Raw genomic sequence first — 70,249 nt, 5'->3', positions numbered from 1 at the left:
GGACACATACAGGAAGACATCGCTAGTTCACCCAACACATGTTTATTTACAATATATACAGAATAAAGTGCCACACACAACCCCAAAACTCTCCTAAAGTTCAGGCCCCATAATGCCTCTGTTTTCTTCAGGACACCTCCACTCCTCTCCTCCTTGACTTTGTCTTCTACACTCCCTATTCCAGCCATCGAATGGAGTGAGGCAGCCCCTTTTATACACACCCAGACGTGCTCTAGTTGCCTCCCGATAAGTTTCCATTGGCACTCCAAAAGTGTGGCCGAAGTACTGGCTGCGTACCCGGAAGCACTCCGGGTGTCCCTGGTCTTTTTCCCCCCAGCACTTCCAGGTGTGGTGGAAGTGCTGTGGGTCAGGGCTCCTCAGGCACTGGGGCGCCCTCTGGCCGTGACCACGGGCCTCAGTAGAGTTGAGTTTCCAAGCTCTATTCCCGTGGTCCCCAAAGCCACCAGGGTGGTTGCCCCCTCGTGGTCTGGAGAAGGTGTAAACCCTCCTCTGATCCTTCCGGGCATCCCAGCTGGGTGCTACCCCCAGCCGCTTGCCACAATATATATCTATAATAATAAAAGGCAAAGCCCTCACTGACTGACTTACTCACTCACTGACTCATCATTAATTCTCCAACTTTCCGTGTAGGTGGAAGGCTGAAATTTGGCAGGCTCGTTCCTTACAGCTTACTTACAAAAGTTAGGCAGGTTTCATTTCGAAATTCTACACGTAACGGTCATAACTGGAACCTACTTTCGTCCATACATACGGCCATAGCCTGCAGCTCGGTCGCTGTGTGAGGCGGAGTTGCATCCCGCATCATCACGCCTCCCACGTAATTGAGTGCCTGCCCATATAAGGTAAATATTTGCGGGTGAAGGACTGTGCTTAGCATATTCATAAGTGCAGCTACTGCAGAAACCCTCTGACGCTGAACAAGCCTTTGTACACATATCAATAGGAAAGCAAGGTGTAAAGCTTAAGTTTAAATTACGTTCATAGACATGCTGCTGCTAAATATTTGCAGGCAAATCCACAACTTAATACCGGGAATGCCTGTTAAACATCTTAGATTCACGAGTACCGATTTGGGTTGTGATCACTTCGATGAATGAAACCTGTTCAAAAAACGCATTACACAATTGAGAAGGCAGCAAAAGAATATGAAGCGAGTGACGCATACAAGCATATTCATAAGTGTAGCTACTGCGGAAACAAAGCATGGTGTAAACATAAAGTTTAAATTAAGTTCATAGACAGGTTGCCGCTGGCGTTTGTCATGCCTACGACGAATACAATATTCGCGAGATACAAGTTTAATGAGAAGGGCGCAGGGTATAAACAAGACTTTTGATCACTTTGTAACAGAGTTACAATTGCTGTAACGGAGTTAAAATTGCTGGTGAAGGACTGTGCTTATGCAAATGAATAGGAAAGCAGGGTGTAAAGCTTAACTTTAAATTAGGTTCATAGACATGCTGCCACTGGTGTTTGTCATGCCTAAGACGAATACGATATTCGCGAGATACAAGTTTAATGAGAGGACACACGGTATAAACGAGACTTTTCAGCACTTTGTAGCAGAGTTAAAATTGCTGGTGAAGGACTATGCTTATGCAAACGAAGATGAGATGGTCAGGGATAGAATAGTGTTTGGCGCAATCTCAGCAAAAGTGCGAGAGAAACTTTTAAGTGCCAGGTCTGAGCTAACATTAAATAAAGCCGTGAACATTGCGAGATTGCACGAGATAGCACAAGCACAGCTGAGAAGCTTCGATGCATGTACTCCGAGCGGCTCACGTGAACTGACTTTGCAGGACTGGGAAAGGTTAAATTAAGTTCATAGACACGATACTGCTAAATATTCGCAGGCAAATCCACAATGTAATATCATGAATGCCTTTTAAACATCTTAGATTCACGAGTACCGATTTAGGTAGTGAACACTTCGATGAATGAAACTTGTTATCTTAACAACGGTTGACAAACACGGAATATAACTTGAACACAACACATCCTCCAAATACGAACCTGATTGAAAGAAATAATGATAATCAAATCCTTGATTACAGCAACACTCATAACAGTGACAAAACAATTACATTGACAATCATGTTATGTTATTTTTAAAATGTTTCCTTTTCTTTTTCATAACTTCTTTAACACACTACTTTTCCGCTGCTAAGCGTGAATTTGCTAATTTATATATATATATATATATATATATATATATATATATATATATATGTGATATATGGCTGGCAGCTCAACCCAGCCGGGCTGCCCTGAGGATGGAAGGATGGGGGGGCAACTACTTATATACTGACTTCCCCAAACTGTAGTGGTGCCCTGGATTCCCACAGGGCATCCTGGGATTTTTAGTTCAGTTTCTCAGCCTTTTTGGGTACCGTGGGTGCCACAAGGAGGAGCTGTGAAAGGACCAGAATAGCCTGGAAGTACTTCCAAGTCACGAGAACGGATGCTCTGAAGTACTTCCGAGCTGAAGGAAAAAGCTAGTTCTCCATCTGCCCCGAAAATGCTAGCAAGGCACATGGATGGAAGGACAGAAGCACTTCTAAGTCAAGGACTATATAAAGGACTGCTGTGAACATAGCAAGAGAGTCAGTCGGTGTAGTACAAAGCTGCTGGGAGGTGTGGAGGAGAGAGTATTACATTCATTATTGTATTGGTGATTATTTACTTTGCCTGTTAATTGTGGTGGAGGTGCTTGAAAAAAGAAAAAACCTACCCTTAAACTGGGCTGTGATGGGAAAGAAGAAAATGATGCAGACGGACAATACCGGGAAAAATTCCGCACAAATGATCGACACCGTCTAAGAGGAGAAAGGTAAGAGGCCATAATCAATGGGAGAGGAAAACTGGGGATGACTACTTCCTGAATGAGGTACATTCCGGGGAGGGGATTAAAAATTTCCTGGATGTAATTAATACTAGCATTACCAAAGCCTATGAAAAAACTCATAGATCCGGCCCACCTTAAATCTGTTCGCACCTCTCCGTCAGCGTCTTTTGTCCTGTAAATGTGCCAATAAAAACAAGCAGCAAGCAGCCTGGTATCCCATCCCCCCACCACTGCAGAACGTGCACAGTGTTCTCCCATCTCGTGCCTTGATTGATTATCTGGGAGTGAAGTGCTGGATATTTAGAATGGAAATAATAGATTGTTATTTGGAACACATACATTTCATGTGTGTTCTGTTTCTACAATAATCTGTTTAAACACATTGTTAAAACAGAAACGTTTTTTATATTTTAGTAGTAAATGACAATATGTTGGCATAAACTATATAATGTGTGAAGCCTGAAGTCCAAAGATCAAATAAACACTTTCACAAAAGGTTCAAGGACAATACAACAGCTTCTGTGGCGTAGTGGTAAGATTTGCTCACTTGTAATCAAGAGACCCCAGTTCGATCCCAACTACCTAATATATTTGCGGTTTTCAGTAGTGAGCTGCTCTTAATGTTAATATTATACAATAAACACATACACTTGGTTTGCATCTGTAACACACTGTGTACATTTATAGGACTTGTAAAAGTTACCTTTTTTTTTCACGATCACAAGGCTGTTAGTTTTTATTTGAAACTGGGAATAACTGTTGATGTGAGTGGTGTTTTGAGGCTATGGAACTGGACATTCTCTGATCTGGAGGGATAAAAGCTGACACACAAACGCTGGTAAATCTGCCTTCTTCGTATCTCACCGTCACTTGATTTTTTTTTTATTCAGTTTTATTGAGTGTTCCTGCTCATGCTGAATAAGCTTCCACCTTTGGTCTATGATGTCAAAAAAAAACAAAAAACAGAGACATAAGTATATATGATCTTCTTCTTCTTTCAGCTGCTCCCGTTAGGGGTTGCCACAGCAGATCATCTTCTTCCATATCGTTCTGTCCTGTACATCTTGTTCTGTTACACCCATCACCTGCATCTCCTCTCTCACCACCATAAACCTTCGCTTAGGCCTTCCTCTTTTCCACTTCCCTGGCAGCTCTATCCTTAGCATCCTTCTTCCAATATACCCAGCATCTCTCCTCTGCACATGTCGGGACTACGGTCTGCTGCATCGTCTCCAGTTGAGAGCGAAATGGGAGCGAATGTGCAAGTGATGCAGGTCTCGATAGCTCACAGATTGGAGAAGATCACTTGAAACTGGAAAAGGCCTTGCAGTCCACGCTTTCACCTACTCCTCGCGAGCCGGGAACATCTTCAGTAATAGAGCCTGCCGCTTCGCCTACGGTGCATGAAAGCAGAAATGATCTGTCCGAACTGAAGGCGATGATCGCTGAGCTCAAGCAATTGATAAAGAATGATATAAAGAAAGAAATAAATAGTATGCTCAAGACAAGCAAGAGGATAAGCGAGAAGATAAGCGAGAGGACAAGTGAGAAGCTGCGGTGGGATAATAAAGACTCAGAGAATCGTGTATATAATCGCTTTGAGGCGGCCTTTAAATATATGCTGGAAAAAATTAATGAGCACATTCAGGAATATGCACCTAAACTAACAACACTTGCCGATCAGCTGGAGGATTTTAAGCAGACATTCACGACTCAAATTGAAACAGCCGAAAATCTAGCATCCACCCACTGATGGAAAAGCAACAGCTGCCAATTCCGAATGCAAAAAACTTGGAGACAGGCTTGTTGCTCTGGAAGATGGATACAGAAGGAATAATATTAGAATTGAAGGTCTACCTGAGAATCGCGACAGTCCAAACCCAGTAAATCCGTAGCTGAACTATTCTCCAAAATAATTGGAGAGGACTTTAAATCAGACACCGATATAGCTGCAGCTTATTGCATATGGGGATCGAACAACTCTAGACCTAGGACTTTTATTGTGCGCTTTGAGAAGTTACAATTTCAATTAAATGTAATGTCACTTGTCAGACAGAAACAAGAGATTATATTTGAAAGTAACCTCATTCGTATTTTCCCTGATTTCTCACCCTCAACAGCTGCTAAGCGTGCCTCTTTTTATAATACTAAACAGTACTTATGAAAAGCCGATATCAGATACAGCCTCTTGTATCCCGGCAAACTGAAAGTGGCGATTCAAGGCAAATATTACATATTTACCAGTAGGGAGGAAGCAGATAAAGAGTTAAGAAAGCTGATCCCAACACTCTCCTGAAATACGACCGTGAGTCGCACCATGTTATGGCATTATAAAGAAGGTATCACCGACTGTCTGATCCGCTTGCAGTGACACTGGTACCGTAATTATACATCCTTTTCCCTTCTCGTTCACTATCTGTTTTTGTTTTAATTACAATTAAACACATTTATTTATGTATGTGTGGAAGAAATAAAATTTGCAAACCTTGTTTTTTTTTTTTTTACTATTCTAAGGGAGACTGTTTGACATCATACCCTTGGTTTATTGTTGTTGTTATTAATGCATAAGGGCCACTATTTAACACCATTCCCTGGGTTTACTATCTTAACATTTCAGGAATGTAGAAGATTTTGTTTTCTTTTTTTTTCTTTGTTATGCTTATAGTATTTAGACTGTATTGGCAATAGACATCTCAATTTTAATTCACATACACCGCTGCTTGGGGCTTGTTTTGTTTTAGATGTGCTCTGTCTCTAGGTATGTCGGAGGACTGGGACTTTGTGAAGTGGGGTCCAGTCTCATGTGGGGAAGCAAAGGGGGGGTGGGTGGACTAGGGAGAAAGAGAAAGAGAGCATGCTATCTCTAATCTATCCTTTTAATGCTTATAATTATGATTACCAACCTAACAATGGACTGCATTCTAGCATTGGTATACCATGGAAGACCCAAAGAGTGTCTGATTTAAAGAGAACATGCCGTAGAGCTGAGCGTCAATGGAGGAAGAGTAAACTTACTATCCACCACGAAATATTAAAAGTCAAAATAACAGAATACAATAACACTGTCCGTCTTGAGAGACACTGCTATTTCTCTAATATTATAAATAACAATGCTAGTAATCCTAGAGTCTTATTTTCAACAATTGATCACCTACTAAACCCAGGTAGCTCAAAGGAATGCCTCCTAAGTGCTTCCAGTGAAACCTGTGAGGCTGTCGCTGTATTCTTCAATCAAAAATTAATGATATTAGAAATATAACATAGTATATCTCCCCAACACTAAGGATCCCCCTAAACCCCAACATCCTGTTATAAACAAATTAAACTCTTTCACTAGGATAGATTTACCTGATTTACAAAAAATAATATCTCAATTAAAACCCTCCACCTGCGTCCTTGACCCGATACCAACAAGGTTTTTCAAAGAAGTATCAGGCGTGCTAATTGATAATGTTCTTGACATAGTAAATTCGTCACTAGATACTGGGGTCTTCCCAGACTGTCTTAAGACTGCTGTAGTTAAACCCCTACTTAAGAAACATAATCTTGACCCCTCGGCTCTTGAAAATTTTAGACCCATCTCTAACTTGCCCTTCTTAAGTAAAGTTCTAGAGAAGGCAGTCATTATGCCGTTAAATGACCACCTAAATAAACATGCTATTCTTGATAAATTTCAGTCAGGTTTTAGAACAAATCACAGCACAGAAACTGCACTCGTTAAAGTAGTAAATGACTTGCAGGTAAATGCAGACAGAGGCCATTTATCTGTTCTCATCCTCTTAGATCTGAGTGCTGCATTTGACACCATTGATCACAACATTCTTAGAAATTGCCTTAGTCAATGGGTGGGCCTCTCTGGCAGTGTCTTAAATTGGTTTGAATCCTACCTGACAGGGAGAAAATATTTTGTTAGTTGTGGGAATTACAACTCGAAGACACATGATATCCAATATGGTGTTCCACAAGGCTCTATCCTGGGTCCGCTGTTTTTCTCAATCTACATGCTTCCGTTAGGTCAGATTATCTCAGGGCACAACGTGAGCTACCACAGCTATGCTGATGACACACAGCTGTACTTATCAATAGCACCTGATGACCCGATTCTATTGATTCACTAACACAATGTCTGACTTGTATCTCAGAATGGATGAATAGTAATTTTCTCAAGTTAAATAAAGAAAACTGAAATTTTAGTGATCAGCAATAATGGATACAATGAGGCTATTAGAAATAAACTGGATACATTAGGATTAAAAGTCAAGACGGAGGTAAAAAGCTTAGGGGTGATTGTTGACTGTAATCTGAATTTTAAATCACATATTAATCAGATCATTAGGACAGCATTTTTCACTTAAGAAACATAAGTAAAGTTAGACCTCTTTATCACTGAAAGATGCTGAGAAATTAGTTCACGCGTTTGTTTTCAGTCGACTAGATTACTGTAACGCACTCCTCTCAGGACTACCCAAAAAAGATATAAATCGTTTGCAACTAGTGCAGAATGCAGCTGCTAGAATCCTAACTAGGAAAAGAAAATCTGAACACATTTCTCCAGTTTTGATGTCACTACACTGGTTACCTGTGTCATTCAGGATTGACTTTAAAATTCTGCTTATGGTTTATAAAGCCTTAAATAATCTTGCCCCATCTTATATATCGGAATGTCTGACACCTTATATTCCAAATCGTAACCTCAGATCCTCAAATGAGTGTCTCCTTAGAATTCCAAGAACAAAACTTAAAAGAAGTGGTGAGGCGGCCTTCTGCTGTTATGCACCTAAAATCTGGAATAGCCTGCCAATAGGAATTCGCCAGGCTGATACAGTAGAGCACTTTAAAACACTGCTGAAAACACATTACTTTAACATGGCCTTTTATAACTTCATTTTAATCGTAATTTAACTTAATCCTGATACTCTGTATGTTCAATTCATCATAACAACTATTCATGGTGGCTCTAAAATCGGTACTGACCCCTACTCTCTTTTCTGTTTTTTTTTCCGGTTTCGTTGTGGTGGTGGCCTGCGCCACCTCCACCTACTCAAAGCTTCATGATGCTCCAACAATGATGGACGGATTAAAAGGAAGAAGTCTACGTGACCATCATCATCATCAAGCCCTTCCGTGAGAACCCTAAATCCAAAGAGGACTGTTTCATTTATGTTAGGTAGAATGCCCAGAGGGGACTGGGCGGTATCATGGTCTGGAATCCCTACAGATTTTATTTTTCTCCAGCCGTCTGGAGTTTTTGTTTTTCTGTCCCCTGGCCATTGAACCTTACTCTTATTCGATGTTAATGTTGATTTATTTTTTATAATTATGTCTTTCATTTTTCTATTCTTTAATATGTAAAGCACTTTGAGCTACTGTTTGTATGAAAATGTGCTATATAAATAAATGTTGTTGTTGTTGTTGTTGTTGTTGCATGGCAATAACCTTTGGGAAAACTGGAAAAAAGGTTCAAGCTGTCTCACTTTTGGTTAAGACTACAAAATGATATCAAAAATTCAGAATAAATGTCTCCAAGACGGGACAGTTAACTTTGTGAGCTGGAATGTTAAAGGCCTGAATCACGAATTAAAAAGAAAGTATTCTTTCACCTAACAGGTCTAAACACTAAAATAGTATTTTTACAGGAGGCCCACTTATTAAGCAAGGATCAGTACCGGCTGCAAACAGACTGCCCAAATAATCCATTCCAGCTTTACAAAAAAAAAAACACTAGAGGTGTGGGAATTCTTATACATAGAACAGTTTCATTTGTAGTATTAGATGTAGTATCTGATTCTGAAGGGATATTTATCAGACCCCTGGAGATTTCTAAACCCAAATTCAAGAACATATTCCTTCTACTCACCAGTGCATCACTGCTACTCAGGAATTGATTATTTTTTTGTAGATAACCATTTCTTGTCTATGATTAAATCCTGCAAGTACGAAACTATTGCTATTTCCCACCATGCCCTTCTGATCTTGGAGCAGAAATCATTATGCCCCACATACTCATCTCGTAGATGGCGTCTTAACCCAGTTTTATTAGCAGACGAGAACTTTACAGAATTTATATCAAAACAAATCAGTTTCTTCCTAGAGACAAATATATCCTCAGAGGTCTCTGCAGGAATACTCTGGGAAACCCTGAAGGCCTTCTTAAGAGGACAGATTATCTCATATCTTTCCCACAGAAAAACATTGGAAACCAAGCAGATATCAGAGCTAATCAAATAAATTACTAGAATAGATCAAGAACATGCCAGGTGTCCAAGTGAGACTCTTCATAGCAAAAGACAGGCTCTGCATTCAGAACTCAACCTCTTGACAACTAAAGAAACTGAACAACTCATTTTTAAATCAAGACATTATTACTATGAACACGAAGAGAAAGCTGTTAAGCTTTTAGCTCAACAAATCCACAAGCAAGAAGTTCACAATGCAATCCCAGCAATTACCAACACAAATGTAGACATAATCATTGATCATAAAAATATAATGCACACATTTAGAGACTACTATAAATCCTTATATTCTACTGAGACTAAAGAAGACAGGACACAATCTAATGCATTTCTGGATGCATTAGAGATACCACAAATAAATACACTTAGTTCAGAGGAATTGGATAAACCATTAGCACTATCAGAATTATTAGATGCTATAAAGTCACTTCAGAGTGGAAAAGCAGCAGGCCCCGATGGCTACCCTGCTGAATTTTATAAGACGTTCTCCACTCAGCTAGCTCCCCTCCTATTAGTGACATTCACAGACACTAGAGACAATAAAATTCTACCTCAAACTTTTTGTCAAGCATTAATCACCATCTTTCCTACACAAAATAAAGACATATTGCAATGTGCATCATACAGACCAATTTCACTTCTGAATAATGATGTTAAGATACTTTCCAAAGTCCTAGCTAGAAGGATGGAGAAAGTGTTGCCTTCAGTAATATCACAAGATCAAACTGGATTTATTAAAGGCCGACATTTACCGTCCAATCTTCGATGCCTGTTTAATGTAATATACTCACCCGCAAAGTCAAACATCCCAGAAATTTTATTTTCCTTGGATGAATGAATGGAACTACCTTTTCACTACATTGGAAAAATTTGGGTTTGGCCCGAATATTTTCTCATGGCTCAAATTACTGTATACCAATCCAGAAGCTTCATTTTGTATTAACAACATTAATTCAGACTACTTTAAACTAGAACGTGGTACGAGACAAGGACATCCCTTGTCACCACTACTTTTTGCAATCTCCATTGAGCCACTGGCAGTTCACTATCGAAATGCTTATGAGATAAAGGGGATTATCAGAGAAGGACTTGAACAGAAAATTTCTCTATATGCAGATAATAGGGTCCTGTATATATCAGACCCACAAAATACTGTACCCGCAGTCCTAACAGCACTAACAGAATTTCAAAAGATTTCTAGTCTCAAAATTAATTTGACTAAAAGTGTGCTCTTTTCAGTGAATTCTGAAGCACACAATATTAGATTGGACACCTTCCCTTTTATCATCGCAGATCAGTTTAAATATCTAGGGGTAAACATCACAAGTAAACTTAAAGCTCTTTATCAACAAAATTTTCCTGTCTATATGGAAAAAATCAAGCAAGACTTGCATAGATGGTCAACCCTTCATCTCACTTTAGCTGGAATAATTAACACTATTAAGATGAAGTCCAAATGAGGAAGACTTCAGCGTGTGGCTGCCCGGCGATGACCATGTGACCTGCCCTCAGGGTTTCTGGGAAGGAGAAGGTCCCCGTTATGCTGCCTATTACTTAGCCCATCACCCGATGGTCTGGGACCCCTCCCAGAAGGGGAAGGGGTAGGCAAACAAGGCACCACCCGACGCACATTAAGGTAAAGAAGACATGACTGAACAATCCGCCGAAAAACTGAGACAGGCAGATGACAGTCGGCTACCAGATGAATCCCGGAACTCCAATTCCCAGGTGTCCAGGCGAGACACGATGGCGCATGCACCTGAGATGGACATGTTTGCATGCTCACGGCTGGGAGGTGGGGCTGATGATTTCCTGACCCCGCCTCCAGCCTGTTCAGTTCTGTTTTGGACTCAAACCTGTGAACATCTCAATCATTTCAACCCATTCTGCAGCCAAGGCACAATATACGGGTGGTTGCCCCAAACCTTTTGATGTCTGTGGTCTTGTTTTGTGACAATATATATATATATATATATATATATATATATATATATATATACATATTGTAATGGATGGCCGGCCATTTATCCCGGCCAATACCCCCAAGCCGCCAGGTGGAGCCCTCCTTGCAGCGTGGAGGTCCCAGAAGACCAGCAGGGCATCATGGACATTGGAGTTTTTATGCAAAGCCCTGCTGGATGCCGTGGGGGCCACAGGAGGGAGCTGCAGGGAGGACCGAGGGCTTCTTCGTGCCCTGTGACCGGAGGTTCGTCACAGGAAGAGCGGGACTTCGGGTTGAAGAAAGGGACTATTTACCCTGACCCGGAAGGGAAAAGGACTTGTGGACTATTGGGCAGAAACACTTCCGGGTCAGGGATTATAAAAGGACTATGGGAACTCCCAGACAACGAGCTGAGCTGGGTGGAAGGGTGGCAACGCGTCTGGGAGCTGGAGGATTGTTTATTATTGTATTATTGTGAATATTATGAGTATTGTGGTGGAGAGTGTGCTTTGTGCACTGTGGCGACAAAATAAAGTCAACTTGAGGACTTTTACCTGGTGTCTGGAGTCGTGGACAGGGGTTCAAGGGAGCGAGAGCGCCCCCTATCGTTCACAATATATATAGTATGAACCTAATAATACGTTTTTTATAAGTATAAAATATTAGCTTCATACTCTTATTTCTCTTCAATAAGGGACTAACTCACTTTGAGTGAAAACTACGAGGATACAGAGGAGGATCACTGGAGTCATTATTGCTGTAGATTCTGTCAGTGAGTCTCATTTTGGAGATTATAAAGCCTGACAGAGTGCTAAACTGAGACGAACGTCGCAAAGGGGAGTCTTTATGCAAACTGAACTCCTCACTCCAGCTGCAGAGAAGGAAGAGTGGCTGTGTAGAAACACTGAAAAGTCCCTTCTAAAAGGATGAGAGCACTGTCCTAGGCCTGTACTGAACAATGTTTTTCTCAGAACCCCCCTCTGACACATGTGATCAAACCCACTACTCTGATAGCTTTTAAATGAAAATTCTAAAAAGAAATACCAAGTACTATTAAGTAGTCAGCAGTTAGTGCTCCTGTCTCCTGGCTCCAGTGACTAGATTGCAGTTTGCTGTCAGCCCCGTTTTTATCTGGTTATTTCATTTTGTTCCTGAATCCATGAAGCACACCAGTTTACAAAAATCTCCTCTAGACCATTTCAAATTTTCAACCATGCCAGGAAAGGTTGTTCACTCTCTCCTTTATCTCACTCTTGAATCTTTAGCCATTGCCCTACAAATATGTTCTCAAGATGCAATTTGTCATGTCACAGTCTACAGCTCCCAACATAAAGCTTCCCTTTTAACTGATGATGTTTTGTCATTTCTTGGGAATGCAACCTCTGATCTCCCTTGGGTGCTTAGCATATTTAACTCATTTGAAAATCTATCCAGTTGTTAAATTAACTGATCTAAATCAACTCTTCTCCCCTTAAATCTCCTTCCACATAAATACATTTTCCCTTCATGTTTACAGTACTATTGGTCAGATGTCTGTCCCTTACCAAAGAATACAATATCTTCAAATCACCCAAAGATCTTTTTAGATTTTTACTCTCTCATTCTCTTTTTCCCCTTTTTAATCTATGACCAGCATAAAGTTGTGATCTCTTTACCAAGTGTGGAATTATATTGTTGGACATTTACATTCTCTCCCATTTGGATCTGGCAAGACACCCCACCACTCCAGTTAATCCTCGTCTGTGGCTCACCGTTGTGTCTAAACTACATCCCTACCTGTTCTTCCTTTCACTGTCCTTTAAACTTAAGTCAGGTTTGAATTTTGAGCTCCTTATGTTATCTGACTGCAATATTTTAAAAGTGGAAGTCAGTGCTGAAACAGATGGCATTGGGCATATATAGAGTTTGCTCTTGATGTTTAAATACTTCTCTATTCTTTCTTTATCAAAAAACCTGTATATGTGTGTCTTCCTGCTCTCTGAATTAATCAAGCAGTCCCAAACCATTCATTTGTTTTTCGCATTTTTATTACAAGACTTGGTGAGGAGATTGGAGTGGTTTCTTTTGGATGGGTTTTTAGTTTTTCTTTTTTATTTATTTAGAAAAATGTTTAATGTAGATATCATTTTGGCAATTATTTTTGATAGCTTCACAAAAGTTTAATTGAAAAATAAAACTAAACAAATAAAACACATTCCATCGTGCAAGCTACATATAGCCACATGATTACAAGACACGGAAAGGTAAAGAACATGACAGCTTACAGAGGAGACATAAATACCAAAGAACTCATTTAGGAACTCATATCAATTAGCCTATTAGACCAGCTGTTCTCTGGCCTTTTTCTCCCATACTCCTTTGTAACATGAAGGTTATAACTGGCACCAATCCCCTCTTTATATGTTATTTCTTTTAACAAGTGATTTTATCAAATGACTATTTAACAAATACAAGTAGATTTGTTCATTCAAGTGACCATTAGTGTCCTTTGTTGGATCATCAATGCATCATGAAACACATCGCAGGAAAAGGGGCTGTTTTCAAAGTAGCGAGTAGATGTATTTCCATACAGAAATTTTATTAAATGCAACAACAGTGAGACAAACAAAGCTACGTGGAAGTTTCATTATTTTCCTGTGGTCTCAGTCATGTCCTCTGTTTTCCTAATACTTCCTAAAGCTCCATTAACTGTTGCTGTGTACTGTTAAATACTCGAATAAGAGTGATTTCCAGTATGATAAGATTGATTTCATCTGTAATTGTTTTGTATTATACATTAAGCTGTAAACATCATATCCTTCATTTAAACAAATATGTGTAATGAACATAAAAATGTAGTTTTAGTTATATGCAGTAGGAAGTTTTTAAGTACCGGTAGGTTAACATTCTAATGGAAAATCAAGTGTTTTTGAATGATTTCTCCATCCAGCCATCTATTTACAATCCCACTTCTCCTGACCAGGACCAAAGATTAGCTGGAGGTTATCCCAGCAAGCAGTGGTAGCACAGCAGGAAAATTCCCGAGATGAAGCATCAGTCCTACAATTGATGTTTTGTTCAGTATTTTGTGCTGCAGTCGGCTTTAACTTTGTAAAGGAGGTCTTATTTATGGAAGCTGTCTCCTAGTTTTTTTGTTGACTAATTTTTGTTATCCTTTTAACTTTATACAGTAAACAGAAGTTAAAAAGAAAAAATTGTACAAAAAATAAATCTACCAATTTTTGCTTTATAGTTTCTTGTATAAGTGACCGGATGTTCCAAAATCAAAAAAAAGGATTTCAACCAAAGATTGTGAAGAGAGTGCAAAAAATCACAAATAGCTGACTACTTGGTCAGACTTACTGACATCCATATTGTTATATGAGGAGTGCTGGCAGCACAAGTGACACCAGGCCACCATTTGGACCTGTGACTGCGCAGCTGATTCTTTATTTAGTTGGTCACACTAACAAAATGAACCTTAAAGATGGAATCTCGTATTTCTCTAAGTTAGATTTTCACTCTCTTTTTATTTCATTTAAATTTTTCTGTAAGGTTGCTCCATTTTGGTTTTGCTGTCGTATTACATTTAGTTGTTTCAGTTCACTGGTTTCTGCATTAAGTCTCATCTCAGTGTTTCAGTTTCACACCTGCAAACATGAAAATAGCATAGTGAGGTTTTTGTACGAGTCTCAATCACTGTGTGGTAAACTGATGCCCTGCTGACAGTAGTAGTGACCGGCGTCTTCAAGTTGGACTCCACTGATACTCAAACTGAATGAAGTTCCTAACCCGCTGCCAGTGAAGCGACTCGGGGTGTCACCGTAGAGAAAGCTCACACTATAGATCAGAAGTTCAGGAGCTTCTCCAGGTCTCTGCTGGTACCAGGCCATGGCAGCACCCACACTACTCCCAGTAGTACAAGTGAAGGTGACGCTCCCTCCTGGGGACACTGACTTTGGTGCTGATGGTTGAGTCACAGAAATCTGACAGCTTGAATCTACAGAAAAACAAAATATAAGCATTCAATTCAAGAATATAAAATTGGTAATTATTAGTTTGTAAATACAAAAAGTATACTTAAAATTTGCAACTTCTTGTGTTATAATTCACTTAATACAGAAACTCAGTTACCCTGAATGAAGACTACGAAGACAGAGAGCAGCACCAGAGCAGTCATGGTGGCTGGAGATTCTGTCAGTGCGACACATGCAGGAAATTATAAATGCAGTCAGACTGATGAACTGAAACAGGAGTCATTAAGGGGGCGTTTTTATGCAAAGACCACCACACTGCACCTGTGTGGCAAAAGAGAACAGGGATCTCACCATGAATAATGTCCTTAGATGCCTGTGTCGACCACTATATTTATTACAAAATGACACTGAGGTTCAGTTCAAATTCCACAACCTTGTTAGTTTTCAGTGAAAATTAAAAACAAATCCTGAATGCTTTCAGGTCTCTAGTCGCCCCCAGATGCTGTGTGTTCTGTTTCTCAGCTTGTAGGACTTGACTTCTATTCCCAGAAAATCTGTGCTGAGTTTTCACTTAATATTCTCCCAAGGACTGAGGTTTCTTCCGATTGCTCAGTTACATTGACTGCCAAGTGTAAATGAGCTAATTTGATCTAAAACTGAATGTGTGATGGGCTGACATCTTGATATACTATATACTGTATATACTGTACAATATATATTTATATATGCAATTTCACAACAATTCAACCAAAGTGAGAGAACAACTACAGTAAAAGTGTAGAATGGCCTGTCATAGACCAGACGTGGCACAAGGAGAGTTAATTTGGTGGATCTCATCTGTCTGATGAAACAACAGAAATGGGTGACAAACTATGAACAGTGCAGTGGAGCTCTGGGACTGTCATGAGGAGGGTCTCGGGTTCAGTCAAAATCCTGGAACAATTTTCTATTCTTGACATTAGATTTACTCATTTATTTATATTCCATAGACTGTGTATTTGCTGGTGACTTTTTCTCACTGGCTGTGTGTGTTATTGACATTACATATACAGTAAGTGTTTAATATTAGTGTTACAATTTTTGTTCTTTGAGTTTGAATTCATCAGTCAGTCATCATCATCCTAACACAGGGTAATGGGTGTCTGCTGGAGCCAATCACAGACAACACAGGGTGCAAGGCAGGAACAAATCCTAGGCAGGGCGCCAGCCCACCGCAGGGCACACACACAAAGCACACACTAAGGACAATTTAGGATCACCAATGCACCTAACCTGCTTGTCTTTGGACTGTGAGAGGAAACCAGAGCAGCCGGAGGAAACCCAGGGAGAACATGCAGACTCCACACAGGGAGGACCCGGGAAGCCAACCCAGGTCTCCTAACTGTGAGGCAGTAGCGCTACCCACTGCGCCACCCTTGTGTTTGAATTAGATATGTCAAATGATCTAGCCTCTCACATGAATTTACATTTCACCATTTACTGTAGTGATAAAAATAACATTTCCCTAACTAATAGAGATTTTCTGTTGTCAAAAACATCTCAGTGTGTTGTGGAAGCTACAGTGTAATTGGTTGTTTTATTTTGAACATCAGGAGGATGGCAGAGTAGCACAGCAGATTGTGTCACTGCCATGCTGCTCCTGGGACATGTGTATTGTTCACCAGAACTAAAAAGTCTTTCCACAACCTTTGTTTTGTTTTTTTAAATTAGGCCACTTGGCAACATTTAAGTCAACTGGTTGGCTGTTTTCATATCTTGTGTGCAGTGCTGCTGGGATCAGCCGAACAATCACAACTTTATAGTCAATAAAGTCACTTCAGACAAGAATGGGTGGAAGAGAAGCAGATCAAGGACACACTCAGTCATTTTACACTGAAACACATGGTGTAAAATCATTAAGATATAGTGCTGAAAGACCTTTAACTTCATTAAGAGATGTTTAAACTGATAAAGAAGTCAACAGTGTATGTAGTGGCAGATCTTTGAAATGAGAAGCTCAATCTCAGTATTTAAGGAAGACATCTATGTACATGGGGTTTCCTTGGCCAGTTTATGCCAATTGGATGCCCCATGCTATGACATTTCTGTGCCCTCTAACTCCTTCCCCATTTGGTTACATAACACAAATTATGGAATAAGTATATAACAGGAATCTCAAGATTTAATCTGTCCTGTCACAGTCTACAGCTCCCAACATAAAGCTACCCTTTTAACTGATGATGTTTTGTCATTTCTTGAGAATGTAACCTCTGATCTCCCTTGGTTGCTTAGCTTATTTAACTCATTTGAAAATCTATCCAGTTATAAATTTAACTGATCTAAATCAACTCTTCTCCCCTTAAATCTCCTTGCACAGGCTCTCAGGATCTAGAGCAAGGTTGACAAGTGTCTTGGTTCTTGTCCAGTCTGGCACTCTCATACTCCACAATTTGGCTTTTCCTACATCACTCTAGAATGCATCAGGATATTCTGACCCTCGAGGATGTTTGTGATGACTCTAGTCTTTGAGGTCGAAGTAAAATCCCTTTCCTTTTTCTTAGAACTTAAGCATGTACTACTATAATCTTTACTTCCTTCACATCTTCTCTATAAATGTTGCTGCTCTCTTTCTTATTCTTTGAAGTCAGTGACTGCACTCTATGTGTCTCTCTGCATGGCATCCTACAGGCCCCCTAACAGTATCCTCACAGAGTGATCTTTCCTGTGTCCCCCCTACCTTATGGATTTCATTTTTTTTTTACATTTTTTTGTTTTCTCTAAGAACCTAAATATCATCACATTCTGTGCAAATATGTTCATTGTTTATATTTTATTTTCCAGAAGCATTGTGCCATGGGCCTGGCTGTGAATTCTACCTGTCGTTATTGTATGATGAATGTTCCTGGTTCATTTTTGCTCATTGCTCTGAGAATGTCCACCAGTTCAAGCTTTCTAGTCTGCTAGTTGTAATTTTCTGACTTTCATTCTTTCTATAAATGCTTCAAATTCTTCTTCTGTTAGGCCTCTCTTCTCTCCCTTTTACTGTTACCCCAGCAGAGGTTATTCTGTTCTGATACAATCATGACCATCTTTCTTTGACTTTATTGAAGAATCCTTTATTCAATTTGCTTTTACTTGAATTTTCTGCTGAACTGATCAGTATGTTATCTGACTCCAATATTTAAAGGTGGAAGTCAGTGCTGAAACGGGTCCTGAGTTGGATGGCACTGGGCATAGAGTTTGCTCTTGATGTTTAAATACTTCTCTATCCCTTCTTTATTACAAAACCTGTATATGTGTGTCTTCCTGCTCTCTGAATTAATCAAGCAGTCCCAAACCTTTCATTTGTTTCTCGCATTTTTATTACAGGGCTTGGTGGGGAGATTGGAGTGGTTTCTGTTGGATGGGTTTTTTGTATTTCTTTTTTATTTATTCTGAAAAATGTTTGATGTAGATATAATTTTGACAATTACATTTGATAGTTTCACAAAAGTTTAACTGAAAAATAAAACAAAACAAAACACATTCCATCGTGCAAGCTACATACTGTATAGCCACATGATAACAAGACACGGAAAGGTAAAGAACATGACAACTTACCAGAGAAGAGAAATAAATACTAAAAACTCATTTAGGAACTCATATCAATTGGCCTATTAGACCAGCTGTTCTCAGGCCATTTTCTACTATACTCCTTTGTAACATGAAGGTTATAGCTGGCACCAATCCCCTCTTTATATGTTATTTCTTTTAACAACTGATTTTATCAAAGGACTATTTAACAAATACAAGTAGATTTTTGAGCAGCACGGTGGTGCAGTGGGTAGCGCTGCTACCTCACAGTTAGGAGACCCGGGTTCGCTTCCCAGGTCCTCCCTGCATGGAGTTTGCATGTTATCCCCGTGTCTGCATGGGTTTCCTCCGGGTGCTCTGGTTTCCTCCCACAGTCCAAAGACATGCAGGTTAGGTGCATTGGCAATTCCAAATTGTTCCCTGTGGTGGGCTGGTGCCCTGCCAGGGTTTTTTTTCCTGCCTTGTGATGCCTGGGATTGGCTCCAGCAGACCCCCGTGACCCTGTAGTTAGGATATAGCGGGTTGGATAATGGATGGACGGAAGTAGATTTGTTCATTCAAGTGACCATTAGTGTCCTTTGTTGGATCATCAATGCATCATGCAAACACATCGCAGGAACGGGGGCTATTTTCAAAGTGGTGAGCAGATATTTTCAGTCCCATACATGATTTAATTAAATGCAACAACAGTGAGACAAACAAAGCCACGTGAAAGTTTTATTATTTTCCTGTGGTCTCAGTCATGTCCTCTGGTTTCCCAATACTTCCTAAAGCTCCATTAACTGTTGCTGTGTACTGTTAAATACTCGAATAAGAGCGATTTCCAGTATGATAGGATTGATTTCATCTGTAATTGTTTTTTTAATATACGTTAAGCTGTAAACATCAACAACAACAACATTTATTTATATAGCACATTTTCATACAAACAGTAGCTCAAAGTGCTTTACATATTAAAGAATAGAAAAATGAAAGACATAATTATAAAAAATAAATCAACATTAACATCGAATAAGAGTAAGGTTCAATGGCCAGGGGACAGAAAAACAAAAACTCCAGACGGCTGGAGAAAAATAAAATCTGTAGGGATTCCAGACCATGATACCGCCCAGTCCCCTCTGGGCATTCTACCTAACATAAATGAAACAGTCCTCTTTGGATTTAGGGTTCTCACGGAAGGGCTTGATGATGATGATGGTCACGTAGACTTCTTCCTTTTAATCTGTCCATCATTGTTGGAGCATCATGAAGCTTTGAGTAGGTGGAGGTGTCGCAGGCCACCACCACAAAGAAACCGGAAAAAGAAACAGAAAAGAGTAGGGGTCAGTACGGATTTTAGAGCCACCATGAATAGTTGTTATGATGAATTGAACATACAGAGTATCAGGATTAAGTTAAATTACGATTAAAATGAAGTTATAAAAAGGCCATGTTAAAGTAATGTGTTTTCAGCAGTGTTTTAAAGTGCTCTACTGTATCAGCCTGGCGAATTCCTATTGGCAGGCTATTCCAGATTTTAGGTGCATAACAGCAGAAGGCCGCCTCACCACTTCTTTTAAGTTTTGTTCTTGGAATTCTAAGGAGACACTCATTTGAGGATCTGAGGTTACGATTTGGAATATAAGGTGTCAGACATTCCGATATATAAGATGGGGCGAGATTATTTAAGGCTTTATAAACCATAAGCAGAATTTTAAAGTCAATTCTGAATGACACAGGTAACCAGTGTAGTGACATCAAAACTGGAGTGATGTGTTCTGATTTTCTTTTCCTAGTTAGGATTCTAGCAGCTGCATTCTGCACTAGTTGCAAACGATTTATATCTTTTTGGGTAGTCCTGAGAGGAGTGCGTTACAGTAATCTAGTCGACTGAAAACAAACGCGTGAACTAATTTCTCAGCATCTTTCAGTGATATAAGAGGTCTAACTTTACTTATGTTTCTTAAGTGAAAAATGCTGTCCTAATGATCTGATTAATATGTGATTTAAAATTCAGATTACAGTCAACAATCACCCCTAAGCTTTTTACCTCCGTCTTGACTTTTAATCCTAATGTATCCAGTTTATTTCTAATAGCCTCATTGTATCCATTATTGCTGATCACTAAAATTTCAGTTTTCTCTTTATTTAACTTGAGAAAATTACTATTCATCCATTCTGAGATACTAGTCAGACATTGTGTTAGTGAATCAATAGAATCAGGGTCATCAGGTGCTATTGATAAGTACAGCTGTGTGTCATCAGCATAGCTGTGGTAGCTCACGTTGTGCCCTGAGATAATCTGACCTAACGGAAGCATGTAGATTGAGAATAACAGCGGACCCAGGATAGAGCCTTGTGGAACACCATATTGGATATCATGTGTCTTGAGTTGTAATTCCCACAACTAACAAAATATTTTCTCCCTGTCAGGTAGGATTCAAACCAATTTAAGACACTGCCAGAGAGGCCCACCCATTGACTAAGGCGATTTCTAAGAATGTTGTGATCAATGGTGTCAAATGCAGCACTCAGATCTAAGAGGATGAGAACAGATAAATGGCCTCTGTCTGCATTTACCCGCAAGTCATTTACTACTTTAACGAGTGCAGTTTCTGTGCTGTGATTTGTTCTAAAACCTGACTGAAATTTATCAAGAATAGCATGTTTATTTAGGTGGTCATTTAACTGCATAATGACTGCCTTCTCTAGAACTTTACTTAAGAAGGGCAGGTTAGAGATGGGTCTAAAATTTTCAAGAGCGAGGGTCAAGATTATGTTTCTTAAGTAGGGGTTTAACTACAGCAGTCTTAAGACAGTCTGGGAAGACCCCAGTATCTAGTGACGAATTTACTATGTCAAGAACATTATCAATTAGCACGCCTGATACTTCTTTGAAAAACCTTGTTGGTATCGGGTCAAGGACGAGGTGGAGGGTTTTAATTGAGATATTATTTTTGTAAATCAGGTAAATCTATCCTAGTGAAAGAGTTTAATTTGTTTATAACAGGATGTTGGGGTTTAGGGGATCCTTAGTGTTGGGGAGATATACTATGTTATTTCTAATATCATTAATTTTTGATTGAAAATACAGCGACAGCCTCACAGGTTTCACTGGAAGCACTTAGGAGGCATTCCTTTGAGCTACCTGGGTTTAGTAGGTGATCAATTGTTGAAAATAAGACTCTAGGATTACTAGCATTGTTATTTATAATCTTGAGAAATAGCAGCGTCTCTCAAGACGGACAGTGTTATTGTATTCTGTTATTTTGACTTTTAATATTTCGTGGTGGATAGTAAGTTTAGTCTTCCTCCATTGACGCTCAGCTCTACGGCATGTTCTCTTTAAATCAGACACTCTTTGGGTCTTCCATGGTATACAATGCTAGAAGATTTTTTCACTGTCTTTTCAGGTGCAACTATGTCAACAGCAGCTCTCACTTTAGAATTAAATCTTTCCACCTTACTATTTACATTGTCCTCGCTATTATAGCTGGCACTATAAACGGACTGATTGCTTAAAATGTTTGTAAGTTTTAAAGCTGCTGCAATCAAAGAAGCGTTTTTAACAATATGCTTCTCATGAGTGTTTTTATCATTATTTCTATATTAAAAAGTAGAAGAAAATGGTCTGATAGACCAATATCAATGATCTGTTTTATATCAACTTTCAGTCCTTTAGTAATCACTAAGTCTAATGTATGACCTGCTTTATGTGTAGGCTGATTTATGAGTTGTCTCAAATCAAAAGAATCCAGGAGGTTCATAAATTCTTTTACTTTTAGATCACACTGATTATCTATATGAAAATTAAAGTCGCCAACTATTAGGAGTGTGTCATAATTAGTAATTAAAATTGACATTAAGTCAGAGAATTCCTCAAAAACGCGCGTTATATTTAGGAGGTCTATACACGGATAGTACTAGAACTTGAGAATCTCCATGAATAACAACGGCGAGATACTCAAAGGACTTGAACTTACCAAAACTGACATCTTTACATTTTAATCGGCTCGAGTAAATGTTAGCCAATCCGCCCCCCCTTTTTCCCTGGCGGTTTGAATGAGTAAAACTGTAATCCGGGGCAGATTCGATTAAAACTGACGCGCATCTGAATTCAGCCATGTTTCATTTAGTGCAATAAGATCTATTTTTTATCACTAATAAGATCGTTGATAAAAACGTTTTGTTAGTTAAAGCTCTGACATTTAATAGTGCCATATTTAATGTTTGGAGGTGCAGAGATGAGTACTATGCGTTATTGTTATTTGGAATAGGAACTAAATTATTATTATTAGCGCGCTCTGTGTATATTTTTGTTTAATCTGTGATCTGTTTTATAGTTTTAATACATTGTTCCTCTAAAATAGTGATTTTAATTAGATTATTGGAGTTTATGCCGTATTTCCTAGGTTTTCTACGTGCATTGAGATTGCTTATTACAGTATTAATGGTGTGAACTTTAACGGAAGACTCTATTAAACATTCATCATGTCCTGGCACAGCAGTATTATTTCGGAAGGGGTTAAGAGCAGAGATAGATAGTCAAGAAAAACGAATTACCTTCGATATGTTTTCGGAGAGGACCCGGCGCCAAACTGTTCGGATGCAGGCCATCACGCTTGAAGAGACGCGCCTTTCCAAAAGAGATTCCAATTGTTGATGAAGCCGACATCCTTCTTCTTGCAGAAACCCTGTAGCCAGTTGTTCAACCCTAGCAGACGACTGTAGTACTCGTTGGATCGTCTGGCGAGAGGTAGTGGACCAAACGAAGATCTTTGCCGATGGGGTCCTCTCCTTCGTGTCTCTAATCAGAGCTGCGAAGTCAGCCTTCAGGATTTCTGATTGTCGGTGCCTTATATCGTTTACGCCGGCATGCAAGACGATTGATCCAACTGCCCTCTCCTTGTGTTTCTCGTAGACTGCTGGCGCGTTTCATTACATCTCGGACACGAGCACCGGGAAAACAAGAAACAAACGATTTTGCATTAGGGCATGCGACATTAAGGTTTCTAACGATGGAATCACCTACCACTAATACATCACCAGGTGCTGAAGGCGAAATGGGGACGCGGAGAGGGTCAAACCGGTTCTGAGATAAAATGCTCGCCTGTGCCGATGGAGGTGCTCTGGCCTTGAACCCCCGCCTGCATAGCTGAAATCCACCGAGGTCAGCAGCGGCGTCGCTCCTACGAGAGCGGGGTGGAGGTCGGCACAACACGGGGTTGATGTTTCGCCGGTTCCAGATGGCAAGGACGGTTTATCCAACAGCCGGGCCTTCAGATTTCTCAGGTATTTCCGTCGGGACAGGAGTATCTGAATCTTTTCATCAAGTGCTTGGAGTTCCTCAGTTACGATTTCAACGCGAGTTACCCCACTGTCGGCCATTTTCTACTTTGTGCCCTAGGAGAAATGAGAGAGAGAGAGAGGTTAGAGAGAGGTCCTGATTGCTTCCATCATATTCTTCATTTAAAGAAATATGTATAAAGAACATAAAAATGTAGTTTTAATTATATGCAATAGGAAGTTTTTAAGTACCGGTAGGTTAACATTCTATTGGAAAATCAAGTGTTTTTGAATAATTTCTCCATCCATCCATCCATTTACAATCCCACTGATCCTGACCAGGACCAAAGATTAGCTGGAGGTTATCCCAGCAAGCAGTGGGAGCTCAGCAGGAAAAGTCCCTAGAAAGAGCATCAGTCCTACAGTTGATGTTTTGTTCAGTATTTTGTGTTGCAGTCGGCTTTAACTTTGTAAAGGAAGTCTTAATTCTGGAAGTTGGCTGCTAGTTTTTTAGTTGACTAAATTTTGTTATCATTTTAACTTCATACAGTAAACAGAAATTAAAAAGAAAAATCTGTACAAAAAAGAAATCTAAAAATTTTTTCTTTATACTTTTCTGTATAAGTGACCGAATGTTCCAAAATTAAAAAAAGGGATTTTAACCAAAGATTGTGAAGAGACTGCAAAGAATCACAAATAGCTGACTGCTTGGTCAGACTTACTGACATCCATATTGTTATATGAGGAGTGCTCGCAGCACAAGTGACACCAGACCGCCATTTGGACCTGTGACTGTGCAGCTGATTCTTTATTTAGTTGGTCACACTAACAAAATGAACCTTAAATATGGAATCTCATATTTCTCTAAGGTAGAGTTTTCTCTTGTTCTGTTTTTTTTATTTCATTTTAATTTTTTGGTTTTACTGTCACCTCACATTCAGTTGTTTCAGTTCACTGGTTTCTGTATTAAATCTCAATTCTGTATTTCAGTTTCACACCTGCAGACTTGACAGAAGCTCAGTGAGGTTTTTACGAGTCTCAATCACTGTGTGAGAGGGTAGTTAGCATGCTGCATACAGTAGTAGTGACCGGCATCTTCAGGTTGGACTCCACTGATAGTCATACTGTATGAAGTTCCTGAACCGCTGCCACTGAAGCGACTCGGGATGCCAGTGTGGCGAGTGCTTGCACTATAGATCAAGGATTTAGGAGCTTCTCCAGGTCTCTGCTGGTACCAGGCCTTGGCAGCACCCACACTACTCCCAGTAGTACAAGTGAAGGTGACGCTCCCTCCTGGGGAAACTGACTTTGGTGCTGATGGTTGATTCACAGAAATCTGACAGCTTGAATCTACAGAAAAACAAAATATAAGCATTCAATTCAAGAATATAAAATTGATAATTATTAGTTTGTAAATACAAAAAGTATACTTAAAATTTCCAACTTCTTGTGTTATAATTCACTTAATTTAGAAACTCAGTTACCCTGAATGAAGACTACGAAGACAGACAGCAGCACCAGAGCAGTCATGGTGGCAGGAGATTCTGTCAGTGCGACACATGCAGGAAATTATAAATGCAGTCAGACTGATAAACTGAAACAGGAGTCACTAGGGGGGCGTTTTTATGCAAAGACCACCACACTGCACCTGTGTGGCAAAAGAGAACAGGGATCTCACCATGAATAATGTCCTTAGATGCCTGTGTCGACCACTATATTTATTACAAAATGACACTGAGGTTCAGTTCAAATTCCACAACCTTGTTAGTTTTCAGTGAAAATTAAAAACAAATCCTGAATGCTTTCGGGTCTCTAGTCGCCCCCAGAGGCTGAGTGTTCTGTTTCCCAGCTTGTAGGACTTGACTTCTATTCCCAGAAAATCTGTGTTGAGTTTTCACGTAGTTTTCTCCCAAGCACTGAGGTTTTCACCAATTGCTCAGTTACATTGACTGCCAAGTGTAAATAAGCTAATTTGATCTAAAACTGAATATGTGATGGGCTGATATCTTGATATAATATATACTGTATATACAATACATATTTATATATACAATTTCACAACAATTCAACCAATGTGAGAGAACAACTACAGTAAAAGTGTAGAAGAGGCCAGTCACAGACCAGACGTGGCACAAGGAGAGTTAATTTGGTGGATCTCATCTGTCTGATGAAATAACAGAAATGGGTGACAAACTGTGAACAGTGCAGTGGAGCTCTGGGACTGTCATGAGGAGGGTCTCAGGTCCAGTTAAAATCCTGGTGCAATTTTCTATTCTTGACATTAGATTTACTCATTTATTTATATTCCACAGACTGTGTGTTTGCTGGTCACTTTTTCTCACTGGCTGTTTGTGTTATTGACATTACATATATAGTAAGTTTTTATTATTAGTGTGAAAATTTTTGTTCTCTGTGTTTGAATTCATCAGTCAGTCATCATCATCCAACCCGCTATAGCCTAACACAGGAGTCTGCTGGAGCCAATCCCAGCCAACTCAGGGTGCAAGGCAGGAAACAAACCCCAGGCAGGGCGCCAGCCCACCACAGGACACACACACACACACACACACTAGGGACAATTTAGGATCGCCAATGCATCTAACCTGCATGTCTTTGGGCTGTGAGAGGAATCCGGAGCAGCCAGAGGAAATCCACGCAGACACAGGGAGAACAAGCAAACTCCACACAGGAAGGACATGGGATGTAAACCCAGGTCTCCTAACTGCGAGGGAGCAGCGCTACCCACTGCGCCATCATGCCACCCTTGTGTTTGAATTAGATATGTCAAATGATCTAGACTCTCACATGAAATTACATTTCACCATTTACTGTACTGTTAAAAATAATATTTTCCTAACTGATAGAGATTTCTGTTGTCAAAAACATCTCAGTGTGCTACAGAAGCTACGGTGTAATAGTTTTGTTTATTTTGAACATCAAGAGGAAGGCAGAGTAGCACAGCAGATTGTGTCACTGCCACGCTGCTGCTGGGACGTGTATTGTTCACCAAAACTAAAAAGTCTTTTCACAACCTTTGTTTGTTTTGTTTTTTTTAAATTAGGCCACTTGGCAACATTTAAGTCAACTGGTTGGCTGTTTTCATATCTTGTGTGCAGTGCTGCTGGGATCAGCCGAACAATCACAACTTTATAGTCAATAAAGTCAGTTCAGACAAGAATGGGTGAAAGAGAAGCAGATCAAGGACACACTCAGTCATTTTACACTGAAACACATTATTTAAAATCATTAAGATATATTGCTGAAAGACCTATAACCTCATTAAGAGATGTTAAAACTGATAAAGAAGTCAACAGTGTATGTAGTGGCAGATCTTTGAAATGAGAAGCTCAATCTCAGTATTTAAGGAAGACATCTATGTACATGGGGTGTCCTTGGCCAGAATATGCCAATTGGATGCCCCATGCTATGACATTTCTGTGCCCTCTAACTCCTTCCACATTTGGTTACATAACACAAATTATGGAATAAGTATATAACAGGAAAAAAAAAATCAGTCCAATAACAGTGATATCACAAATAAAAACAAAAACAGAAACCGTTTAGCCAAAATCTAAACAAAACTAAAAATTAGAGCCTCTTTCATGTTGTTTGTGATGGCATTGTGGTACTTCTGCTCTGAGCACTCTGTACTTTCCAACAAATCCTTCATTTCAGTTGTCACACACATGCGAGTAGGAGGCAGCAAAAAGGCTCAAGTAATTGTAATACCACATCAGACCAGGGGGTGGCGGTGTGCGCAGACTGTATTTCTGAGTTCCTTGCAGACCCTTCCCAGGAAATCCCATTGGGTTTCTTCACCTTCGATGATGTCATTTCCGGTTCTGGGGGCCATGATGTCACAGGATGATGTCACTTTCTATATGGGCCTTTAAAGCCGCCATCTTGCGATTGTTTAATCAGTTCTGTTTTGGATTCAGTCTTGTAAACAACCTTCTTTGAGAATTCAAAGTATTTGCAGCCATGACATGCTGTATTATACGGGTGGCTACCTCAAACCTTTATTATGTCTTATGTTATTGTGCCACACAGTCTACAAAGATAACGACTTTATTATTGTACTGAAACAGGGGCAGACTTAATAGTTAGAGAAGGGTAGACAAGAGCCTGTGGCCAAAAAGAAGCTTATGGCCCCATGATTAAATGCAATTATAAACTTCTTTGTTTAATTTGAAATATACTGCTCAAAAGAATTAAAGGAAAACTTTTTAATCAGAGTATAGCATAAAGTCAATGAAACTTATGGGATATTAATCTGGTCAGTTAAGTAGCAGAGGGGGTTGTTAATCAGTTTCAGCTGCTGTGGTGTTAATGAAATTAACAACAGATGCACTAGAGGGGCAACAATGAGATGACCCCCAAAACAGGAATGGTTTAACAGGTTGGAGGCCACTGACATTTTTCCCTCCTCATCTTTTCTGACTGTTTCTTCACTAGTTTTGCATTTGGCTACAGTCAGTGTCACTACTGGTAGCATGAGGTGATACCTGGACCATACAGAGGTTGCACAGGTAGTCCAACTTCTCCAGGATGGCACATCAATACGTGTCATTGCCAGAAGGTTTGCTGTGTCTCCCTGCACAGTCTCAAGGGCATGGAGGAGATTCTAGGAGACAAGCAGTTACTCTAGGAGAGCTGGAGAGGGCCATAGAAGGTCCATAACCCATCAGCAGGACCAGGATCTGCTCCTTTGGGCAAGGAGGAACAGGATGAGCACTGCCAGAGCCCTACAAAATGACCTCCAGCAGGCCACTGGTGTGAATGTCTCTGACCAAACAACCAGAAAGACTTCATGAGGGTGACCCAAGGGCCCCATGTCCTCTAATGGGCCCTGAGCTCACTGCCCAGCAGCATGCAGCTCGATTGGCATTCGCCATAGAATACCAGAATTGGCAGATGCACCACTGGTGCCCTGTGCTTTTTACAGATGAGAGCAGGTTCACCCTGAGCACGTGACAGAAGTGAAAGGGTCTGGAGAAGCCATGGAGAACATTATGCTGCCTGTAACATCATTCAGCATGAGCAGTTTGGTGGTGGGTTAATGATTGTCTGGGGAGGCATATCCATGGAGGGTCACACAGACCGCTACAGGCTTGACAAAGGCACCTTGGCTGCCATTAGGTATCAGGATGAAATCCTTGGACCCATTGTCAGACCCTATGCTGGTACAGTGGCTCCTGGTGCACAACAATTCCTGGCCTCATGTGGTGAGAGTATGCAGGCAGTTCCTGGAGGATGAAGGAATTGATACCATTGACTGGTCACCACACTTTCCTGACCTAAATCCAATAGAACACCTCTGGGACATTATGTTTTGGTCCATCCAATGCCACCAGGTTGCACCTCAGACTGTCCAGGAGCTCAGTGATGCCCTGGTCCAGATATGGGAGGAGATCCCCCACAACACCATCTGTCATCTCATTAGAAGCATGCACCAATGTTGTCAGGCATGTATACAAGAACACAGGGGCCATACAAAGTGCTGCGTACAATTTTGAGTTGCTGCAATTAAATTTTGGCAAAATGGACTAGCCTGCCATATAATTTTTTCACTCTGATTTTTGGGGCGTCTTTGAATTCAGGGCTCTGTAGGTTGATCATTTTCATTTCCATCAAACGATGTGGCATCCTTTTGTTCCTAACACATTACCCAGTCTATATCAGTATAGATATCCAGGAGGATTTCTTTTTCCCATTGAGATCTGATGTGTTTTCAAAGTGTTCCTTTAATTTTTTTGAGCAGTTTATATTAAATATGCAGTTATAGCTGTTATTTTCAATGGACTTCTGTCAACGTGTGGCTCCCCAATTTAGTCCAGGCGACAAAGGACTATTCCATGTTACTACCACACCACTGCGTAGTTGGAAGTGAAGACTGAAAGAGTAAAGTCAAAACATGGCTAACAAAAGAAGCCTGTGGTGTAGCAGCATCAATTACGGGCCAGTATGTACTACAGAAAACAAGTTAATGACTAGAAAATGAAACAAGGTTACCCAAGTGGAGCAGAAAAACAGAACAAGGAAAAAAACAAAAAAACTGTTGTAAAGTTTGCAAAGGTCATTTTTTTTATCCTGAAATAACATGCAGCTTGTTACTAGGTATATTTTTAGAGAGCTTTTTAAAAATATTTCAACAAATACAATAGCTAAAGAGAAAAGAAAGCAACTGCTATGCCACTGTCAGCGTACCAAACACCCAGCACCATGTCACCCACTTCAGATGGTAATAATGAAAGCACCACCTCTTTCAATCGTGATGGGCAAAACATGACCTGTAGTGCAGTGCAAAAAGCCTGCAGGCTGCTTGAATAGTATCTTATGTAAGTGCGACACAGGATGGATGGGCATCTCGACCAGGAGAAGTGATGTTTCCTTACCTGGACAGGATGCTTCTAGAGGACACGCAGACATCCTGGCCAAGGGAGAGAGAGATGGCAAACCAGAAAGGGACTTATCTGGCGGATGGACTGACATATCGACCAGGAAAGAAGATTCTTTACCTGGGTGGGAAGCCCTAGGCAGATGGACAGGCATCCAGACCTGACATATTTGTTGTATCTTCCATGGTCAAGATGAAAGGGATGAACAGGGAAGAACTGGCTCTAAGGGATGTTCGTTCCCCCCAGGACGCTAGATGGATATTGGTGTCTGTTCAGACACCAGCAGGGAATGCCGGGATTTGTAGTCTGGTAGCACAGCCCTGCTTGGGTCCAGTGTTGCTACAAGAGGGTGCTGCAGGAAGAGGTACACTCCCTACTATTTTGGACTTCCATATGGCCTGCAAAGCCCTGGCACTGGAAGTGCTCCTGTGTTCTCAATAAAAGGGATCACACTGCCTTGTCCAGGTGAATTGGAGCTGGAAAGAAGGAAGGCAACACTTGACTGGAGGAGAGCAGTGCAGTGGCGAGAGATAGAGAAAGAGGAAGGAGAGATGACTAGTGTTTTGTGCTAGCTTATACAAGGTGTTTGAGTAAATAAACAGCCCTTTATTTGATCCTGGTACTGTTTTGTGTGTTTGTGTTTGGGGTTCTGTGGCGCCCTCTAGCCTTCACACTTCATATTTCATACCTCATGATGTGCTCTTAACAAAATGTTGCTGCAGTTTGTTGGTGTAAGTGTTGTAAGTTGCCAAGTGATGCCATCCAAAGAAACCAATCATTTACCATTGGAACAGATATAGTCTTCAGGGGGATAATTGTTAAATTTTTAACTGGTTGCATTTTGCTGTCTTGCATGCTCATTTTTAAAGAATCTGAGTATGGGCATAGTGATTTTTATCAACAATGGTTATCATTGGTAGCAGCACCGTGACCGGGTGTCACTGTGGCTCTGAGTATAAATCAATACAAAGAGGGCTGCTTTACAAATTCAAATGTGTGCAAGTTAAAAGCAGATCTACAGAAATGGATTACTCCAATACTTGTCATTCATGCACCTCAGATTGCCATCCTTTGTCGTGAATTTTAATTTTGACTTCAGGACTTCGAGGGCCATGAGAGAAATGTTCCCATTTTTTCTTCTTTTGCCGTTAATGCGGACAGCATGCCAAACATTTTGCGACTGAAAGTAAGTGAACTCCTTGACAACATTAAGTAAGATTACTAAAGTTTCTTTTCTTTCCATGATTTCTAAAGACATGCACACTGCTTAGGAGTATCTATCTATCTATCTATCTATCTATCTATCTATCTATCTATCTATCTATCTATCTATCTATCTATCTATCTATCTATCTATCTATTCTTCAAGGCTTTGCAATCATACTGGCATAGCATTATTATGAGGTATTCATTTCATTTGTGTGCAGGTCTTCTAACAAATAAGATTGCCCAAAAGCAGGTATAGAGGCGTACTGACAGATGCCCATCTTTGCAATAAATTGTTGCAACATCCGGGATTTTATTTGATATTCACCATTTGTGCAGAATCAAGCAGCTTCATGTTCATGACAAGAACAATGGCTTAAATTTATTGATTTGTTTTTGAGCATTGCTCTTATTAGCGGTTAATAAAAAGCTTTATAAATCAAATCATTTTTGAACAACTATTTTTAAAGTTAATGCTTAAAATGAATGCATACAGTATGCTAGTTCACATGGGTTCATAGACACACCTAGATTTTGTACAGCATGAGTCGTTATTAACAATTTGTCACACTTCCAAACAAGTTTGCTCACCCCTGCTTTATACTAATAAGTACAGAAAAGTGTGGTCAATGGGATTTATGGGGGCCTCATTCCTATTTTTGCCTTTGGCCTCCAAATCATTAAATCTACCTCAGTACTGAAAGATATTATTTACCTTACCACAGTGCAAACTGCCCCACTTGGCACAAAGAAGTCATTCAGAAGCCTTCAAATCAATGAAGAAGTCCTCACAGCCTCCCACTGATGTCATTGAGTCCTGTTCTTCATACTAGGAGATGATGAAGGTTTTCATTGAGGAGCAGACAAAATCATTGAATGACTCTATAAACAACCCACTTTTACAGAACTTAAATCTCCAGTATTAAATCAGATCAATCTCAAGTCAAAAAGGAGCTCCACTGTCTTCACTCCACCTTCTTCCTTCATACAACAAAATTGGAGCATTCTGCAAAGAGGTTGCAACATTTCAATTAAAATGAATGGACCAAGAAGATTGTGGGAATATATGAATTGTAGGTTGGGAGCAGGTGCTGATAGTGTGTTGCCGATCCCACCACATGACAAACCACCTAGATTGGGGCTTAAGTGCAGCGGGTGACACCTCAGCACCACACTGGAACAATGTGAGTTTTTCTATGGTGACTGGAATGCGTAGGCATTCCTGAAAACTCAGAGACGGACAATATAATTACTTTATTTATTGAAGGCTTGTCCAAAGTGGTTTCCAGTGTGGAAAACCAGCCCCTGAACACAGCCAGACAGACACACACAATGCCTTATTACCAACAACTGTCGCTTTTTCTTTCTCTTTCTCTGACCTCCACTCCCCTCCTCACAAGCTGTGTCTCCTTCTTCCCAACTCCGGCTCATCTACTGGAGGAAGGCGACCCCTTTTATAATTATCCAGAAGGGCTCCAGGTGCTCTATCCAACAACACTTTTTTGGTGTGGCGGATGTGTCAGGTGAGCACCCTGAAGCATTCCAGATGCCCCTGGGATTTCTTCCGGCATCACTTCTTGGTGTGATGGTAGTGCTGCCATCCAGGGTTCCAGAAACGTCCGGGTGCCCCCTAGCGGTGGCCCTGTTCTCGCATAAGGTTGAGCTTCCCAGCTCCGTGAACTCCATGCAGCCCAGGGAGGCTGCCCTCCTCTGCTCCGGGGAAAGTATTGTCCCATTTCCGGTCCCCTCCTTCTTCCGGCATTCTGGTGGGGCAACGTCCCCGGGTGTCTGTGACACCAGCTTCAAGTGGCACTATTTTTGAATTTGAAAGAGCCAATAGAATCTTTGTTGTGCTAACACAATCAAACCCCGACCAGTTCTTAAGGTAAGTGATTAGACAGTGCTTGCACAAGAGCATTCAGATGTTTTTTTTATTACTCCTTGATAGTGACACTCCAGTAATGAAAAGCAACAAATTTGGTTATGAGGAGGGCAAAAGAAGTTGGTTTACAGGCATATTTGCTTTATTTTGCATCCCTGAAGCTCAGCCTCGGTAACTTTCATCAGGAGTTCGATTTTCAGGAAGAAGTGCTCCTCCATTGTCACTTTCTCAACGTGGCCAGTCCTTCATTGGTTTGAAATAACATTTGGGGCAAACTTCCTCTTGAGAAACGTTCAGTCAGATTTGTCCTTCTCTTCATGATGGATCACCCTCATCACTTCTGTTATTGTATTACTGAGTGATTGATCTTTGAACGTGACCTGCTTTTTGGTTTTTAAGCCCTACTTGTCAAGCTGACTTATGGTAGCGGGAGTTGACAGTGGGGTGGTCAACACAGGACACAAGGCAGGAAACAAATCCCAGGCAGGGCGCCAGCCCCACCACAGGGCACACACACAGTAAGCACACTAAGCATATATTAGGGACAATTTAGAATCGCCAATACACCTAACCTGCATGTCTTTGGACTGTGGGAGGAAACCAGAGTACCCGGAGGAAACCCACGCAGGCACGGGAAGAACATGCAAACTCCACACAGGGAGGCCCCAGGAAGCAAACCTGGGTCTCCTAACTCCAAGGCAGCAGCTCCACCGTGCCGCCCCAACCCCACTAATAATCCTGAATTGATTTGTTATTACGTTTTTGAATTTTACTCTGAACTGTTTGCTGGACATTCTAATAGTCCTGTCTCTGAACCAAACTTTGACTTTTCCCAGACTAACAATGGAAGATATTACTCTGCTGGATTCCCCAATAACAATGTCAGAGCTTAGAGAGGCAATTGATTTAATGTGTCCAAAAAGGCCTCAGATGTGGATTGTTTGACCCAGAGCTCTTCTCGGGTTTTTTGGAAGCAGTTAGCACCCTCATATTTGGAAATGGTGAACTCTGTTATCTCCTCACCCAATATGAATCCTTTAATAAACTCTGCCATGGCCAGTTTCCTTTTAAAACAGGGCAAAAATCTGACTGACTATTCTAATTATCTCCCTATTTCATTGATATATTCAAAGGCAAAATTGATGGCAAAGCTTATAGCCAGACATCTGCAAGGGATTATTTTTAAACTAATCTATTGTGATCAGTTTGGGTTATTAGATTCTCATGTGTAGCTGATAATATTTACACATAGCCCTGTGTTGGTCTCAACCAGCAGCTATTTTTTCACTCGATGCAGAGAAAGCTTTTGATTGTATGAACTGGAAATTTCCCAGGCATGGGCTTTGGTCAATCGTTTGATAATGTAATTGAAACATTATATTCTTCCCCCTGAAATAATTACCAATTCAGAAATTTCTGGCCCATTTCAAATTTTCAAGAGTGTCTGTTTAATCTCACTCTTGAACCTTTAGCCATTGCAGTACAAATGTGTTGTCAGTATTCAATTTCTCCTTTTACAGTCTATGGCTCCCAACATAAAATTTCCCTTTATACTGATGATGTTTTGTTGTTTCTTGGGAATGCAACCTCTGATCTCCCATGGGTGCTTAGTTTATTTATCTCTTTTGAAAATTTATCCTATAATGAAATTAACTGATTTAAATCGATTCTTCTTCCATTAAATGTTCTTGCACATAAATGAATGTTCCCTTCATATATATCATTGGTCAGTTCATTTAAATAGCTTGGTTTTAATGTCTGTACCTTACCACAGAGTACAAAATCTTCAAATTACCCACAAACCTTTTAAAGTGTTTGATTCTCTTGTCCATTGGTCATCTCTCCCCTTGTCATTTCATTTCAGACTAGCAGTAATTAAACTAAATGTGATTGTTCATTTCAATTTTATCAGTGTAATGTTGCCTCTCTCCCCTCTCATGACATTCTACCCTGATGTTAAATCCTTATGGAACAATGAAAGGCCCACTATTAAACCCTTATCTGTAATTTATGACCAGTATGAGGGCGGGATCTTTTTAAAAGATTTGGAATTATATTGTTGGACATTTACACTCTCTATGATTTGGATGTGGCTTGATGGCTCCCAACAACCACCCCCAGCTAATCTACCTTTATGGCTAGTACAATACAATACAGTTTATTTTTGTATAGCCCAAAATCACACAGGAAGTGCCGCAATGGGCTTTAACAGGCCCTGCCTCTTGACAGCCCCCCAGCCTTGACTCTCTGAGAAGACAAGGAAAAACTCCCAAAAACCTTGTAGGGAAAAATGGAAGAAACCTTGGAAAGGCAGTTCAAAGAGACCCTTTCCAGGTAGGTTGGGCGTGCAGTGGGTGTCAAAGAAGGGGTCAATACAACACAATACACAGAACAGAACAAATCCTCAATACAGCATAAAATAAAATTTTAGAAGTATGGAGCAGAATTTAACTTAGATGATATCACATAATAAGATTTGGATATTTTTAGAGTCCTGGAGACCTCATCCATCAAGCTGTCTCCCATTTGGCCATTCCACGGCTGAAACGTTGCTTGTTCAGCCAATCCGATGAAAGGACCCCTTTTTCCTATGATTCCTGTGATCCTCCATCATGGATGACTTTACCATAGGCAGGCAACAACTTGGCAGGTGGGCCGTGGCACCAATTGCCACATTTGAGTACCGAGAAGAGAAACAGAACAGGAGAGGGTTAGTAACAAATTATAACAATCATGTTACTTATGTTTTAGTGTTAATGACTAACAGAGATGCAGTCTGTACAGTTAATCAGCAGCTCTAGTCAGGATATGCTAAACTGAAGTAGTGAGTCTTCAGCCGGGATTTAAAGGCTGAGACCGAGGGGGCATCTGTTATAGAAGCAGGAAGACCATTCCATAATTTAGGGGCCCTGTAACTAAAAGCCTCCCAATGTTATTTTATTAATCCTTGGAATCTTAAGCAGACCGGCATCTTCAGATCTTAATGTGCTCAGGTTTGTAAGTCATGATAAGTTCAGACAAGTAAGCCGGACCTTGGCCATTTAATGCTTTATATGTTAAAAGGAGGATTTTGAAATCTGCCCTAAATTTAACCGGGAGCCAGTGTAAGGATTTAAGAACTGGAGTTATGTGTTCATATTTTCTTGTTCTTGTAATAATTCTTGCAGCCGCATTTTGGATTAACTGGAGGCTGTATAGAGAACAGTTTGAACAGCCAGTGAACACCACATTGCAGTAGTCAATCCTACTAGAGATAAATGCATGAATTAATCTAGTCTAGTATAGCGACATCTAGATCCTTACCTCTTGTTCCTTTCACAATCCTAAAGTCATGGTTGAAACTTGGTCATATACTTTGCGGACTTGGTGCAAGATTGAGTAGTTTCTTGGTTCTTCTCCAGTTTGGCACTCTCAAACCCCCATATTCCACAATTTGGCTTTGGGTATTGGTGTCAACAACATGTCCTTTTTACATCACTCAAGGATGCATCAAGATATTCTGACCATCAAAGAATGTTTATGATAACTCTAGTCAATAATGTTGAGTTAACATCTTTTTTATTTACTTAAAATTTAAGTATGTTCTTAAGGTGCGTGATGTGCTACTATCTTCTCCAATTCCTTCCCATCTTCTCTATACATTTTACTGCTGTCTTTCCTATTCTTTAAAGTCAGTGACAACACTCTATGTATCTAGATATCCTACAGGCCCCTAACAATATTCTCGCAGAGTGACCTTTCCTGTGTCCCCTATCTCATCATTATCATTTTTCTAAAAGGTGATTTTATTCCTCTAAGAACCCAAATATCATCACAGCCAGTTCAAATGTGTTTATCATTTATATTTTATTTCCCAGAAGCATTATGCCATGGGCTTAATGCTCCTGGTACATTTTTGCTCATGTTCTGAGGATACCCACCAGTTCAGGCTGTCTGGTCTGCTAGTGGTAATTTTCTGACTTCCGTTCTTTTTACAGATGCTTCAAATATTTCTTTTGCTAGGCCTCTCTTTTCTCCCTTTTACTCTTACCCTAGCAGAGTTATTCTGCTCAGATACAATCATGACTATTTTTCTTTCACTTTATTGAAAAAATTTAAAGCACTGATCAGTATGTTATCTGACTCCAATATTTCTGGGAATATTTTAAAGGCGAAAAGTTTTTTATGTGTTGTTTCTCTTTAATTAGTTGTTGTCCACCATGAATTATTAGTTACTGTGATTGGCCTGTGCTGGGTTGGAACTTGGCCAATCACAGGGCTTCCCTTTGAACCTTATAGATTAGTATGGTGGCGTCTTAGCAGTAGAAGCTTCATTTGCTAAATGTGAAAGTTTGCATAGTTATATATAAAGTGTAGAGTGGAATTTAATTGTTTGTCCTTAAAGAATATTGTTTATGTGTTTAAATTTGTAATTTGGATATATATTTTAGTACAGTTTGTAAAATATAGACATTTGAGGAAGCCAAAGCATAGTTGAACAGACACTAGTTGGAGTTTCACACATATTGTTTGTTATAGGATTACAGTATTATGATTTCCTCCTGTATAATATGTATATATGTTAAGAATAATTATTTATTTAAGTTGAGTAAACGCTTTATGGTTTAACGTTCTAGTAATTTCCTGATATTGATGTTATCTTGAGTGTAGTACGCTATCTACTGAATAACTAAGGTACCTGTTAATGACTAATGTAAACATTGACAAATTTAAGAGAAAGAAACTGGGATAGATAATTAATGTTTATTGTTTAATTTAGTCCATACCTTCACATTTGTATAACTTTAGATGAAATTTTTAAATAGAATTTGGACACCTTCATCCATCCCTATCCGGATATGTGTAGTGGTTGTCTTTTAATCCTAACCCAACTTAATTTTTCGCTACAGGGAATGCCCACCAGTTCAGACTTTCTTGTCTGCTAGTTGTAATTTTCTGACTTTAATTCTTTTAACTAATACACCTTTAGTGCCTCCAATATTCATCTGTTAGACCTCTCTTCTCTCACTTTTACTGTTACCCAGCAGATATTATTCTGTTTAGGTATAATCGCTGCAGTAACTGCATTAGTGTATTGCAGGAAATCCCTTGACTCACTTTATTCCATTTTGTTGAATTTTTTTGTTTGTTTTTACATGAATTTTCTGCAGCACTGATCATTGGGTTGTTTAACTCTAATATTAAAAAGTGGAAGTCATTGGTGACACAGGTCCTGGGTCAGATGCCATTGAGCATGGACTTTGCTCTTGATATTTAAATCCTTTACTTTTCTCTCCCTTCTCTCTCACAAAAGCAGTGTATGTGTGGCTTCCTGCTCTCTGGATTACTCTGCCAGTCCCAAACTGTTTGTTATTTTCACATTTTCCTTTGGACATTGGAGATTCCATTGTGTGGGTTTTATATATTTTTTTCTTAGTTATTCTGAAAAATGATTGATCTAGATATAATTTTGGTTCTTGCATTTAATATTTATCAAAACACATTCCACTGTGCAAGCTACAAATAGCTAGACGATCTAAAGACACTCAAAGGTAAAGAACATGACAGGTTGCCCCAGAGGAGGAACAAATACCAAAGCACTCATTTAGGAACTCATCTCAGTTGGTCGGCTCTTCTCAAACCTTTTTCTCTCACACCCTCTTGTAACATGAAGGTAATAAACAGCGCTAATCCCTAATTTATATGTTATTTCTTTAATAATTGATTTTATCAAAGAATTCAATAACAAATGCAAGTTGCTGAGTAAACCCACTTGCATTAATTAGTTGGTTTCTCTAACTGGAGAGCAATTGATCTCTCGGCGAGATTTGTTCAGTCAACTGGACTCTGCAGTCCTTTACCGGATCATCAATTGGTCACGCAACCGTATCGCAGGAAGAGGGGCTGTTATCAAGGTGGCAAGCAGAAGTATCATTGTAGGCGATTTTATTATTTACACCAACTGTGGGACAAACAAAGCTACGTGAAGGTTTCATCTTTTCCATGTGATCTCATACATCTACTCTGGACATTGTGGTTTACTAATAAATCCTAAAGCTGCATTAACTGCTGACTGTATATTGTGAATGAACACTTACCAGTATGACAGTGTTAATTTAATCTATTATTGTTTTATATTATGCAATGAACTGTATAGAGTGCAGTATATCCTCCATTTAATGAAATATATAGTTTAAAGAAATATAATCAGAAGTTTTTAAGTACTGGTATGTTAATATTCTATTGGAATATCAAGTGTTTTTGAACAATTTGTCCATCTATCCATCCTTTTACAATCCCACTTACCCTGAACAGAGGCACAGGGAAGCTGGAGTCTATCCCAGTAAGAAATGGGTGCAAGGCAGGGGCACCAGTCCTACAGTAGGTGTTTTATCTATTAGTTTGTACTGCAGTTGGCTTTAACTCCACAAAATGGGTGAGGCTGGAGTTTTCTTTACTATGGAAGCTGCATGTCAGTATTATTGTTAACTAACTTTGCATCTGCATTTAATTTATGTTAAAATGATCTGACAAATATACTGATCCTTTTAACTTTATTCAATAAACAGTATTTAAAAAAAAGATTTGTGCTGATGATAATAAGATGATTGCTTATTCAGTTGAGCACACTAAACAAAATTAATCTAAGAGGTGGAATGTTGTATTTCTGTAAAGTAGATTATCTCTGATCTGTTATTGCTTTTCTTCCATTTTAATTTTTCAGTTAGATTGTTCTTCTTTCATTTTATTGTCACCTCGCATTCATTTGTTTCAGTTCACTGGTTTCTGCTTTAAGTCTCATCTCAGTGTTTCAGTTTCACACCTGCAGACTTGACAGCAGCTCAGTGAGGTTTTTGTACGAGTCTCAGTCACTGTGTGAGAGGCCAGTCGTAGCCCTGCTGACAGTAGTAGTGACCGGCGTCTTCAGGTTGGACTCCACTGATAGTCAAACTGAATGAAGTTCCTGACCTGCTGCCACTGAAGCGACTTGGGGTGTCACCATAGCGAGTGCTTGCACCATAGATCAGGGGCCTCATGTATAACGCCGTGCGTAGAACTCGCATTATAACATGGCGTAAGCACAAAAGCCGAAATGTGCTTACGCACAGAAAAATCCAGATGCAGGAATCTGTGCGTACTCCAACTTCCACGTTCTTCCACTACATAAATCCCGATCAGCGTGAAAACTAACGCTCGTGCACGCGCATTATGTAACGCCCCAAATCCTCCCAGAATTACGCCTATTTGAATATGCAAATCAATATAAATCGCCCTTAAGCGCAGCCTTCTGTGAAAAGACAATGGGAAAAGCACGGGGAAAATATAAGAATTTCAGCGAATACCAAGTGGAGGCAAAGGAAAAACATACTATTTGTTCAAATAAACCGTGGTATAATCAACAAAATGAAGTTGATCGAGTGACATAGCGTGCTGGAGAAACTTGAAAGCTCACATTCACAAAATCGCACAGTGCCAGAAATTAAAAAGAAGTCACATATCAAAGTTGCCATGAAAAGAAGAGTTGTAAGCCCACTGTCTGAGTGTCATATGAAAGTTTATTAGGGTACAGAGAAAAAAGGCACACGGTGGGGAAAAAGCACGAAATGTCAACTTTAATCTCGAATTTTCCACTTTAATCACGTAGTTTATTTTATCATTTAGTAGAACATCATAAACGTCATCTTAAAATCGTTTAATTAACCAGTTTCTCAAAATTACATCGTAATTAAAGTAGCACGTTAAATACTTTGTTTTGTATTTGATCTTCTACTCGTCCTTAAACTGGCTCTCTTCCTCTAACTGGACACAGAGTCCATTACATTTGTGATATTACAGCTCTCTGAATAACTAAAATACTGAGATGTATACGTGATGTCATTTTCATGATGATAGGAGCTAAAGCACATTATTAAACATGTGTTTCATGAGCCTCGTGCTCATGACAAGCATTTATCTTTTGTCAAAATTTGTCGCTGCGTTTTTAGCTGTGTTGTTATTTTCTCTTTCTGTTTTATATTCAATATATATTGGCGTGGCCGCCCCAAGAGTCCTTGCTTTTCTTTCCCCAAGTAACCGATCGCCATACAATCAGCTCTGTAATAGACGTTAAGCCATCTGTAAGCTTGGCGCCGATTCTTCAAAACGTTTAAAGAACATTGAAATATCTTCGTAGTACATGTTTAATTATTCTACCCTTCACGACACTCCCAGTGAAGAATATAGATTATTTAAATGAAGTTAAAGTTTTATGTGTATAATTTAACAAACATATTTTGCTGCATTTCACCTTAAAAATGATATCGTCATCATATGTAAATACGCGCTTTATAAAGTGGCCCAGGTTGTGAGATATTATAACTGTAGTGCAAGTTTACAGTGGGGTGATTGTACTTATAAGTAAAAATCGTTCTACAAGGAGCAATTAATTGAGTGCATTTAAAGTTCTTGGGATTAAACTGTTTTGAACCGCGAGGTCCGTACAGGAAAGGCTTTAAAACATTTTGCAGTGGCTGAGGTAGTGTGTCCTTAAAGCTGTATGCCGATAATTCTCTTTCCGATCAGCTGCTGCTGTGATTCACACTCAGATACAGTGATATAAATACTCCGAGTCGTGCAGTGAGAGTAATAAGGAAAAAGATGATCCGCTGTGGCAACTCCTAATGGGAGGAGCTGAAAGAAGAAGAAGAAGAAGGAGAAGTGAGAGTAACAACGCTAAAGCAGTTATGGTATTTGGAATACTATGGCTGTTCCCTGGACCATTATATTGTTACGAGTTAATTACAATCAGATGCATTACACTAATAAACAATATGCGGTTAGTTTCAGTGTATTTATAAAGCCGCGTCATGAAAATAATGAGCAATCACACAAGAACAGTACCATTGCTTTGACGCTGGGTGCCGCCAGTTTGCAAAACCGAGCGGAGAACTTGCGTACGACAAGGCATGAGGTACTGTGGAAAAGTGCGTGGCTTTACGCCAAGTGTAGATTTTATACATCGCGATTTGAACGTGGAAAAGTTCTTACGCAACATTTCTGTGCGTACGCACCGTTTATACATGAGGCCCCAGGAGTTTAGGAGTTTGTCCAGGTCTCTGCTGGTACCAGTTAATATAGCTACTCACATAACTTCCAGTGGTACAGCTGAAGGTGACGCTTCCTCCAGGAGAAACTGACTTTGGTGCTGATGGTTGAGTCACAGAAATCTGACATCTTGAGTCTACAGAAAAAAAAAATCATAGATATTATCATATAAATCAAGAACATACAATTGGTAATCATAAAACTGTAATTAGAAAAAGTATACTTCAAATTTCTAACTTTTTGTATTTTAATTCACTTAATATAGAAACTCAGTTACCTTGAATGAAGACTATGAAGACAGACAGTAGCACAAGTGCAGTCATGGTGGCTGGAGATTCGGTCAGTGCGTCTCATTCAGGAAATTATAAATGCAGTCAGAGTGCTGAGATGGGCGTCACTAAGGGGGGCGTCTTTATGCAAACTGACCACCACACTGCACCTGCAGACAGACAAGAGAGGTGGAGATTTGTGTGGCAAAACTGAAAAATGACCTCATAATGACTGATCTGTTCAGTTGCCTGTGTCAGGCTGCATATTTATTACAAATTGACACTGAGGTTCAGCTCCATGTCCACAACCTTGATAGTTGTCAATGAATATTAAAAACAACCTCTGCATGCATTTAGTTTTTTAGGTGGCACAGGTGTGAGTTGTGCTGCTTCACAGTTTGAAGGACTCGAGTTTCATTCCCAGACCATCTCTGTGAAGTTTTTACTTTCTCCGTGGTTTGCTCTTGGCACTCAGGTTTTCAGTGACTGCCCAGTTAAATTAACTGCCAAGTGTAAACTGGCTGATTGAATTAAAAGTGAATGTGTGATGGACTGGCATCTTAATACAGGCTGGTTCCTTTCTTTAATGTACTGCATTAGGTAGCTGAGTTCTGCTCGTTGAAAACAAACAACAGACAGCCGAACTAAGAAGTGGATCGACAGACAAAGTGCAGAGGATACAAAAGGGCAACATAAAGCTAATCTCTTAAATGATAAATAATGATTGTACAAATGCTGGTGTATCTCACAACAATTCTAATCAAAGTAAGAGAACAACTACAGTTAAAGTGTACAAGATGCCAGTTTAATGATCTAGACTTGGCACAAGGAGAGTTAAGTTTAGTGGATCTCATCAGCTTGATGACATAACAAAAATGGTTGACATGGTGGGAATAGTGCAGTGCAGCTCTCTGTGACTGTCGTTGCTTACAAAGTCCTACAGTGCGGTCTCAGGTGCAATCAAAATTCTGGAACAATTTTATATTCTGGCAGGAGCTTTAGTCATTTATTCATCTTCCACAGACTGTGTGTTTGCTGGTGACTTTTTGTCACTGGCTGTGTATGTTATTGATGTTACATATAAACATTGAGACATTGAACAGTTTAATATTAGTGTTAATTTGTTTCTTCTGTGTGTTTGAATTAAACGTATCAAATGATGTAGAATCTCATATGAATGTACATTTCACCAAATACTATACTGCTGAATGCACCCCAAAGAGATGTGGTCGCTTGATAGAAATAATATGTTCTGGTAATAGAGATTTTCTATTGTCAAAAAGATCTCAGTGTGTGCTATGCAAGCTACAGTAGAATTGTTTGTTTATTATGAACATCAGGAGGGACAGCAGATAGCGTTACTGCCACATTGCTCCTGGGACTTGTATGTTCTTTCCAATGGTAAACTTTCCTTCCACAACCTCAAGTTGTTCAAATTCGGCCAACTGGTAACATTTAAGTGAACTGGTGTCCTGTCAGTAAGTGCTCCCAGTGTCCCATTCAAGGTGTCTTCATATCTTGTGTGCAGTGCTGCTGTGGATCGACAAACTATCACAACCTTAAAATCGATTAAGTCAGTTCGGAATGGGTGAAAGAGAAGCAGATTAAGGACATACTCAGTCATTTTTCACAGAAACACATGGTGTATAATCATTAAGACATAGTGCTGAAAGACGTTTAACCTCATTAAGAGAAGTTTAAACTGATAAAGAAGTCAACAGTGTAGTGGAGCTCTGGCAGATCTTTGAAATGAGAAGTTCAATTTCAGTATTTGAGGAAGACATCTATGCACATAGGGTGTGCCCCAGACATCTTTCTGCCCCCTACTCTTGCCCCAGTTTATTTAAATAACACCTGTGGTTTGGACCCATCCTGTGGTCCAGGGCATAAGACAGCAGTCCCTGAGCCCCAAGGTCGGTGGTTCAATTCCCACCCCTGGCCAACCAAAGGTCCCCCCACCAATGTCCAGGTAAGTGGATGAAGCTACTCTTATTGTGAATTTCCCCTTGGGATTAATAAAGTATCTATCTATCTATCTAACACAAATTAGGGAATAATTATATAACCAGATAAAGAAATGAAGTCAATGACAGTGATATCACAAATTAAACAGAAACTGTTGAGTCAAAATCTAAATAAGGCTAAAAATGAGAGCGTGCTCCATGTTGTCTGTGATGGCATTGTGATCACTCCATTCTTTTCCACCCATCCTTCTCTTTAATCAAGATAACTACTTTATTATTGTACTGAAGCAGGAGTGGACTTAATCATTAGGCAAGGGTAAACAAGGGCCTAGGGCCCCAGAGAAGCTCTTGGTCCCATGATAAAATGCATCTATGACTTTTTTTTTTTATTCTAAATATATTAAACCCCCCGTGACCCTATAGTTAGGATATAGCAGGTTGGATAATGGAGGGATTGGCGTTATAGCCATAATTTTCAATGGATTTCTTTCAACATGGGGCTCCCCCATTCAGTCCAGAGTACAATGACCTATTCCATGTTACTACCACACCACTGCGCAGTTGGAAATGAAGATTGAAAGAGTAAACTTACAACATGTCTAACAAAAGAAGTCTGTAGTGTAGCGGCATCAATTACGTGCTAGTTTGTACTTCAGAAAACAAGTTAATGACTAGAAAGTAAAACAAGGTTACTCAAGAGAAATGGACACAAGGAAAAAAGCACACAAAAACAAAAGTTGTACAATTCCCAAAAGTAATTTCTTGTTTCTTTTTCTTGAAATAACATGTAGCTTGTTACTAGGTATATTTTTGGAGAGCCTTTTTAAAATGTTGCAACAAATACAATAGCTAAAGAGAACAGAAAGCAATTGCTCTGCCAATGCCAGCGTATCAAACACCCACCACCATGTCACCCACTTCTGATTGTAATAATGAAAGCACTGCCTCGTTCATCTGGGGTGGACAAAGCATGACCTGTAGTGCAGGGACAACAGCCTGCAGGCTACTTGAATAGTATCTCATGTAAGTGCCACACAGGATGGATGGGCATCTTGACCAGGAGAACGGATGGTTCCTTACTTGAACAGAAGGCTCATGGAGGACAAAAAGGCAACCTGGCCAAGGGTGAGAATGATGCCAGACCCAAAACAGACTTCTTGGACAGATGGACTGACATACCAACCAGGATAGAAGATTCCTTACCCGGGTGGGAAGCCCCAGGCATATGGAAAGGAGTCCCGACTGGACATATTTGTAGTAACTTCCCTGGCTAACATAAAAGGGAAAGAACTGGAAGAAATGGCTCTAAGGATGATCACTTGATGGCAGCATTCTTGGATATCTGTGTTCGGACACCAGCAGGGAATGGCAGGATTTGTAATCTAGTAGTACAGCCCATCTGGGTTCAGGGTTGCTGCAAAAGGGCACTGCAGGGTGATACACTCCCTACCGTTTAGGACTTCCATATGACCCAAAAGTGCTACCAATGGGCCAAGCCCTGGCATCTGAAGTACTTCCAGATTCTCAATAAAAGAGACCACACTGCTTTGTCCAGGGAAGTCGGAGCTGGGAGGAAGGAAGGCAACACTCAACAGGAAGAGAGCAGTGTGGTGGTGAAAGAGACAGAGGTAGGAGAGACGACTTGTGTTTTGTTCTTTTGTATTCAGGTTGTAATAAACACCCCTTTATTTGAGCCTGGGACTGCTGGTGTGTTTGTGTCACGAGCTCTCTGGTGCCCTCTAGCCTTCACACTTCATATTCCTCATACCTCATACGGTGGTCTTAACAAAATGTTGCTGCGGTTTGCTGGTGTAAGCATAGTAAGTTGCCAAGCGATGTCATCTAAAGAAACCAATCATTTATCATTGGAGCAGGATAGTCTGCCGACGGATAATTTTTGACGTTTTTAGCTTGTTGCTTTTCACTGTCTTGCATGCTCAGTTTTGCATTTCCCATTTTTTCATCTCTTTTTGCTGTTAATGTGGACAGCGTGCTAAACAGGGCACAATTTAAGTAAGCTTACTAAAGCTTTTCATGATTTCTACAGACATGCACATTGCTTTGCATTGTTTTCCAAGGCTTTGCAATCACACTGGCATGGCATAATTATGAGGCATCAATTTCAATTGTGTGCAAGTCTTTTAACAAATGAAATTGCTTAAAAGCATGTATACAAGCGTACTAACCGATACCCATCCTTGCAATAAATTGTTCCAACATGAAGCATTTCATTTTATATTAACCATTTGTGCAGAAGCAAGCCAGTTTCATGTTCATGATGAGAACAATGGTGTAAAATTACTGATTAGCTTTTGAACATTGTTCTTAATAGCTTTTAATGAAAAGCTTTAGAAATCAAATAATTTTTAGAACAATTTTTAAAGTTAATATTTTAGATTAACACATACAGTATGCTAGTTCACCTGGGTTCATAGACTCATGTAGATTTTATTTGGCATGAGTTACTATTAACAATTTGTCCCACATCCAAAAACGTTTGCTCACCCCTGCTTTAAACTAATAAGTACAGAAAAGTGTGGTCAGTGGGATTCATTCCATTTTTGTCCCCAAATCATGCCACAGAACTGACAGATATTGCTTACCTGATCACAGTGCAACATTCCTCACTTGGCACAAGGAAGTCATTCGGAAGCCTTCAAATCTCCGAAGACGTCCTCACATCCTCCTGAAGATGTCATTGAGTCCAACTATTCACACTGTGAGATGATGAAGAATCTCCTTATGGAGCATACAAACTCACTGAATGCCTCTGAATGGTCTAATTTTACAGAACTGTAAGCAGAAATCACCAAATCAGATCAAACTCAAGTCAGAAAGGAGGTCCACTGTCTTCACTCCATCACAAAATTGAAATAAATAAAAATTGAAAAATAAAGATTTAAATTAAAATTAATGGACCGAGAAGATCGTGGGAGTCACAAGAATTTATGAATTGTAGCTATGCCTGAAAACTGTGAGAAACACAATATATTTACTTAATTTATTGAAGGCTTGCCCAAAGTGGTTTCCAGCTTCAAGAGGCTCTACTTTTGTAGTTGAAAGAGCCCACGGAATCTTCATTGTGCCAACACAATCAAATCCCACATTCTCAAGGTGAGTGAATAGACAGTGCTTGCTGGGTGAAGCCAGAAAACATCCCAAGATAACCCACCAGGGCATTCATATGAAGTTTTTTTTCCTAACTCCTTGATAGTGACACCCTAGAAAGGAGAGGCAACGAATTTGTTTATGACATATGAGGAGGGCAAAAGAAGTTGGTTTACAGGCATATTTGTATTATTCTGCATCCTTGAAACTCAGCCTCTTTAACTTTCATCAGGAGTTTGACTCTCAGGAAGAAGTGCTCCTCCATTGGCAAATTCTCAATGTGGCTAGGCCTTAGTTGGTCTGAGATCACTTTTGGAGAAAAGCTCCTCTTAAGGAACATTCAGTCAGATTGGTCCTTCTACTCAGGACACATTGCTCTCATCACTTCTGTTATTGTATTACTGAGTGATTGAGCTTTGAATGTGAAGTTGACAGTGTGGTGGTCTCTTTGTGCTTTGTCTTCTGTCACATTTATAGCACCAGGTGATAATGCTACTTTCCGTCTTCATGGATTTTGAGTGAAATCATTTCACATCTTTGTAATTGTGCTCATTTCCTTTTTTTGTTTCTGTCTGTGTATACTTGTGCATGGAGAATGATGGGGAGGGCAACTGATGGATATTTCATTGTTGTCTGTTTTGTTTTTCTATGATTCAGTTGATTCAGAGCTATTATGAAAAGGCTTTGTCATTTTGCTTTTTCATTGCCTGGATTTTTGTGGTGGCCATAAGCTGCCATTGCAGTGCATTGGTCTTCTCCCATATACATTTTCTTTTTTCAGCCTTATCTTTTTATTTCTGTCGTGCTTTCCTGGTGATTAATCTTTCTGTAGTTTCATGGAATGTGTGGGGCCTGGGCCTAAATATTAAGAAGAGCATCCTTGGTTATCTTTGATGTTAAAAAGTGAAGGTTGCGTTAAATTACGTAAAAGTTCTCTTGCTAGAGTTTGAAATAAACTTTATTTCATTAGTTCTTCGGTATCTGCCATTTCTAAAAAGAGAGGGCTGAAAATACTTATACGATGAAAGTTATACACATAAATGCTGGATATTGTGGTCTGGTCAACTGGGTAAATTCTATGAAGTGCTAACCCAGGTTGGCCAGTAATGGATAGTGGTGTGTGTGTAGTGTACTGTTCAACACCGTACCAATGCAGCCTTCTACCTTATGTCACAAGATAGTTGTGATTAAAATTAAAGATCAGTTGGACACAAATGCTTTCTGGAACTGCTACTTCTTAAACACTTTTCTGCTACCTGTCAATGTATCCTCATTTGACTCATTCGAGAAATTGGTTGATTCCTTCTGTTTGCTTAATCTATCCGCAAATATATTTTCGTTCTTTTCTCTGCCTATTTGCACTTACTCTAGGATTGAGTGTATTTTTATTTCACAACCACTACGCACATTCTTCTCTATCAGATGTTTGGAAAAGACATCATTATCAGACTACAGCTGCTCTCTGGCAATTTAACTCCAGCTTACTTTAGAATCTAAAGGTTTGTATGAAGCCCTCCCCTGTGTTGTAAAAGTTCACTGAAATAAACATTTAAAGATCTCCAGAATGTTTTGCTGGCTTAAAAAGGAGCCATCTGCGACTTTACAGTTGTTCAGGGTATACTGTGCAACAAACATATCCATTAAACACATTCATGAGCTCTGCCATGTGACATCATTGGACAAAGCACTCCCTCATGTGGTCAACTCAAAATATGAAATAATGATATGAGCTCACATTAAACTCCTTACTCTCAAAAAGATCATTTGAGTTCCATTGTACTGTCTAAATATTATGTCTTCAGTGGTAAGTTTAAAAAAAATGTAATGATATTAGAAATACTATAGTATATCTCCCCAACACTGCGGATCTTCCTAATCCCCAGTACTCCATTATAAACAAATTAAACACTTTAACCAGGATAGATTTACCTGATTTACAAAGAATTACTTCTCAACTGAGACACCCTCCACCTGCTTCCTTGACCTAATACCAACAAGTTTTTTCAAAGAAGTATCGGGCGTGCTAATTGATAGTATTCTTGACATGGTAAACTCGTCATTAGATACGGGGTTCTTCCCAGACTGTCTTAAGACTGCTGTAGTTAAACCCCTACTCAAGAAAATAATCTTGACCCCTCTACTTTTCAAAATGTTTGACCCATTTCTAACCTGCCTTTCTTAAGTAAATTTCTAGAGAAGGCAGTCATTATGCAGTTAAATGACCACCTCAATAAACATGCTATTCTTGGTAAATTTCAGTCAGGTTTTAGAACAAATCACAGCACAGAAACTGCACTCTTTAAAGTAGTAAATGACTTGCGGGTAAATGCAGACAGAAGCCATTTATCTGTTCTCATCCTCTTAGATCTGAGTGCCACATTTGACACCATTGATCACAATATTCTTAGAAATCGCCTTAGTCAATGGGTGGGCCTTTCTGGTAGTGTCTTAAATTGGTTTGAATCCTACCTGACAGGGAGAAAATTCTTTGTTAGTTGTGGTAATCACAACTCAAAAACACATGATATTCTATATGGTGTTCCTCAAGACTCTACCCTGGGTTGACTGCTCTTTTTGATCTACATGCTTCCGTTAGGTCAGATTATCTTGGGGCATAACGGGAGTTACCACAACTATACTGATGACACGCAGCTGTATTTATCAATAGCACCTGATGACCCCGACTCTGTTATTTTAATAAAGAGAAAACAGAAATTTTAGTGACTGGCAATAATGGATATAATGAGGTTATTAGAAATAAACTTGATGCATTAGGATTAAAAGTCAATACGGAGGTAAAGAATTTAGGGGTAACTGTTAACTGTGACCTGAATTTTAAATCGCATATTAATCAGATCACTAGGACAGCATTTTTCACTTAAGAAACATAGCTAAAGTTAAACCTCTTATATCATTGAAAGATGCTGAGAAATTAGTTCACGCTTTTGTTTTCAGTAGACTAGATTACTGTAACGCACTCCTCTCAGGACTACCCAAAAAAGACATAAATCGATTGCAATTAGTGCAGAATGCAGCTGCTAGAATCCTAACTAGGAAAAGAAAATCCAAGCACATCTCTCCAGTTCTGATGTCAATACACTGTTACCTGTGTCATTCAGAATTGACTTTAAAATACTGCTTATAGTTTACAAAGCCTTAAATAATCTCGCTCCATCTTATATATCAGAATGTCTGACACCTTATATTCCAAATTGTAACCTTAGATCCTCAAATGAGTGTCTCCTTAGAATTCCAAAAGCTAAACTTAAAAGAAGTGGTGAGGCGGCCTTCTGCTGTTATGCACCTAAAATCTGGAATAGCCTGCCAATAGGAATTCGCCAGGCTAATACAGTGGAGCACTTTAAAACACTGCTGAAAACACATTACTTTAACATGACCTTTTTATAACTTCATTTTAATTTAATCCTGATACTCTGTGTATTCAATTTATTATCATAACTATTCATGGTGGGTCTAAAATCTGTACTAACCCCTACTCTCTCTTCTGTTTCTTTTCTTGGTTTTCTATGGTGGTGATCTGCGCCACCACCACCCAATCAAAGCACCATGCTGTTCCTGCATTGATGGATTAAAAGCCAGAAGTCTACATGACCATCATCATCAAGTCCTTCACACGAGAACCCTAAATACAAAGAGGACTGTTTCACTTATGTTAGGTAGAATGCCCAGAGGGGGCTAGGTGGTCTCAGGGTCTGGAATCCCTGCAGATTTTATTTTTTCTCTCCACCCGTCTGGACCATCGGACAATACTCTTATTCTATGTTAATTAGTGTTGTCTTATTTTAATTCTTTCTTTGTCTTTTTTTTCTCTTTTCTTCACCATGTAAAGCACTTTGAGCTACATTATTTGTATTTTGAAAATGTGCTATATAAACAAATGTTGTTGTTGTTTAGTAAAATGTTAGCATTAAAGTGTAGAGATGTGAAGCATTCTTCTCTCTCCCAGCCATTAAAAATGAATTGATTTGTTATTGCCTTTTAGAGATTTACACTGAACTGTTTGCTGGACATTCTAAGATTCCTGCCTCTGAATGAAACTCCACTCTAGATATTCTGCCTTTTCTCAGACTGACAATGGAAGATGCTGCTCTGCTGGATTCTCCAATAACAATGTCAGAGCTTAAAGAGGCTCTTCATTCAGTGCCTCCAAAGATGGCCTCAGGTGTGGATTGTCTGACCCAGAGTTCTTCTCAGCTTTTTGGAAGCAGTTAGCACCCTCATAATTACACATTAGAGAACTCTGTTATCTCCTTACCCAATATGAATCCTGCAATAAACTTTGCCCGGGCCAGTTTCCTTTTAAAACAGGGTAAAGATCTGACTATCGCCCTATTTCATTATTACAGGTAAAATTCCATTACAACAAACTCCCAGGGACCTAAAAAATATTTTGTTGTACTGAGATTCTGTATTTGTTATTATAGTGCTTTCTTTAACTTGTGTTTGCGATCATTTCAATAGTTTCTTTTGCGTAAATTTTAATCTCCTCCTGCGTACAAGTTATGCTGATGAGAATTTTTCTCAGCATTTCCTTGCCATAATACACTTTCAGGGTGTGAATGATGCCCAAATCCAATGGCTGAAGCACTGCTGTGCAATTGGGTGGGAGGAATTCAAAAATTATCTAATTGTGGAAGCATGTTGTGTGCAGCACAGTTATCAATCAGAAGCCAAATCATCCTTTTTTCTTCTTCTTCATATTGTGAGGTTTCTAAACACTGTTAGGATCCACCCACTCCTCACCCAACAGGAACACAAGCTGAAGTGCATCCCGAAGTGCAATTGCAGCGTCTGTGGAAGATTGTTTGTCTGTTGCTGGGGTAGGTCAATAGCAGGCTCTCAGCAGTGCAGTGAAGCGCCACAGAAGCAAATCATAAAAGATCAGGGTCGTGCTATAAGTCCCTGTCTTGCACCCCAAAACATGAAGCTTAGTCTCAGTACTTTAGCAAAGCCCGCTGTATTCAGCTTGAAATAGAAACATCACAGTTATTTATTGTAGTGTGATCTGCCACTCTGCTATACACAGACACAGCAGTCAGGCGGGGTCGTGGCCAGGTCAGTGACTAAGTAATCCTGTTATCTGCATTTACAATGTTCGTGCTCCTAACCTTGTATCAGCCATCGAGATCTTTTCTGTTTACTTTGGCAGAGAGAGGCAGCATAGCTGTGAGCCTGCTGTTGCCCCGTACAGACACAGAGAACGCACTTCGGGATGCTATTTGGCGTGTTGTCCAGTTAGGGGAGGTCCCAAGAGAGTTTACAAACCTCACATTTTCTTCAATGAGTGCCGTATTAATAGGAATGTTTCATGAACGAGCATCACTGAACCTCATAAAAACTGCTTTTTCGACGTCTTCAAATGCAGCAGTTCACATATGTTTGCAATCCAGTGTCATCGACAGAGTTGATGGAGAAATTCCGAATTCACTGGCAACATCTTTTTTCTTTTTTCTACAATTGAGAGCTGCAAAAATATACATTTTTTTTTTATTCTAATATGAACTGTTATCGCTTTTTCATGTCTGCCATTTCTGTAGGAGGGTGACATTGAGTTAAAGTCCAATGGATGTTTTTCAAATTTTGACAATCAATAAGCAAAAGGATCACTGAAAACCACAAGAAACAAAAAAGGCAAAATAAAAAAAAAACAGTATGAGGAAAGTCTGAAGAAAGAAAAAAAATCACAGTGTTTCTGTTTGGGGATCGTTGTAAAGATATTTGTTGTAACGGAATTTTACCTGTATATTCAAAGGCAAATATGCAGGCAAAACTTTTAGTCAGAAATCAGCAAGGGGTTATGTTTAACCTAATCTATCGTGATCAGTTTGGGTTTATTAGATTCTCATGTGCAGCTGATAGTATTTAGATATTGCCCTGTGTTTGTCTCAACCAGCAGCGATTTTTTCACTTTAAATGCAGAGAAAGTTTTTGATTGTATGAACTGGAAATTTTTCTGTCGTGGACTTTGGTAAATAGGTTGATAATGTAATTGAAACATTATAATCTACCTCTTATCTGAAATAATTACCAATTCAGAAATTTCAGTCCCATTTCAAATTTTCAAGAGTGTCAGGCAAGGCTGTTCACTCTCTCCTTTACTGTTTAATCTTACTCTTGAACCTTTAGCCATTGCACTACAAATGTGTTTTCAGTATTCAATTTCTCTTTTTACAGCCTATGGCTCCCAGCATAAAATTTTCCCTTTATGCTGATGATGCTTTGTTATTTCTTGGGAATGCAACCGCTGACCTCACATGAGTGCTTAGCTTATTTAACTCATTTGAAAAATTATTTTGGAATAAAATTAACTGTTTTAAATTGATTCTTCTTGTATGCTCTCTCTATTTATATATCATCGAACAGTTCCTTTAAATACCTTGGTTTTAATGTCTGTCCCTTATCACAGAGTACAAAATCTTCAATTTACCCACAAGTCATTCAAAGTAAGTTCAATTAGCAGTAATTGAAGTGAATGTAACTGCTCATTTTAATTTTATCAGTGTAATGTTGCCTCACTGCCCCCTCACGACATCCTGCCCTGATGTTAAAGTCTTATGAAACAATAAAAGGCCCACTGTTAAACCATTATCTTGAATTCATCACCAGTAATGGGTGGGATCTTTATAACAGTTTTAGAATTTAATTGTTGTATATTTATACTTTCTCTGATTTGGATTTTTCTGGACACCCCAACAACAACCCCCAGTTAATCCACCTCTGTGGCTCACTGTTGAGTCTAATATGGTGACATCTAGATCCCTACTTGTTCCTTTCACTATCCTTAAACTAAAGTTATGTTTGAAATTTGGTCATCTGCTTTGAGGACTTAGTGCAAGTTTCAGAAGGTTCTTGGTTCTTGTCCAGTCTGGCACTCTCGACCCTCCATATTCCACAATTAAGCTTTTTTTATTGGTGTCAACCCCATCTACTTCCTCCATCACTCAAAGATGCATCAAGATATACTAACCGTCAAGCATGTTAATTATAACTCTTGTCAATAATGTTGAGTTAAAATCTTTTTTATTTACTTAGAACTTTTTAAGATGAATAGTGTACTTCTATCCTTCTTTTCCTCCTTCCCATCATCTCTATAAATGTTGTTTCTCCCTTTCCTATTCTTTGAAATCAACACTCTCTGTAAGGTATCCTACAGGACCCTAACAATATTCCCGCTGAGTGACCTTTCCTGTGTTCCCCTATCTCATGATTATTTTTTTAAAAGGTGAGTTTTTTTCTCAAAGAACCCAAATATCATCACGTCCAGTTCAAATATGTTTATCATTTATATTTTATTCTCCTGAACCATTATGCCATGGGCTTGGCTGTGGATTCTACCTATCCTTATTGTATGACAAATGCTCCAAGTATGTTGTTGCTCATCTTCTGGGAATGTCCACCAGTTCAAACTTTCTTGTAATTTTCTGATTTTCATTCTTTTAACTAATAAACCTTTAGTGACTCCAATGTTCTTCTGTTTGACCTCTCTTACTATTACCCAGCAGATGTTATTCTCTTTAGGTATAATCACTGCAGAAACTGCATTAGTGTCTCATTCAAAATCCCCTGACTAACTTCAATTCACTTTATCAACATTTACTTTTTAAAATTTGCTTTTACGTGAATTTTCTGCAGTACTGATCATTGGGTTATCTAACTCCAGTATTTAATGGTGGAAGTCAGTGGTGACACAGGTCCTGGCATTGAGATGGCATTGTTTAAATCCTTTACTTTTCTCTCCCTTCTCTCTCACAAAAGCTGTGTAAGTGTGGCTTCCTGCTCTCCAGATTACTCTGCCAGTCCCAAACTGTTTGTTATTTTCACATTTTCCTTAGCAGCTTGGTGGGGACATTGGAGTGTTTTCCGTTGTGAGGGTTATATATTTTTTTTCTTAGTTATCCCAAAAATGTTTGATCTAGATATAATTTTGGTACTTTAATATTCTAATAAAATTAAAAATAATAATAATAAAGCAAGCAAAACACATTTCATTGTTCAAGCTACAAATAGCTAGACGATCTAAAGACACTCAAAGGTAAAGAACATGACAGGTTGCCCCAGAGGAGAAACAAATACCAAAGAACTCATTTAGGAACTCGTCTCAGTTGGTCGGCTCTTCTCAAACCTTTTTCTCTCACACCCTCTTGTAACATGAAGGTTATAACCAGCGCTAATCCCTAATTTATATGTTATTTCTTCAATAACTGATTTTATCAAAGAACTCCTTAACAAGTTCAAGTTGCTGAGTAAATCCACTTGTATTATTGGTTTCTCTAACTGGAGAGCAATTGATCTCTTACCGAGATTTGTTCAGTCAACTGTCCTTTACCGGATCATCAATGTGTCACGCAACCGTATCACAGGAAGAGGGGCTGTTATCAAGGTGGCAAGCAGAAGTATCATTGTAGGCAATTTTATTATTTACACGAACAATGGGACAAACAAAGCTACGTGAAAGTTTTTTCCGTGAGATCTCATACATGTACTCTGGGCATTGTGGTTTCCTAATAAATCCTAAAGCTACATTAACTGCTGACTGTATATTGTGAACGAGCAAGTGCCAGTATGACAAACGTTAATTTCATCTGTCATTGTTTTATATTATGCAATTACCTGTATAGAGTACAGTATACCATTCATTTAAGGAAATATATGTAATGAACATAAAAATGTAGTTTACAGATATGCAATAGGAAGTTAAGTACTGGTATGTTAATATTCTATTGGAATATCAAGTGTTTTTGAACAATGTGTCCATCTATCCATCCCTTTACAATCCCACTTACCCTGAACAGAGCCACAGGGAAGCTGGAGTCTATCCCAGTAAGAAATGGGCGCAATGCAGGGGCACCAGTCCTACAGTAGGTGTTTTATCTATTAGTTTGTGCTGCAGTTGGCTTTAACTCCATAAAGTGGGTGAGGCTGGAGTTTTTTTTACTATGGAAGCTGTATGTGAGTATTATTGTTAACTAACTTTGCATCTTCACTTAATTTATGTTAAATGATATATCAAATATTCTGATCCTTTTAACTTTATTAAATAAACAGTATTAAAAAAAATGTGCTGATAATAAGATAATTGCTTATTCAGTTGGTCACACTAAACAAAATTAATCCAAAACGTGGAATCTTGTATTTCAGTAAGTTAGATTTCCTCTGCTCTGCTATTTTTTTTCCTTTCATTTTAATTTTTCAGTTAGTTTGTTCCTCTTTGGTTTTACTGTCATCTCACATCCTTTTGTTTCAGTTCATTGGTTTCTGCTTTAAGTTTCATTTCAGTGTTTCAGTTTCACACCTGCAGACTTGACAGCAGCTCAGTGAGGTTTTTGTACGAGTCTCAATCACTGTGTGGTAAGCTGTACCTCTCCTGACAGTAGTAGTGACCGGCGTCTTCAGGTTGGACTCCACTGATAGTCAAACTGTATGAAGTTCCTGACCCGCTGCCAGTGAAGCGACTTGGGGTGTCACCGTAGCGAGTGCTTGCAGCATAGATCAGGAGTTTAGGGGATTGTCCAGGTCTCTGCTGGTACCAGTTAATATAGCTACTCACATCACTCCCAGTGGTACAGCTGAAGGTGACGCTCCCTCCAGGAGAAACTGACTTTGGTGCTGTTGGTTGAGTCACAGAAATCTGACATCTTGAGTCTACAGAAAAAAAACATCATAGATATTATCAGATAAATCAAGAACATAAAATTGATAATCATAAACCTGTAATTAGAAAAAGTAGACTTCAAATTTCTAACTTTTTGTATTTAAATTCACTTAATACAGAAACTCAGTTACCTTGAATGAAGACTATGAAGACAGACAGTAGCACAAGTGCAGTCATGGTGGCTGGAGATTCTGTCAGTGCGTCTCATTCAGGAAATTATAAATGCAGTCAGAGTGCTGAGACGGGCGTCACAAAGGGGGCGTCTTTATGCAAACTGACCACCACACTGCACCTGCAGACAGACAAGAGAGGTGGAGATTTGTGTGGCAAAACTGAAAAGTGATCTCAAAATGACTGATCTGCTCAGTTGCCTGTGTTGGGCTGCATATTTATTATAAACTGACACTGAGGGATGACACTAAGGTTCAGCTCCAAGTCCACAACCTTGATAGTTTTCAATGAAAATTAAAAATAAACTCTGCATGCTTTTAGTTTTCTAGGTGGCCCAGGCGTGAGTTGTGCTGCTTCACGGTTTGAAGGACTCGAGTTTCATTCCCAGGCTATCTCTGTGAAGTTTTTACTTTCTCCGTGGTTTGCTCCCAAGTTGGCTCAAACTGTTTGATTGATGTAAAAGGGAATGTGTGATGGGCTGGCATCCTGATACAGGCTGGTCCCCTCTTTAATGTATTGCATTGGGAAGCAGATTTCAGCTCCTTGAAAACAAACAACAGACAGATGAACAGAGAAGTGGATTGATAGACAAAGTGCAGAGGATACAAAAGGACAAAAAAAAACAAACACATTTCTTAAATGATAGATAATAACTACAAACATAGAGCTATATTTCAAAGCCTGCAGAAGCACTTGACAACAAATATATTTAATATAATAAAACCTCACAACAGTTCAAAGCAAAGTCAGAGAATAACTACAGTATTGGTTTAGAAGAGTCCAGTTAGAGGTCAGACATGACACAGGAAGAGTTAAGTTTGGTGGATCTCATCTGTCTGATGAAACAACAGAAATGGGTGATATACTGCGACTAGTGCAATGGAGCTCTCTGTGACTGTCATTAATTACAAAATTCTGTTGGAGGGTCTCAGGTCCACTTAAATTTCTGGAATAAATTTTATATTCTTGGCATGAGCTTTAGTCATTTATTTATAATCCACAGACAGTGTGTTTGCTGGTCACTTTTAAATGACTGTGTGTGTTATTGACTTTACATATAAACACTGAGACATTTATTAGTTAAATATTAATATGGCAATGTTTTTTCTGTGTGTTTGAATCAGATTGATCAGCAGATCACGTTACTCTTGAGACCTGTGTTTTCTTTACCAACAGTAAACCTTCCTTTCATAACCTAAAGATTTTCAAAGTAGACCATTTGGCGGTATTTAAGTCAGCTGGTAGGGTGCCACTAAGTGCCCCCAGTGCCCCATTCAAGATGTATTTATATCTTGTGTGCTGTGCTGCTTTGATAGGCCGAATTATTGCAACCTTATGCTCGATTAAGTCAGTTCAGACAAGAATAGGTGAAAGGGATGCTGATTAAGGACACACTCTGTGATATTTCACTGAAATACATGGTATACAATGATTAAGGCATAGTGCTGAAATACATTCATTGTCATTAAGAGATGTTTAATTTGATAAGTCACCAATCTAGTGGAGCTCTGTCAGATCTTTGACATGAGAAGATTGTTTCTTTATTTGTGGAAGACATCTGTCCACATGGGGTGTCCATGACCAATCTGGTGCCCAGGAGAATGACATCTCTGTGCCACCTAGCCCTGCCCCCACTTGGTGTAATAATACACATTAGGGTATAATCAAGGATAAAAAAAATCAACCCAGTAACAGTGACATCACAAATGAAAAAACAACAAAAAACTGTAAAGCCAAAACCTATGCAAACCTAAACATGAAGGCCTGTTTGATGTTGTCTGTGATGGCATTGCAGTACTTCTGCTCTGACCACTCTGTTCATTTCAAACCATCCTTCATTTCAATTGTCAAAGGGAACTACTTCATTATTGAAATGGAAGAAATTACTTACAAGACCAAAGTGCAAAATGTTCCATTTGGCACAAAGAAGTCATTCAGAAGTCTTTGAATCACCAACAAAGTACTCACAGCCTCCCTTAGATGCCATTGAGTCCAGTTCTTCATACTAGGAGATAATGAAGGATCTCCTTATGGAGCATTCAAACTAACTGAATGACTCTAAACAACATAATTTTACAGAAGTGTAAGCGGATATCTTCAGCACTAAATCAGATCAATCTCAAGTCAAAAAGGAGCTAAGCTGTGTTCTCTCTACCTTCTCTCATCAAGGCAACAAAATTGGAGCATTTTGCAAAGAGATTGTTACATTTAATGCATCAAGAAGAATGTGGAAGCCACAAGAATTTATAAATTGTAGGAATGACTTTAAACACAGAGAATTACAATATAATTACTTTATTTATTGAAGGTTTGCCCAAAGAGGATCCCAGCTTTAATTGGCACTACTTTTGAAATTGAAACAGCCCATAGAGTCTTCTTGGTACGTTCCTACATGATCGATCAGTTCTTAAGATAAGTAATTAGACAGCGCTCGCTGCATGAGGCCTGTAAACATCCCAAGATAACCCACAAGGGTTGTTTGTAAGTTTTTTCCAGACTACTCGATAGTGACACCCCACGAAAAAAGGCAATGAATCTGTTTATTAGAAGGGCTAATAAAGGAAGATGATAACTTCACTTTCTGCATTCAAGGGTTTTGAGCTAAATTATTTAGCACTTTTGTTATTGCACTCATTTCCTTTTTTGTTTCTTTGTGTGCATTCTTGCCCACTGAGAATGATAGGGAAGGCAAGGAATGGATATTCCAGGGTTATCTTCTGTTTTGGCTTTCTATGATCTTCTTGCTCCAGAGTGTTCTGTGAAGTAAGCCATGTCATTTTTTTCATGGCCTGTGTTTCCCCAGGTTTGTGCAGTGTGCTGGTTTTCTCCCATATTATGTTTCTTTTTTCAGCCTTATCTTTTTATTTCTGTCATGCTTTTCTGGTAACTAATCCTTCTGTAGCTTCATGGAATGTTTGGGGCCTGTGTCTAAATATTAAGAGGAAGAGTATCCTCAATTATCTCTCATATAAAAAAGTAGATGTTGCATTTTTGCAAGAGTCACTTAACTTAGTGACATACTTGTAACTTTTTTTTTTTCAAGCTACTCTTAATAGAGCTCTTCAAAAAATAAGAAAAGAGTTATGAGTGGATTGACACCTCAGGATCATCAGTCCTACCTGAAGTGGTATACAATAGTAAGTGCACCTCTACAAGATCTACAAAGACCCAAACCATGGACTGTTTACCCTACCAGTGATGATTCTAGCGTTGTGCCCAATGCTTTGGAAAGCAGGCATTCATAATCATGCAACAGAATAAGAAGAAGAAAGAGAAGTATGAGAAAATAGATCAATGGGCAAACCATTTTTTTCCATTTAGTACAAATGGAATTTATAAAGGCAACTGGAAGCAAATCCCTCAAGTGATAAGTATTGATATTAAAAATGTTGGTTAAAGCACATTTGAAAAATAACATTTAAAAAATGAAGAAACATATAAGAAAAAAATGACTGAACATTTTAAGCAGTGCCAGTGATCAAAAATAAGTATTAATGTTGATGGATCTTGTCCTACTGACCAAGCAACAGAATTGGATGACATGCCATACACAGTCTGGTGCATCTCTTTGTCACCATTGCTGTCTTGATAGGGTTGTTGGAAGACCAACTTAAAGATCCTCTGTGATATCAGTGCATAAAAGTGCAATCAGATTTCATTCAGACCTCATGCACTTTGTCAAGCATAAAGTACACAAGATAAGACTTAAGCTCTTCATGGATTTTGGCTGTTGGCTGCTCTTCTCTCTAAGTCATGGAACACTGCTTGGTTAACATTTCACAATTATGCAAGTAAAAAATCTCCATAATCTAACCCGACATAAAGTAATATAACATACCATAATGTCCAAGTAGCACTAGACTCAGGGTAGGAAACTGTGGCCAGTAAGGGGCACACCAGCTCTCCACACACCCGACACAACAGACACAAGGCACAAAAGGCCAGCACAACAGATGCTTTATTTAAGTGTGGGAAATGCCTTCCTTTCATCCCCACTACCTCAGCACAGTTCCAGTGAGCACAGCAAAATATACAACACACAATGACTTTTTTTTCGTCTCTCCTTTTCTCTTTCTCCTTCTACCTCCACTCTTCCTTGGCAAGCTTCTTCTCACTTCCACCTGTCTCTGGCTCCCTGAGTGAACTAAGGCGACTCCTTTGATGCTGCACCTGGGAGCATTTCAGGTGACTCTTCAACATTCAACATCAGGTGTGGTGGAAACCCAAAGTAGGGCTCTTCAACTTCCTCTGGCAGCCCCCATGGTATCCAACTAGGCTGTGCCAAACTCCAGTTCCCATGGAGACCTGCGGGAATCTGGAGTGCCGCTGCAACCCAGGTGGGCTGCCATTTATTGCTCCGGGGGAGGCAGTGTCCTATGCACCTTTGCTCCCCAAGTCCTTCCTGTATATTGGCCTCCCGGTTGGGAAAGGACCCTGGTCTTCTATCACAAAACAAACCTGGACATTGGATCAGTTTATTGCAGGGCCTGTGAATTAAAAACATGTTAAACTATTCCTAAAGGATTCATTTGTTATCATTTTTTGATGGAATCCAATTGTACCCTCTACAATGACCTTTCCTCATGGAGTACAGTATTGAGCTCATGACAACTTTAAATATGAAAACATCCCTGCTGAGGGGACTCCAGTATGACAGGAGGCTTCCATCGCTGATGACTTTGGGCTGTTTGACTCTCTTGCAGCAAACAGTAAAGAATCAAATGTTGTCTGCCTGTAGTTTTATTGGAATTCAAATTTCTTGTGTACATCTGGGACTACATAACTACTGTAAATATAGTATTTTTTGGATTTTGAGGTTTGACCATTCATTCAGTTATAGCTTTTATTCCTAAGGTTTTGACCTTTGCTCTATACTGTAAGTTAATGACATTGCTAGTATTGGCCAGTGCTTCATTTGTTATAAATTTGCTGTGTTGTCTTTACTGTTCCGTTTAATTATTAATCCCTGATATTGTATTGTGATCTTGTTAGTTCTGAACAGCACCATCTGATGGCGCATCCCGTTTATGCTGCTATTTTAACATAAGGTTGTGTGATTCACTCCCAATGATGGACTAGTTGCTTGTCCTCAATGATTTTTTGCCTTTTTTCAGTGTTGCAGAGGTCTTCTCCAGCCCACCCGAGACCCTCATCTGGTTTAGTTGTGCTTCAAAATGAGGATGAAATGAGATTAAGCAGGCTTAAGGATGAATGTAATAAATAAACGGAAAATTAATCCATGGAATGTCACATGGTCTTTGACAGTCTATGGAACTGAAACTGCGAGGCAGCAGTAATAAGGTTTAAATGTGTTCATTTTAAAATGATAACCTTTAATCTGTTTGCCTTTTTTACTTATTTATATTGCACTCCTGATTAAATGTAATTGTATAAAAATCTGTTTTTGTGTGTCATTGCCTGATTACCTCATTAATAAAGTTGTTTCATTTCTGTCTGTTATGCTTGAGAAGAATAAATCGAAGTAAGTACTTTGACTGTGAATATTATATGGTAAGTTTAAGTTTTAACATTATTAATAAAGTTTCATTGTAAACAAATAAGCACATAGCATACGCAATTCTCATTAATTGATTTATGAAAGTGAGGAAACAAATTGTTGTTAACAGACTTCAGCATTTTCAAATTGGCAGGATCACACCATCCATGCTGACCCTCAACACGGACACTCCACTGGGTAGTGTGCTGAGCCCCCATTTGTACTCAGTGTTCACCTCTCTTACGCCATACAGAGAAAAGGTGTCCTGCTGACTCAGTGGTGCCAGGGCAATAATCTTACCCTTAATGTCGGCAAAACTAAGGAGCTGGTTAGAGACTTGAGGAAACAAGAGAGACGAACCAAAGTAACATGTACATCTGAGATGATGCTGTAAAAATGACAAACAGCTTTAAATATCTATAAATACTGAACTGAAGTAGACAGAACAATTTGTCTCCTGTCAGTAAGGATGAGCAGTGCCTCTACTTTGCCAGATTTCTGAGTGCAGTTTTCATTTCTCCATCTGTCCTCAGTGACTTCTACCGGTGCACAGTGGAGTCCGTCCTCACCGGCTGAATCGTATCATTAAAACATGACAGTAAACTTTGCTTGACTTGACCTAAAAAAGTTGGGCTTTAAGGGTTAAATGACATCTCATTATTTCTTATAATGATCCAAGTATAACTGTTAACTAGCTTTGCACCCACATTCAATTTTTGTTTAAAATGTTCATTGAAATATACTGTTTCTTTTAACTCTATACAATAAACAACATTTAAAAAATACCTTTGTAAAAAAAAATTCTAATTTAGATTTTTATTTTCTTGTATTAGTGCCTGAAGGTTTCAAACACAGCTGTCCTACTTGGTCAGACTTACCTGACATCCAAGTTGTTACATGAGGAGTGCAGGCAGCACAAGTGACACTAGGCCAACCATTTGGACCTGATTCTTTATTCAGTTGGTCACGTCAAATAAAAGTAATGGAAAAGTGGAATAATGTAAGGTAGATTTTCTTTGCTCTGTTATGTTTCTTTCATTCTAATTTTTCAGTTAGTTTGTTCCTCTTTGGTTTTACTGTCACCTCACATTCAGTTGTTTCAGCTCATTGGTTTCTGCTTTAAGTCTCATCTCAGTGCTTCAGTTTCGCACCTGCAGACATGACAGCAGCTCAGTGAGGTTTTTGTACGAGTCTCAATCACTGTGTGAGAGGGAAGCTAGCATGCTGCTGACAGTAGTAGTGACCGGCGTCTTCAGGCTGGACTCCACTGATAGTCAAACTGTATGAAGTTCCTGACCCGCTGCCAGTGAAGCGACTCGGGGTGTCACCGTAGCGAGTGCTTGCAGCATAGATCCGGGGTTTAGGAGTTTCTCCAGGTCTCTGCTGGTACCAGGCCATGTTACCATACACATTACTTCCAGTGGTACAGCTGAAGGTGACGCTCCCTCCAGGAGAAACTGACTTTGGTGCTGATGGTTGAGTTAAAGAAATCTGACATCTTGAATCTGCAGGGAAAAAAATCAGAGATAAAGTCAGACAAGTCAAGAATACAATAATATGTTTGTAACTGTAAAATCTAAACTGAAAATGTTCAATTCCTTGTTTTTATTTCACTTAAGATAGAAAGTCAGTTACCCTGAATGAAAGCTATGCAGACAGAAAGCAGCAGCAGTGGAGTCATGGTGGCTGTAGATTCTGAAGGCGCATCTCATTTACGAAATTATAAATGTAGTCAGAGTGCTGAACTGAGACGGGCGTCACTAAGGGGGGCGTCTTTATGCAAACTGACCACCGCACTGCATCTGCAGACAGACAAGAGAGGAAAAGCTTTGGTGAAATCTGATGAATGTGCTCAGTTGACCAATATATTTACTACAAATTGAAATTTCATTTCAGCTGAAAAGCCTTAAAACTTTGTTTGTTTTCACAGAAAATGAAAAGCAAACTCTGAAGGTTTAGGCCTCTAGTTGGGGTAGAGGTGAGTGTGCTGCCTCAAGTTATTTTCCTAGGCTGGCCCTTGTCTGTGTGCCTTTACTTTCTTCTTGTTTTCTTACAGATTTCTATAGAGCACACTGGTTTCCTTCTCCTTTCCAGTTGTGTTAACTTGTAAGTTTAAACTGGCCAATGGGAGAAAAAAATTGAATCAGTGATAGACTAACATCTTTCTCACGACTGGTCTCTGCTTTGTTCTCAATGCTTTTGGGAGCAGATTTCAGGTCTTTGAAATCAGGTAAAGGATAGAGGGATTGAGAAATGGATGAATAGGTAAAGTGCAGGGGACAGACAGTGCACATGGACAACAAGCAGCTAATCTCTTAAGTAATAATGAATATTTAAGGAAATTTTGGTATATTTTACAGCCCAGAGCATGGTATGTAAATTTATCTAAAAAAACATTAAAAGCAAAGTCCAAGATCCACTAAAAATATAAAAGAAGTCAGCTATAGATTTGAGTTGTCACATTTTGGTGGATCTCATCACCCTGATGAAGCAATAAAGATGGGTGACATGTTGTGAACAGTCCCGTGAAGTTTTCTGTCATCATTGTTGTTTGTACAAGACCTGTAGCAGGGTCTTAAATCCATTCAAAGTTCTGGAACAATTTAATTTTCTTGGTTTGAGGTTGTTGTTATTTATGCATCATGCACAATCATTGTGTTTGCTGGTGACTTTTCATCACTGACTGTGTATGTTATTGGCTGGACATATAAACATTATGACATTGAATTGTTTAATATTAGTCGGAAAATGTTTGTTTGTTGTATTTGAATTAGGCATTTCAAATGATCCATCACCTCATATACATTACACATATTGTAATGGTGAAAAACAATTTACTGTTAAATTCAGCTTTTCTATGATCAAATATATCTCAGTGTGTTAGGTTTGTTTAATATGAGCACCAGGAAGGTGTCAAAGTGGCACAGAAGATAACATTCCTGCCACACTGCTTCTGGGACTTGGGTTCAACTGGCATCAACAGTATGTGAAATCTGTATATTTCTTCACTGCCTGTGTGTTCTTTGTCAATACTACGATTTCTTTTCAAAACGTAAAACTAGGTCACATTAAAGTCAACTGGTCGGGATATCAAATGAGTGCACTCAGCATCACATTTAAGATGTATTTATGCAGCAGGGATAGGTTTCAAATCTAATAACGTTTGAGTAGATTACGTTAATTCAGATCAGAATGAACTGTATATGAAAGAGAGGCAGATAAGGACGCACATTCACTTTACACCGAAGCACACGGTGTCCAATGACTAAAACAAAGTGCTGAAAGACCTCAGTGAGAGATGTCTAATCAGATAAACAAATCAACCGTGTAGTGGAGCAGTGACAGATGAATTGAATGTTCATTTTTGTTTCTTCTTCTGAGGTTTTGAGAGAGTTAAGAAATATAAATAAGCTCTCTTTAAAGCACGCTTCGGACAACTATTCCAAACTCATTGATGACAACAGTAATAATTCTCATGTACTGTTTAGAACAGTTGCTAATCTAACAAATTGGACTTCAGAACTACAGGGTAACATACCAACAGACATTAGCAATATAGACTTTATAAACTTCTCCAATGAGAAAATCGAAAATATAAGATCCCAGATCTCAGCATCACAATGCAAACCTTACGGTAGGCAAACCCTGTCTCACCTTGCACGTACCACTTTAGAAATTTTAATCTTGTGAACTGAACAGGAATCTTAACTTTAATTTCTAAAATGAAATGTACTTATCATTTCTTAGATCCAGTGCAACAAAACTAGTAAAAAAGTGCAATGGATGTCCTGGTGGCTCCCATTCTTAGCATTATCACTATCTTATTATTGCATGGTGCAGATACATTTCAAATTTACCCTTGGTATTCACCAATCAGCTTCAGGCTTACTTTACACATCACGATTTATTTGGCTTCTGCACCGGTCATAGTACAGAAACAGCACTGATACATGTTGTAAATGACATTCTGATATTCTCTGATGAAGGAAACCCCACCGTAATTATGTTGTTAGATTTAAGCACAGCGTTTGACACCATTGACCATTCTGTTTTACTACACAGGCTGGAAACTGACATTTGGCTCACTGGCCCACCCCTTCCATGGTTTTGTTCTTATTTATTAAATTGATTCCAGTACAAAGAGAAATGTACTCTCAGTGCTCTGTCGTTTATACACAGAAGTGATCTAGGTGTTATCTTTTACACTTTCATGTTGTTTAAAGCACTCATTACAAAACTATCCAAAACAAGTTTTTTCCATGTTAAAAATGTTGAAAAATTGAGGCATTTTCTAAATATGCAGGATACATAGGAAAGGTGCTATATAAATAAAATGTCTTATTATTATTATTGGGGGGCACGGTGGCGCAGTGGTAGCGCTGCTGCCTCACAGTTAGGAGACCCGTGTTCACTTCCCGGGTCCTCCCTGCGTGGAGTTTGCATGATCTCCCCGTATCTGCGTGGGTTTCCTCTGGGCGCTCCGGTTTCCTCCCACAATCCAAAGACATGCAGGTTAGGTGGACTGGCGATTCTAAATTGGCCCTAGTGTGTGTTTGGTGTGTGGGTGTGTTTGTGTGTGTCCTGCGGTGGGTTGGCACCCTGCCCAGGATTGGTTCCTGCCTTGTGCCCTGTGTTGACTGGGATTGGCTCCAGCAGACCCCCATGACCCTATTCGGATTCAGCGGGTTAGAAAATGGATGGATGGATGGATTATTATTATTATTATTACTATGAAATTGATTCATGCATGTATTTCTAGTAAGATTGACTACAGAAATGCGGTGTTCACTGGCTGTTCAAATTGTTCTACTGTATATACGGCTTTCTGTGAATTCAAAATGCTGCTGCAAAAATTATAACAAGAACCAGAAATTAGGAACACATAACTCCAGTTTTTACAGTTTTTTCTCAATTGCTTAGGCACATTTCTAGAATCTTATCTCCATTTTCCAAAACTCTAAACACAATTTCATAACTGCACACTCAACTCCCTAAACTTCGGATTTCCAGGTCAAAACCAAACTTTCTACTCAAGACCATGTAATCTTATATCAAAACCAAAGTTTGCCTTCAGATGTCACGCAAAAGTCCTCAAAAACACATACAGTACAATACAGCCTTACACCATGCTGAGATGAATTCAAAACACTACTGTTAAAACCTGTTACTGTAATCAATAATGTTACTTATGGTACCCCACCATCTACCTTTTTAAATAATGAACACTATGAAAACAACAAATGTAGAAATGTTATTAAATAGTTATCCTTTATTGTACAACACAAGACATGAAGAATTGGAAAGAAAAAGAAAATTCTACTCAGCCGCAACATCCCATTTCTGGTCGGTGTCAGGACAGAGAATCTCATCGACATCACATGCAATATGAGCCCAGGCAAGGCAGCAGGGGAAAAACACCCTTGCATGCTTTATTCATCCCTGGCAAGCCTCAACTGTGATGTCCAACCATGCTTCCTTCATGGCCTGGAGGAGGTGAACACGAATGTAGGAGTCTCAGTCGTAGACCTTCCACCGCCATACTGAAAAAAAACTTCCTCTGTACGGTTTAGGAAGGCAGACTATGCAAGCTGAAGGATTTTGCTGATTGTGGGGTTGTTGGTCACACACCAGTGCAATCCGGTGGACGCTTGCAATGTCCCAAATTACAGTATAGCATGGTTGTTCTGGTTGTGCAGGCTCTCTCTGGTCAAGTTGGTATACATGATCTCCTCTGTGGCCATCTTGGAAAGCCAGTGGAATCATGGTGTCATATGAACTAAGAATGGCATGTCAGTGAAGGACCCCTTGATGGCTGATGGCAGCTCATGTTGTTACCCACTCCACCCCTCTGGTCAGCGACATTCACAATGGCATATTGGCCAGGTATGTTTCACCCTCCTCCCCCTTTTATTGAGGCTGAAGCCGGCCTCATCAACAAAGATGAGCTCATGTGGAGTGTGTTTTGCTTCTGTTTGAAATGTTCTCTACAAAAGATGACACGCTACAGTAAATGACTACTCTGAAACACATTGCTAGAGTAAACAAAAAAGGAGGCCATAAATATAGCTTGTTCTACATTATATAGTGCTGTGCAATACTGTAATATATACTGTAACTACACTCAAATAATTCACAGAGCAGGAGACTGTCATCATAATTGGCAAAGTCTGTGTTCTCTCACACAATACATTTCTGATGACGTATCAAAAAAGTCTACACATGACAAGAGATGAGTCTATTTTTTTTAAACTAGAGATCTTTATTTAAATACTTAATGACATACAGATGCCTTTTGAATTAAGGCATGAAAACACTTCCTGACAAGCACACCATTTTTCTTGTATCAACCAAACTATCACCTCAAGCCAGTGACCCTGTGTTCAAAACCAAGCAAAGTGTTCAGATCATACACACAGCAAATATAAATATATTCACCACAGAGCATTCATTAGACACTACAGAAAATAATGTAGGACACAGCATCCGGGGCATGTAGGTAACAGAGAATGTTTATCGTAAATGGATTTAGCAAAAAATGCTCATACGCAAAGTGATATCTACATTCAGCACTTTTATAACAAAAAATAGAAAAAAAAAAAACTAAATGACAAGCACATTACTGCACAATCTCTGTCACTGAGATTCATTTTCCAACATCATGTCTTTGTGTGGGGTCCGGCCAGAGGACTTCATCCACGTCACAGGCAATATTTTCCCTTGCCAGGCAATGGGAGGAAAACCAGCCTTGACAAGACTCCATGGTTAGAACCCCAGAAGCATGTTCCATTGCCTCCAATAAAGTTTCCCTGTTGTAGGGCAGTCGGTCATAGACCTTCCACTGCCATGCAGAGAAGAACTCCTCTATTGGATTCAGGAAGGGACTATACGTTGGAAGGAAGGCCTTTATGAAGCACTGGTTGTTAGTGAACCACTCATGTATCAGGACAGGACAGTGAAAGCTCACATTGTCCCAAACTATGACATACATATACAGGATGCACTGCTTGCTGAACCAGCTGCTCATGCATAGCCATAATATCCTGTAGACCACCCAGAAATGTAAGGAGATGTTTGGTGGTTTATCTCCCCTAGTTTGCATGACGATGGAGAACTTCCCAGTTACTTATGGCTGCACAAAGGGTGACATTGCCACCACGCCAGCCAGGGACTTTCACAGTGTCACATTGACCAGTTATGTTCC

At 39.4% G+C, this 70,249-nt stretch overlaps 4 gene segments (V, D, J or C); all 4 read right to left on the bottom strand.

Annotated features, from left to right (window-relative positions):
* Nucleotides 1–14,589: 14,589 nt before the first annotated feature.
* LOC120528663 lies at nt 14,590–15,237 on the bottom strand. The segment is given in 2 exon segments: nt 14,590–15,023; nt 15,158–15,237. Coding segments are annotated over 2 exon segments (354 nt in total).
* A 9,587-nt stretch (nt 15,238–24,824) lies between these two features.
* Nucleotides 24,825–25,384, bottom strand: LOC120527985. The segment is given in 2 exon segments: nt 24,825–25,167; nt 25,302–25,384. Coding segments are annotated over 2 exon segments (354 nt in total).
* A 31,357-nt stretch (nt 25,385–56,741) lies between these two features.
* Nucleotides 56,742–57,742, bottom strand: LOC120527984. The segment is given in 2 exon segments: nt 56,742–57,370; nt 57,512–57,742. Coding segments are annotated over 2 exon segments (354 nt in total).
* Nucleotides 57,743–64,042: 6,300 nt separating this feature from the next.
* Nucleotides 64,043–64,741, bottom strand: LOC120527982. The segment is given in 2 exon segments: nt 64,043–64,553; nt 64,684–64,741. Coding segments are annotated over 2 exon segments (354 nt in total).
* Between the last annotated feature and the right edge of the window lie 5,508 nt (nt 64,742–70,249).

Source organism: Polypterus senegalus, chromosome 4 (assembly GCF_016835505.1).
Source record: "Polypterus senegalus isolate Bchr_013 chromosome 4, ASM1683550v1, whole genome shotgun sequence".
NCBI lineage: Eukaryota > Metazoa > Chordata > Cladistia > Polypteriformes > Polypteridae > Polypterus > Polypterus senegalus.
This window is presented reverse-complemented; position numbering and strand designations above follow the sequence as displayed.